A 72,089-nucleotide genomic window follows, 5' to 3' on the forward strand; every position below is an offset into this window, starting at 1 on the left:
GGAGACGATGAAGAGAGGTCTGGTCCAAATCAAAGTACAGAGAATTGCACTTGTCCAGTCTGCAAGTAATGAACAGATGAATAACACGTTCAAAGACACCAGCTGCAAGATATAGCTTTACCTTGGCTAGCTGTCGTAAATGAAAAGGTGACCCTGCATATCCCTTAATTATGTTCCTCTAGGCTCAGACTGCTGGGGTACTGACCATGTTACGCTCACATTTTTTCTTCTCTCTTTCAAGTCATTAAACTCATTTATTAAATGTATTCTCTTAGTTGGTGTTGTGTCCTCGTCTCTCTCTGCTCCTCTTTTCTATCTTCTCTTCCTCTTCATGACCAGCCAGTTGCAGTTGTCCGTCTCTGCTGCTTATATTGAAGAATGTTGCAGGGGTTGACCTTCCTATAAAAAGTGCATTGAAATTGTCTTTGTGAACTGTGAGTTGGCATTATGTAAATAAAATTGAAGTGATGAAATCAATCAAACATTACCAAAGTGTGAGACCACAGAAAGCAAAGTTTCTGCTGAGCTAAATTGTGACATTGTGACACATCTATCTGGGGACAGTACTATATCGGGTAGAAGGAGTTTCTATTTAAAAAGAAAAGAGGGTAGCAACTTATTTAGAAAAAAACGGACAAATAAACATAAAATAGTTTGTTTGTCTAAAAATGTTTACCCCAAAAAAGATATGCTGTTCTTGATTAGAGCTGTGGTTAGCAGGGAGATTGCAGAATGATACCAAACTTGCCTACATATCAAATGTGCCCACATAACAAGCTCTTAGCATATTGAGCTGCGTCTCCCAGGGTAGCATCAGTTACAGCGTCTTTGGGGAAATTACCCTACCCTACTTCCTTGAGGCCATATATGACACTATTCAGAGTGTGTAATATCAAAGTCTATTTTAATAAATAAATAAACAACCCCCCCCCCCCAAAAAAAAAAAAACATTTTAGAGAAACTCAAAGTTGAAATTTAACTGAGCAAATTCTTTTATATAAAGTAGGTCACAACATGAACACGTCTTTGTTATCAGCATTAATTTTATTTATTTTTTTCAATGCACTCCATGCCACCATTATGGAAGGATATGAATAAAAATTAATATATACAACATTTGAAACACGATGTTTGACTGACCAAGCCTACTTCATGATCCTCTTGATATCTGTAAAAATGTGTACATTAATCTTGTTTGTATATATAATAATCAAACCAATTAGGTATTGATTCAGGAGTGTAGATACATTCCTGCAGCATGGAAAATAGCTAGCTGAGATTGTTTGGGAATCAGATAAAAGCTTATCGGGACTCCTCTGGAGGAGCTGGAAAAAGTTACTGTCACAGTCTGGTGAGGGCAGACTGTATGAATTGAAAAAGGACCCAAAATGCAGACTCCAAGGAACAGGGAACAAAACTTGAATGTTAACAAAAAGCGAGCCGTTTAATATGGCTGGTAAAAAAGGTACAAACAAAGGGCAAGGCAAACTGAAGCAAAATTAACACAAACCTAAACTGGGAAATCTAAACAAACAATAAGAAAAACCTAGACAAGAAACTTGGAAGCATGGCATAGGAAACATGGCGTGGACAACAGACAACCTGACAATCACACACTGAAAACAGAGGACTTAAATACACAGGAGGTGATTAGGGGAAGTGGAGACACATGAGGAAACAGCTGGCACACATGAACATAATGACGTCACAGTGGGAGAGTAAAACTGAACATGATGAACACAGAACACCAGACCTCTTCACAATAAAACAGGAAACATAATGAGACATAGACATGACAACCCGAACTTGACAACGTAAGACACAGACATGAAACGCATGAAGAGCAGGGGAGATTTAACATGGTTGGAAACACGAGGGGAAAATAATAACTAGAAACACTTAGGCATAATAATACAAACTTGATAACATAAGACACGCAGCATGAAACACGAAGGGTGAGGGGAAGCTTAAATACAGGGGAAGAAAACACAAGGAGTCTAATAACCAAATGAACTTAGATAACCTAATGAACAAAATAAACTCAAACTTAAAACGCTGGGCAAAGATGTCTGGACTAACCCTTTTAGCATGTGAATGAGCTCTGGACACAGACAGATATGATGGCCAAGTAATCATTCCTGGTATACGTCTTTGAAATCTGCTTAGTCTGTAGTCCTTTCCACCTTTACTGACAGCTTGGTCAGCACTGTTCCCTGTGAGCTTTGGACTCAGACTTTGTCCCTGATTTTGTTTAGAAATTTCCTGGAGAGAATTTCAAGATGAAACTGAAAGGCAGTGGATTTGACTCTTAGTGGTCTCAGCAGTCTATTGGGGGAGACTGCATCATAGTGTACCTATGATGACTTTGGTCTCAGGGTTAACAACTATATGCAGATTAGTCAATGAGAAGTGATTTGAGTTCAATTTTATGAAATAGCTGATTGAACCACTGCAATTTTGAAAGCATCCTTACAAGGGCTTTAAAACTTTTGCACATTGCTGCATAGCATTACCTTTTCATTATTTAAATTCTTTTATATAGTCTTTGTTTTTACACCTTATTTATCTTTATTTGGGTTTCTCTCGTTTGTCATGAAGACAAAAATGTTTCCTAAGTCCAGCACATTTCTGAACCTGCTACATAGTGTTTATTTACAATTCATTATATTCCAGTATAAAGCCTATGTGTTTTAATTCGTTTACTCTAGTCATTTTAAAATAACTTTAATTGTGTAGGCAATGTAATGCAGGCTTCTTTCTTAGATTTTACTTAATAAAACATCATGGATTAAATGTCTAGAGGATGGACAACATTTTGGTTTGGGTTACTTAGCACTTGACTGTCTGCAACCCATGGCTAGTGGCACAAATCTTAGATGCTACTAGTGTCTGTCCTTCTACAGATTTGGGTTCCTGCAAGCCTGCACCAGTTCTCACTGTTTTCAGCAACCTATTAAAAAAAGCTCAAGGACAAAATCCTGCCTTGACGAACACCATGTAAAACAGCACGTGTATTTGAGGTCTAGTAGTATGACTTTACTGCACAGCTAATTAGAATTTCAATTAGACTTTTTTTTAATCGTAAGTCCCCACAGAGCTGTTCTTTTAGAAAAATGGTAGAGCAAAACTTCTAGCTGGAAATGTGCAGTGAGCTCTTTATTCAGATCTAACAGAGAAATAAAGGCCTTAGGAGAAAACAAGACTTGTCATTTAAATGTGTCAGTGTGGGAGGATGTCTCTGTGAGCCATTTCAGCCATTTAGTATGTATGTATTTATAAATCTTTACTCTGGTATGCTGTTACTTTGCAGGTTGCTAAACTTTTTTTTAAAATTATATAACACAACGAATCAACAAAAACATTCTCTGTGTTGACAGAGTGCTGACTCACTACTATTTAGGATATGTAACTTGTACTTTGCTCTTCTGTTTGCTCATTGCTTATTGTGGGTGTGGAAGTCTTGAGAACCAATAAAAAAAGATCAGGCAAATAAAGAGCATCTCTCAAGGCTCTCGGTATATATCAACAGTGCTGTATCTTTATGACAAGTTACATGTTTGGCTCCTTTTAAGAGTGGTTTAAGAAATCACTGACATACAATTAAAAACAGCACTTTAAATAAATATTTTATTTGAAAATAAATACATTTTCTTCAAATATAATCAATAACATTACAAAAGCTTTGTGGAAGTGGGAAAGGAGGAGGATGAGGAGAATGTGTGGGGGAGGGTAGGCGGGTGGGTTGTCACCCAAATTAATGGTGTGTAATTTGGAATAAGGATTACAATCTCACATGTTTATCTACCATTGTAAGACAAGCTCCCACAAAGTACTGTGCTGTACATTCTCAGCTGCTTTGTAAGAAAGCAGTGGCATTCCTCTTGCATCCTTCAACACATGCAGTCCACTTGGTCTTAAAGCTTCAGGCCCTGCACCCAAAAACATCTACACACTTTTTCGCTAAACAAAACAAATAAACAAAAAAAGTAGGATATAATCTCTTGTCAATACATCAAAATCAACCACTGACTTACATTTATTTCTGACAATGCTTTTTTAAACATTTTTTGAAAGTACCTTAAATGTATCTAGATCAGCTTCAGCTCTAGTCTACAGTACAAAGATACAATACACAAAAAGGCTGCGCTTGTTGATACAGCGGTAATCAGAGGCCACTGTCTTGCTAAGGCCAGAAGAATTTCCACCTTAACTATGAGGTTGTGAGTGTGTCTGCAATTCTGGCAGGGAGAAAGTGAAGCAGAGTGCTGGCACTTATTCTGTCTTTACAACAGCATTTCAATGCCCATTGTTGGACTCAAGAGCTTCAAGATGGCAGATCTCCAGTGAGACGCAGGAATCGCAGCACAGGTGTGTTGGAACAGATTAACACAGTGTCGCCCTGGCTCTTCTGACAGTTCCACAAAGAGCACAGAAAGTTATCACGCATCCAACCTGCTGTGGAAAGGCTTCACCCTTGACCAAAAACCTAATTACTTTTAGAAAAAGTCATCATATATGTCCATTTTATAATTACTGAGTCACTAGAGAATGCACAAGCTGATCTCAGTAAAGACAAGCATGTGAGAACATGTAATTCAAATCCTGTCAGTAGAAACACAGCAGAACAAGCTCATTTATGGCAAAAAACATCAGCTTTGCTACTTGTTTGCTCTTCCAGTCTAATGAAATCAATGCCACAGGTAGTGACAGATTTAAATAATGATTAAACTAAGTGCTGCACAGAGTGCTGTGTCCACGCATTTTGTCCACAGGCCAAAATCTCTCTCTCTATCATTCCCTCTCTCTGCGCAGTCTCCTGATCGGTTTACCAACCGATGACTTTTGGGATGAGGATGCCCTTCGGTGGGATTTAAATACCTTATTCCACAAACGTACACACTAAGCACACAAAGACTGCAATCAAATGCATTTTTTAAAAATCCTGTTTTGGAAAACAAATGTAAGCATTAGCTATGCCACCAGTAACTGATTTTGTTGTGGGCCTAACTTTCCTTAACATTTTAAATAGGCCATAATTATGCAGTTTTTGAGATGCTAAGAGGGCATTCACCGTGCATCTGTTCTTGCAGTTCCATACAGCAGTAACCTGTCTTGTAACACATATATGAATGTCAGACATGGAGTGGTGAGACTTTGATGCACAAATAAAAGCTTTGTTAAAGCCAAGACTCAAGGAAATGTGCTACTTTGCCAATGTTTCAATCATAGTTACTTAGCAGGAAACAGATGCAATGCAGATTTCACCTAGTCAGTCAGTTAAATGACTGAAATAATGAAATAATCAATGTAGCACATTTTACCCACAAAAGAAACTAAAATGTGCCACTCTGGAATGATGCACAACTTCATTTCCCTGCTCTTCAAGGAAATGTCATCTTTTGAAGAAAGTCAGTTTTGAAGAGCCAGCCTTCAATATGCACACAAAAATCCTTACTTCCTCATATAAGCAAATTCAGAGAACTACCTTTTTATAAATTTGTATGATCTATAGTCTGCTACTAGTTAAAATTGTCATCAGCGATAAAACACTTTAAAAGATTAAACCAAATCTGGTGGACCCAGAATGACAGTCTTTTAGGTCAGCTTTTCTCATTGTGTTTGTTAAATTTACAATTGTCCAAAAGCCTTGGCACTGTAGGCACATGTGCTGTGGGCCAGATGGGTACAGACGGAGCCCGCTGCATCAGGATGCCCCATTTTGGCCAAAGGCAGCGGATCTTGCTGGCACCGTCTCAAAGCAGAGAAACCTGGTGTTTTTTCTGCGTTTTTGCCCATTACAGTTCTTCAACAACTCACAGGCATGTCATGGTGAAGTTGTACCAGACACTGTCATATACACAGATACAGAAATACCCAAACAGAACAGGGGGATTGTCTCCTCTCGCTGTGCTACTGTGGCCATTCAGTCATTCTTTGGGCTGTTGAATCTAAACAAACCAAACACTTTTCAACTAAATTCCTCAACAGCTCACTGTGCTCGGCTGCTGTTTGCACACAAAGTCTGATATGAAGTCAAACTCATTCTGTCCCAGGAAGAGCTCAGGAAGCTCCTGAATGCGATCTAAACCAAATTCCAGTACCAGTGAAGTCAGAACCTCCTCATCGATCAGATCCATGTCCATACCATTCAGCCCCAAAGGCCCACTAATGTGTTGCATGCTGGAAAGCTGGGCCGGGCCCATCCGGTACTGTGGACCATTCGGCAGATGGTGACCATTAGTTGAGCTCAGCGGGTGTCCGTGATACTGAGTGTTGAGTTTTTGCAGGTGCATGCTGGCCATGAGCTGCTGCGAAGTGAGATTCCCAGGGAGGTACTGCTGTGGGTGTCCTCCCTGCTGCTGCTGCTGCTGCTGCTGCTGCTGCTGCTGAGAGTGCAAGTGGTGGTGCTGTTGCTGTTGCTGTGGACACTGGCCATTGTACATCATGTTACCAGACATCATTTGGTGGTGGTGGTGGTTGGCCATGGGAGCTCCATTCACAGGGACCATCCCTCCAGGTCCCACCATACCCGGTCTCTGTCTCATGGCAGCTTCCATATTGCTCTGAGGGTTCCTGCCATAGTGCATTACCTGGCCATTGGGCAGACTGCGCTGGCAGTTGTGCTGTGGTGGCCCATTCATGCCCATCCTGAAGCCATGGTTCATGGGCATCATCATGTGTTCAGCCATGTCGCCCTACAAAACCAATAACAACCAGCACAATATACCATTAGATTTGAAATAGAACCCATTGCATAAAGTAGACAAGTTTAATATATGTACAGTTTAAACTGGCAAGAACCCACTTTACATATTGCAAAAGTCCTATTTATTCATAACGACAAGTCAGAAACCAGCTTTTTAAGGGCTTTCTAGAATAACAAAATAAGAAATAACTCAAGGAGAACTCAAGCAGGTTTTTTTTGATTGCCAAGATAGCTAATGCTAAAGTTGTTAACTTTCATCAATGCCACTTTTCAATTAAATTTAACAGTTTGAACATCTTCCAATGATCTAATATTTGGCAAAGGAAAAAAAATCAATTGTATTTGGTACAATTCACCAAAAAGTGTTGCCAACAGGTTTATTTTGGGCTGGACATAAAAACTTTAAAAACCTGCATTACAAACAAAAGTTGTGTGGAAGATCTGGAATGCTGTATGTATTATACCAGCTTATCTAAGTAATTGTGCATCTTATCTAAACCTCCATTTTTGCATTTTCCATGTTATTTTATCTCATGTAGTATCACCATTGCATGTAATAATTTAGAGACATGAAATGTTCCTGGAGCTCCAGCTATTCACATATGATTCCCATGTTTATAAAAATATTTTTAGAGCAAAATAACAATTTAAGCCTGCAGCTATATCCAACATGATCCTAAAAAGTAGGTCCCTACAGTTTTTTTCAAATAACACCTATAAACACATCTATATGTTAGCATGTATAAATTAAGACAGCTGAAATCTCAGTTACCAGTTAGAGGCACAGAAACACACAAAAACTGACTGCAGATGATGGAAAAACTACGATTCAGTGACCAAGTTGGGATATCTTGATCTTAGCTGATCAGGTGAGACCATTTTACTGTCATGCCTCTTTTCATGGGCTTATGATTTAACAAAGGTGTGACACTGCATCACTTAATTCAAGTCCCTTGAAACAACAAAACAAAAAACCAAACATAATTGTTTCAAAACTTATTTTTCCTCAGCTTCTATGATTTCTGCTTCTCTATTTGAACACTTTAATTTCCTGTGTGGAAAAAAAAAAGAAAAGTCAAAGCCTCCAAAATTACACCATCAGTGAATTACCCCTCAGTCTCACACTAACAAGGGAGGGCAGCAATACCCTTGCAGCCCAAAGGACACAGAGAAATGCTTTTCAAGACCACCCCCCTCAACCTCAACACACAACACCTCTGTCCTTACTAAACATCGCACATTAAGATTTCCTACATGGCAAACAGATCCGACTCAGTGAACATAATTAGCTTGTTAAAATGATGACATTATTCCATGAGCTGCCTCTAAATGGGATGGTTGTGAAAACAGGTCTAGAGCAAACCATGAAAAGAATGCTTGAGTGTGGAAAAACAAAGAGGTTTCAGGTTTTTAAAATGCCACCATCCTAGAATGAACTCAGCCTTTGCCCCTGGCTGCTTGTATCAATTCAACCCTTTTAGTGCTGATAAAACAAGAGACTTTCCTCAATAGCCTAAACCATCCTTATAATATTCTGCTCTTGTGATATCTAATTATATCCCCTCTGTGGAGCTTATGTACTGATCGTTATTGTAATTCAAATGGCACTTTGATAGTCTGAGGGAGGGTAATAGTCATTATTACAGAAGCACGAAACCTCTTTTTTATCCACATCGTTACGGATTCTTTTTATCATTTGGTGCGATAAGACCGCAACAGAAAACCTATAATGCCGTTAAAGTAAGTGGCAAGGTGAAATATGATTGATTCCGTCCGAATCCAACCAGTCTCTCTATGTGTAATTATGTAGCGAAATACGAAAATACTCCACAGGACAAAGGCGAAGAGGTGCCTTTCAACCCGTTTTAAATAGCACCTATAGATGACACCTACCCGATATTTTATTGTGGAATCGGCTGAGAAGTTGGATCAGTGCCGGCGTAGTTCCTTCAGCTGATGCTCCGGCTACATGCAGCCCTGCGGCGAACTCTGCAATGTCTCGGCAGTCAGAGGAGTTTGTTTTCTGGGTCATCTCAGGGATTATGTACATCTATAAAGCTCAGAGAGAGCGAGAGAGAGATAGGGAGAGGAGGAGCCACCTTCCTCTCCGTCTCCTTTGTTGCTATTGGTCCGCCCCCTTAATCACTGTGCAAAGAAACGTTCGCTAACTACTTCCACGGATACACCAGAGCAGAAGAGACCCGCTCAGCCCCGCTGTGATCCCGGGGTGATTTCACTACCGCCTGCTTTCATTACACTTATACTTTTATTAGCAATGATCCATACTCTCTTAACTGGAAGAGTTCTGTGCAAAGCGCATCGGTAAAAACTGTAGGCAAAGCAAAGCCCCACAGCTGTAGAGGAAATCATTTGAGCAAGGTGTTTTACAGCATTACCCCGGAATAGTTCTGTACTGTAAAGTCCACTATAAAGTTTCATTATAGAGCACTTTTTAAAAAGTGTTTACAGGGGAAAGAAACAGTAAATAAATGCGCTGTTCATAGAATAGGAGAACAGAAAAAAAACTAACCTGCTGAAAATTACAATTACAAAACAGACAAAGAGCAAACTGCTAGAAGGAAATGTTAAAACGGGCTATTACAAAAGGGACGGGGATTTAGAGTAAATTCCAACAAATTACTATTAAATTTCATTGTGTAACTTGTAGCTTGTAGATAAGCTTACAGACCTTTAGTCATTTCATCTCTCTGGTGCTAGGGCTGCTTTCCCATTGTGTGGCTTTCTCTTGCAACCTTTGATGATGCTTCTGGTTTTTTCATTACCATGGCCACTTTACATTCTGTAGTATTTTCCATAAGCAACCAACCCTCTGCTTCCTGGTCACACTGCCAGTCTACAACAATGGCCAATATGATATACGTTAATGGACACAGTAGCATAAACCAAACCCAGGCTCTGAAACCGCTAACATCTTAATCTAGACAGTTTTTAAAAAACAAAACAAAAACAGATCCACCATACTAGCGAGGGTCCTCTATGCTTTCCAGTTTCTTGTGACTACACTAACTATGTATGCCATTTAGGCACACTTCAAAAAAAGGACTAACTACTTATCTGCGGTGTCTATGCAGTTATCTGTTTTCCTGTGCACAACCAAGTATAATACTCCTCTAAGTCAGTCTAAACTTCATGTAGGCTTTTCAGCTAGGACTGTGAAGGTTCTGCTTCCTTTGTTTTTAAGTGTAGGCATATGACAAGTTCACACTGCACTGCACAAGAAGGTCACCCTGGCACGTTCTTTCATGGACCTGGCCAAGCTTAAAGGAAGACTTGACTTTAGTCACCAACCAGTTGTAGCTTGCCTGCCAGTTGTCATTGGCAACCTATGTGATGTCATCTTTAATGACGTGTCATTAAAGACTACCTAAAACAGGAATGTAAACAAACAATGGCTGGGATGATACTGGCTGTCGTGTGTATGTAAATTAAAGAAAGCTAAAGCAACCACATAAGTCTATTTAGCTGGCTGTTGAGAAGCGTTCTAAAATAAGGATGTAGTTACTTTACACATTGCACTGATAATGCAATGATACAGTTGGTGATTTCTTTTTTGATTTTACATTTCATTTTCCTGTTTCCATGTTGTTATTGTGGAGTCTAAACATAGCATTAGGAATAGTCAGAAGAGCTACATTTATGAACTACATGGAACAGGCTACTACGCCTAGGGTTAAAAGTTTTAATGCCTTGGGCCAACCCCCTTGTGGACTTTATAAATAAAACATCAAAAGTGCAGAGATGTTTGAAAAGTTGCAATATGTTTTTGTTTTCAGCACCTTTTACATTCTTTTTAAAGTAAATGACTACTGACGCTATTTAAAGATATCTACAAAAAATGGAATGTATGGATGTATGCCCTGAAACGATCCTTTTTTCTATGAAGCTGTCGGGTAACAGCGAAGGTAAAAATGGCAACACTCATACAACCACAAGAACCTCCACATAGCACCTTTTAATAATAATACCTGCACTTGCCACAGCCAGCAGAAGAAATGTCTTTGTGGTAGCTGTGCAGAGGTTTGTACAGAGCGCTGAAATGGACTGGTAACCAGCATAAGCTGTTAAAAGACCCTAATGTGCCACCTTAACAGGCAATTTTAGAACTGTGTTGAGCTCTAAAACCACACTGAAATCTTTCACGCACACATTTATACTCATGTTCTATATAGAGAGATTTTTCACTACAAAATTAAAGGTTAGCAAGTAGAATTTAGGCATCATTAAAACAGTTGGGACATGGAGCACTTTTTATTATTGTTACTGTTATTGCAAATACAGCACCAGTTCCTGCAACTGCAAATTTTCCCAGTTTTGCTGTTCCTAGACTTATTAGCTTCAGGAAATAATATTACCTAAAGTCATAATCAGTGCATTTTTGTCCTGAGCATATAGGTATGAGAATAATGTAAGGGTACATGTACAATAATAACTATGAAATAAAATCACTGGACCGTATCCATGAGGAAATTGTACACCGTTCAAACTGTATACCCCTCACAGACATTATAATATAATTTGCCTTATACATAATATAAGATAAATACATTTTATTTTTAGGAGACAGTGTTGCACTAAACTACTAACAGACAAAGACAAAAAAATTACGCATTAACTTCACAGTGAAATATCTAGGTACTTATATCAAAACTTCAAAGTAAAATTCAGAAAATCCTTTGTGTTCTGAAATCAATCCACCTCCATCCTGTTCCAAAGCCAGCTCACACCACCTAGTTCTTTTGTTTTTGGGCTGTCTTCCTGTGTGGGGAAAGTTAGGCCCCCTCAGCAGGAGCTTGGTATGTATTCCTGTTGACATACACACACACCCTTTGCAGTAGAGGAATGTGTCCTATTTTTGGGCCCCTAAAGTCATCCAGACTCCCAGCCTCTTTGTAATCCTCTTTTCACTTGACCATTGTGTTTATTGTCTGGGAGAACACTGTATGATTTGGTCTGCAGCCACAGGCTCTTCACTTTATTTAGGAGATGTTGATTTCAGTGAGTACAACTGGTTATTTTGATGAATACAACTACAACTGTGGTTCTTTAGGGTGCAGACTTCCAGAGATTCAATTACTGAATACTTTTCTTTTGTCAGTACTTTGTGCCTCTCTCACTTGAATTATTGCCCTTTATTTAATTCTGTTATAACTTACTTTTAAATAAGTAAGTTAATTAAAATAGCATTATGCATAAATGCATAAATGTAACGAGTTAATAATTTACAATAATAGATAGATGTTTTGTCTGGAAATGTATTTGCACTCTATGTATCTGTACCCATATGTAATTCATTTTATTTCATATTTTACTATTGAGAAGCACTTTGGAGTACCTCTGGTCTTTTAAATGTGCTATACAAATAAAGTATTGATTGACTGATTGATATATGTAGTTCCCGTATAGCTAAAATTCCTTTTCTGTTATATTTTGAAGGAAACGTGTTTTACTGTAGTCACATAATCTAGAATTCAAAAGATGAGTGCATTCTGGAAACCTCTCAAGAGTTCAGCCAAGGAAAAGAGTCTTCAACACTTATATCAAACCATTATTTTAAATTAATTTCATATTATTTGGCCAGCAGTCCCAATCCATCCAGTATATAATTATTATCCGAATAATAACCTGAAAGAAAGAAACTAAATAATAGAGATATGTTCATTGCGAAGTGTTTTTGAAACAGCACAAACATAGTCTCAGACGAAATATATTTTCTTCAAAATTAAATTTTGTGTGCTGTATAAGAACAGACTTTTAGAGAGAGAAGAATATAAGCCAAGACTGTATAATTCACATATATGGACAGCTGATATAAAGTTATATTTTGTAACTTTTACACATCTATCTTGATAGAGAGATAGAATAGATAGCTATATAGATTAGATTATTTTATCTTTAGACATAGCCAAGCTGGCTTTTTCCTCTTTTATTCAGCCTTTAATAAAGAAAAATAAATCCACCCAAAGTCACTTCTAAATCACACTTATTACAACTTTCTCAGCTAGGAAGAGTGAATTCTTGCTCATTATGTGGCTACTAAACTGGGGAGAATCACTCTATTTAGTCAATAAATTATCCAATACCTGTGCAAAATAGCAAGTGTTAATTTTAAGATTTTTTAAAAATGGAAAATTAAGTGAATGAGTGGGATTTACAAATGCTGGCAGCTTTGTTACATTTGTATGGAGGCAGATTAGCCGTGTCCTCATGTTAGTGTTGCTAAGCCAAACTTCATGGTTCCTAAGGAATCTTAAAAAACAACCTCTGAGCACCTACTCTGCCTCCCAAGCCAATGCATAACTATACTGATGTGAAAAGGAAAGTTTTCACAGGACTCAATGTAGTCCAGTGAAAAAGTACGTTCTACAATAGCTTGGAGAGCCACCTTTAACTTGAAGTTATCTGACTTTATCAGTCTCACATATCATTGTTTTGGCACAGTTCATTGAGGTTTGCAATTATTTATTTTTGGACAGCTCTATTAAATAATTCCTCATAATTTTAGTCAGTCTGAAGATTTGGACTTTGACTGGGGCCATTGTAACAGCTTGATTCTTTTCTGTTTAGTTATTCTGTTGTAGATTTGCTGGTGTGCGTGGCTTCACTGTCCTTTTAAATAACGCAGGTTCGACCAAGTTTCAGCTGCTGTCATCTCAGTAGTATATTAAACTACAGATTTTGTGTTACCAGTAATAGAGTTAAACACAAACATTTGAACATGCCTGATTACTATGCTATCTGTCCATTCAGTGAACAGTTTTGCCAAAGCATTCTTCTCGGTTGTAGACACACAGTGTTGAGAAGGTTACTTCGTATTCCGTTACGTTACTCAATGAGAGTAACGTATTCTGAATACTGGATTACTTAATATATCATCATGCTTTTTACAACTACATGAATGTACTATTGCTGTGTGATTTATTACTATTACTGAAGGTTACTCGCCATAGCAATACAAACTGGATTTTTAAATCGTAATATAAAATGAGTAACAGTAGGGTGGACATTAGGTCATTAGATCTCGTATAGAAAACCATTCCGCGCATATATATAACAGGTCCGCGGCTCTGAACCGTAGTAAAGGGACCTCTGGCTAATACGCCGGGTTCTGTTTCGGGCTCGTAGCTGAAAACTAGCTTTATTTTGTTGTCTGGGTCAACTTTGCCAGCAAGAGACAGAGAGAGGTGTTGAAAGGCTGCGATAACGGAACTTATTGTTTCGGAGGAAAACACGAACACAGTATAGAGTTGAGTCTTAATAGCTTACTTACAACTGGGCTACACTGCCCATGAGACTACATTCTTTAGGGCTCTGCCTGTTGCCTTCATATTAAATAATTTTTTGAACAATAATTAAAAAAAATATTTCTTCACGTCATTATGCGGGCCGCAAGTGGGGGTGACATGGACCGCGAGATTGAGACATAGGCATTAGAGCCTTTAAAATGCGTGGAATTACCAAAAATAGAGAGGGGACAGCCTAACATATGAAAAAAGAAAAGACTGCCGTGTAATCCATTTATTTCAGCAAAGTAACTGTATTCTGAATACCACCTTTTTAAACGGTAACTGTAACGGAATACAGTTACTCATATTTTGTATTTTAAATACGTAATGCCTGTACATGTATTCCGTTACTCCCCAACACTGTATACACAGTATATTTGGGACTGAATTCAGGCTTCAGTATTTACAGACTTATATAAAAGGTTGACATTATGAGCTGCAGAGTGACACATAGGCTGAAAAAATCCATGCTTCCAGTATGAGGTTCCACACATGGGAGACAAATAACACATGTGCACATGACTTAAGCAAATCGACTGAATACATCTTCATCAGTTTTAAGTTCAGGTAGGTGTGATGATAAAAGACAACTTGCTTGTTTCATGATAAGAATATGAGCCTTTATACTCCAGGACAACGTGTAACTCATTTGTTTATGGAATTCTGTGGAAAACTGCAACATTTTACTGCATGTAATAATGGGAACACTCTTCAGACTATCCTGCTTATTTGACCTTGTCTGAGAATTACTTGCTGATCTTAGTGAGACAGGAAATGTGTTCTGACAGTTAGCCAATGACACAGCTGCACTTTGGTATTGATCTTTACTCGTGTAGACTGCATTCCATCTATACCATACTATGCTTTTGCAGCTTTGTATCTACATGTTATTACTGTTGTGCAACATTATGTAATGACCATAGCTTCTCTGCAACTTCTGGATTGGATGTAAATTGTTTATATGTATCTGAGCAGATAAAAGACAAAACCATCCCTTGACCAATTATTTCTGACTGTTTAGCACTCTTTCTTTCTATCTATTAGTCCCTCAAGCTGTATATGTACAGGTTTCATATTACCGAGTGCTTCTTGTTACCCCTTTCTTTCCAACCACCCACAGCGCTACTCAACCTGGTTCATTCACACTGAATATCACTCTGTTGCATGTTTATTCCAATAAGGTCTTCATGTATTGCCACAACATGATTAATGCATTTTTAAAATGCTTTAATTAATTAATTAATGCATTTTAAAAAATGCAACTTTTGTCAGCATTAGGACAGAGCCGCACACAGGGTAATCACATAGAGTATAAAAGACCACTGCTCCAGCTGCTGTCCCTCTGCCAATTGGCCTCATCCAGGGAGAGAGGGAGAGAAGGCACCATCAAACAGATTTGTAAAAAGGTCACTGAAATAAATTGCCTCTTAGGTACAGTAAAATGTGTTTCAGTCGACAGTACAGCAAGGAAAACTACAGTATAATAGGCTACTGCTTCTACTCATTGAATGTTTTTTTTAAACTGAACTTTTTGCAATTTTAAGGATCCTTAGAGAATTTGAATGTAATTATTTATACATTATACTGTTTGATTTACAACAAGGAAATATATATACTGTATGCACAGTATTTACTTCCTTGTTGTGAATAGCAGAGTGCTCTTTTTTGTCTTTCCTTTCTCTTATACTAGACCGACCTGCTACTACACCTGCTGCTCCATGTAGTAGAAACAAGGGCATATGTTGTTTTATAACCCTATGTTTGAGCGTGTGCTACCACATCCTTTCATGCATCTGTGCTCAAGTTGCTGTTTCTCTACTAATGTCTGTGTTAGCATGGGGGGAAGGGGGTCTTGCTCTCAAATTCCTAGGTCTCTTGATGTGAGCTGTGTTGTGCTTCAGCAGTTCCATTTGGCCAGCATCACCCTGTCTCACCACCCCATCCGGCCCCCATTAGGCAATCCTTGCAAGTCTTGATTGCCTGGATCAGATCTGGTCCTGTTAAGTCATTGCTTATTGCCTACTGACACTCTCACCTGCAGATTAACATGACGAGGTTGTTACTAATATGCTCTGTATATGAAAAGCAATAACAAAAGCTGCTACAGGAACTAGTGTAATACTGTTTGTTTATTTATAGTGTTTTGTAAGACCTTCCTTTTCAGAGTGAAACACACTGACAAATCTCAAGCTATGTTTATCAGAAAGAGTTACGTAATTCTAATTTTTATGGGGAATGGACTGTGTATCTCTAGTGCTCTCCCATGTAAAAAAAAACAAAACATTTTGCTACTAAAAATGTGCTTTTCGTTTTGTAGAGGTGTCTAGCTACCACTGCAGCCTTTTCTTGTACTCTCACTTTAACCATATCCTGGTTACCCCTGGATTTCCATTCATCCATCCATCCATTTTCTTACACTTATCCAACGTAGGATCATGGGGTGATGGGCTCTATCCCACATTTCAAAGGTAGGATACACCCTGGACAGGTCACTAGTCTAGACTGGTCCAATCCAGAGACATACAACCAATCACACTCACATTTACACCCACAGCCAATTGAGAAGCAGCAGTAAACTTAACCCATGAATTTCTTGGGTTTGTGGGTGGAAGCCAGAGTATTTAGAGAGAACTTGTGTGAGCATGGGAAGGACACGTGAACTCCGTACAGACTGTTTTTTGTTTGCTTTTTTGTGTCTTTTTCTGATTAGCCTACTTTTGCTATCATGTATGACAGCCATCAAATGGAAATGTGAAATTCCACCAACAAAATCCAGGAATGAATTTTATTAGATGTGACTGCAACACCAGAGAAAGACATCTGGATCTAAGAGAAATTAATCCAACAATACTCAGACGAAGCAAAAGCAGATAAGGTATTTCCCAAAATGTATAATTATTACTTAAAGGTTTCCCCAAACAGAAAGTGTCACATGTAGCCTAAGCTTAATCACATAAACACAGCTTTATAACAGAGTTATTTTTCAAATGGTCTAGCAGGACTTTTTGGAAAATGACCTATTTTGTCATTTTGGTGTTGAAGGACTTATTGAGAATGATCACATTTCTCTTGACAGTATTTTTTACTTGCATTTAGAAAAATAAATTTTTGACAAGACAGACCTTTACTGCTTAGTGATTCTTTTGGATGACTATTCATATCTATTCTAGGACACAGCCCGTATCTGATACCAATGTGAGCTGACAGCAAGGTTGAGCAGACCTTGCTGGTAGCATCAGAGTAAGAATAAAAGATGTCACATCTTTTTTTTCGTACCTATACTAAGCTTCTCCTGTACACATTCAAAACAAAAAACATTTGTTTAAAAGAAACTACAAGTTTTGAATGATTTGAGATCATCCCACATACCAGCCTTAGTTGTTTGACTTTCTTTGGATCTTTGGATTCTTGGCTCGGTGGGTTTGGTTGTGCTCCACGCTGATGCTGCATCAGCCAAGCTGTCAAATGAATAAGGATTTCTTTCTTGTCATGGCAGTGTTGACAAATTCCAAATTCAAATTATACAACCATTTGTATGAGATAGGAATTTAAACTGATTGTAACTAAGCATTGTATTTTCTATCTATGCATTGGTAATAGCAATCATGGGGATTTATTTTCTATTTATGGGCATTTTATTTAGCAGTATTTACCACTTTTGTTTTACTTTGTTAAATAAATATCTTCACAGTTTACAGTATATCTTGGAGATCTTTTGAAAAAAATATTTGTACACCAGTCTTAGAGCTGTCAGCACACAAATGCTCTTACTCTGACAGAGGATGAAAGTTTCTCTATTTCAAATGTATACATTTTTCTATTGTCTGATGTGGCAATCGTAGATTCATCTTTTATGCTGCACCCTTCTCCTCCATTAAAGTGAAAACAGGTGTGTGACAAGAGCCTTGCTTCCTGGCATCTTAAAAAGAAAAAGAAGCTAAATAACAATGAGCATATTTATTTGTTTATTTATTCAATTATTAATTTATGTTTTTTAGATGTATTTTTCACTACAATTTGAATGGAAGTACAGTGGGGCAAAAAAGTATTTAGTCAGCCACCGATTGTGCAAGTTCCCCCACTTAAAATGATGACAGAGGTCAGTAATTTGCACCAGAGGTACACTTCAACTGTGAGAGACAGAATGTGAAAAAATAATCCATGAATTCACATGGTAGGATTTGTAAAGAATTTATTTGTAAATTAGGGTGGAAAATAAGTATTTGGTCACCTCAAACAAGGAAAATCTCTGGCTCTCACAGACCTGTAACGTCTTCTGTAAGAAGCTTTTCTGTCCCCCACTCGTTACCTGTATGAATGGCACCTGTTTGAACTCATCATCTGTATAAAAGACACCTGTCCACAGCCTCAAACAGTCAGACTCCAAACTCCGCCATGGCCAAGACCAAAGAGCTTTCGAAGGACACCAGGAAAAGTATTGTAGACCTGCACCAGACTGGGAAGAGTGAATCTACAATAGGCAAGCAACTTGGTGTGAAAAAATCAACTGTGGGAGCAATCATCAGAAAATGGAAGACATACAAGACCACTGATAATCTCCCTCGATCTGGGGCTCCACGCAAGATCTCATCCCGTGGGGTCAAAATGATCATGAGAACGGTGAGCAAAGATCCCAGAACCACACGGGGGGACCTGGTGAATGACCTGCAGAGAGCTGGGACCAAAGTAACAAAGGTCACCATCAGTAACACACTACAACGGCAGGGAATCAAATCCCGCAGTGCCAGACGTGTTCCGCTGCTGAAGCCAGTGCATGTCCAGGCCCGTCTGAAGTTTGCCAGAGAGCACATGGATGATACAGCAGAGGATTGGGAGAATGTCATGTGGTCAGATGAAACCAAAGTAGAACTTTTTGGTATAAACTCAACTCGTCGTGTTTGGAGGAAGAAGAATACTGAGTTGCATCCCAAGAACACCATACCTACTGTGAAGCATGGGGGTGGAAACATCATGCTATGGGGCTGTTTTTCTGCCAAGGGGACAGGACGACTGATCCGTGTTAAGGACAGAATGAATGGGGCCATGTATCGTGAGATTTTGAGCCAAAACCTCCTTCCATCAGTGAGAACTTTGAAGATGAAACGAGGCTGGGTCTTCCAACATGACAATGATCCAAAACACACCGCCCAGGCAACAAAGGCGTGGCTCCGTAAGAAGCATTTGAAAGTCCTGGAGTGGCCTAGCCAGTCTCCAGACCTCAACCCCATAGAAAATCTGTGGCGGGAGTTGAAAGTCCGTGTTGCTCGGCGACAGCCCCAAAACATCACTGCTCTCGAGAAGATCTGCATGGAGGAATGGGCCAAAATACCAGCTACTGTGTGTGCAAACCTGGTAAAGACCTATAGTAAACCTTTGACCTCTGTTATTGCCAACAAAGGTTATGTTACAAAGTATTGAGTTGTATTTTTGTTATTGACCAAATACTTATTTTCCACCCTGATTTACGAATAAATTCTTTACAAATCATGGATTCATGGATTTTTTTTTCACATTCTGTCTCTCACAGTTGAAGTGTACCTCTGGTGCAAATTACTGACCTCTGTCATCATTTTAAGTGGGGGAACTTGCACAATCGGTGGCTGACTAAATACTTTTTTGCCCCACTGTATATAATTTGTAAACTGTATAATTTTGCATATAAATACAGCTTGAATAGTTTGTTTAGATGGACATTTTTTACAGTGTAATGACTAATAGTGGCATAATGTGGCTGTTCGTACATAGTCATCAAAACTGTCTTTTCATATTGACTTGTGATATTGCCATATGAGTCACTGCTGCATGATCTCTGTTGAAATATTCATTTCCAAAAGACATGTACCAATGTATATACAATGCATGATGATGTCCACCTTATTACCTCAGTATTACCACATTATGTAATAAAAAGTACATCCATCAAGTCTGGTGACCTTAAGTAGAAATGTAGAAATGGGGCTGTGGCAAATCATGGTGGACTGAGCTTTTTGCTAAATGTATATCTGTGACTGTCCAGCACATGATGGAAAAAGTGTGAATGACTCTCCAACAGTGTCTGTAACTTGTGTAACCTGGACGTGTGTCCCTCTATCTATAAAGAGATGATCTATACTGCTCGCCCAAGTGCAATGTCTACAATATCCGAATCTAGGTTTGGGAAGGAGATTGGCGGTAGCAACTCTGTAAGAGCAATGAGACTTCCAACCCACATAACACGCACGACCACAGGCTTGTGAAACAAAGTTTGCTTTATATATTTCCTTTCGGATCAGTTCCCTTTGCTCATCCTCAATGTAGGGATACCTTCAAATGCAGTAACCATCTCAAATGCATCACAAAAATAATTGAAACAATCAAAATAGATGTAAGACAAGAAACACAATATTTCAACACCCCAAAGAAAAGGAAAAAGAAAAGAAAATAGCATGTGAGTGTCCAGTTCCTTATGGTGTCAGTTTATTCAGTTACCCACTGTCCTGGGTTAAGAACTGAAAACGACCTGAATCTCAGGCGGAGAAAAAGTAGCAAAGAAAATGATAAGGTATCTCTCAGGTGGGCTTCCTTTTGTTTTTTTCCCTACCGCCCTCCTGGTACGGCAGGCATCAACGTGTCGGCGTCCTGACACAGAGAAGGCCTCCACAGCAGCAACAGTGTCTTAGACCCACGATACCAGCTCCTCACTTGGCACCCATGGAACTGTACCTCAAAAAAAAAACCAGTCTGCACACAAATATGCAGAATGTTAGATGTCCACATTCCTTAAATGTCCTTGTTCCTCATGTCCTTGGTTCTTTTGAAATATTAAAATAAATTTGCATCTTGTGACACATTAAAAGTAAATACACCGGTATTACTGTGCATCACCCGCAGTTACAGTAACAGCACAGCTATTGCACGTGAACTGCGCATAACCACTTAGCTGGCCGCGGCTGAACTAGCAGACCCAAGAAAGTAAAAACATTAGACACTCATAATAAACAAAACTGTCACAACATTGCAATACTATGAAAACACATCTTAAACATCATTAAACACATTTACTACTATTCTGACTGGTTAGTTATTTTTTCCAGTGCATTGAACTGCAATAGCGGTGCTAAGTGAGCTAGGCTAACTCACCAGAATAGTTCAAAAAGTTCGAAGAAATACTCCGACTCCTTTCAGGTAGGTACCCGTCTGTGGTTCACCGCTAACGACAGCTCTCTCACAAATGTTAATTAAACCTCTTTCCTCTCTTTCAACTGGAAAAAACCGTGCTCCGCGGCAGCATGGAGTTTTTCCTTGCCGTCCTTTTTCCTCTACACCACACCTTCACGCGCACGGAGCCGCAGACGGTGCCTTCAGGGCAAGCCCGGAAATTAAACTATCAGACAAGGACTACGATGCATTCAAAGAACCCTGTACTTCTGATTGCTGTAAATCTTACCAGGGTTACATTCTCCCCCTCTAGACTGCATGAGTCCCAGCATGCATACCTGCCCCTACCGGTACAGACACATGTGAAATAGCAGCCCCTAAAGCCTGAAAGAATGAACTAATGGCCAAGGTTAAAGGCTCCCCCAGCTCATCGTAGGTGAGTTTCCGAGGCGGACGTCTCTCCCTAGTAGAACGCCGGACACTTGCGTTCTCGGACTCTTGACTCTCAGATACTACATTGTCAGTGTCTGCAACTACAGGGTCTGTGGTGATGAGATCTGTGTTCTCTTCATCAGGTGAGATTTGTGTCACATCAGGTTCAGGAATATCAATGACAATATGGTCCGGAGTCCTACAGTGTGAAGTAGGATGTGTAACTGAACCACTATTCTCAGAGCTAACATAAGGAGTTCCTGGTTGAAGCTCGTGAGTAGGTCTTTCAGGTAAGTGTGCGGAACTTTGGGGCACAAAAGAAGGGGTGTCTGGGTTTAATACCCTGGAAACTGGCTGAGGCTCATTGAAGCCTCCTTCCCTCTGCAGGAAAGGACCCTTCGTGATGATTTCTGGCATCCATGTATTAGGATACAGTTCATCTTCATCACTGTACGACTCATCCTCCTGACAATCAGTGTCCCCTTGCACGCCTTTTGTTGTTTTGCCCCTCAAGTCTCATTTTTCTCGATGCGTCAGTGGAAGAACTTTGCTCTCTGATCTCAGTTACAGGTAGGAACCCGCACGGCAAAAGAAGGTCTCTATGCAACGTACGGTGTGGCCCCTCCCCTGTCTCAGGTTTGACTACATAAACAGGACTGTCGCTAATCCGTCTGACAACAACATGGATTTTCTGTTCCCACCAATCTGCCAGTTTGTGTTTCCCCCTGATATTCACGTTTCTCACTAAGACCCTATCCCCTTCTAAAAGTTCAGCTGCCCTGACCTCCCTGTCAAACCTAGCCTTGTTCTTCTCTCCCATCTTCTTGGCATTTTTAGCAGCTAATGAGTAGCTCTCCTGTAGGCGTTGGCGAAGGCCCTTGACATACTCTGAGTGGGTCTTGTGACTTGCCATATCAGGTTGGATTCCCAGGACAAGATCAATTGGCAGTCTGGGCTGCCTACCAAACATTAGTTCGTAAGGCGAATAGCCTGTTGTACTGTTTCTCGTGCAATTGTATGCGTGGACCAGAGGTTTGACAAAATCTCTCCAATGATATTTGTCTCTCTCTTCCAGGGTCCCTAGCATACCAAGGAGGGTCCGGTTAAATCGTTCCACTGGGTTTCCCCGGGGATGGTACGGGGTGGTACGAACTTTGTCTGCTCCAATCAGTGTGCAGAGTTCTCTGATCGTCTTAGACTCAAAGTCCCTGCCCTGGTCGCTGAGCAAACGACTGGGGAACCCGTAGTGAACAATAAAGTTCTCCCATAAAGCCTTCGCAACAGTTCTGGCTTTCTGATCCCTAGTCGGCACCGCCACAGCAAATTTTGTAAAGTGGTCGGTGATGACTAAAATGTTTCTCGTGTCTCTATCATCCGGCTCAAGGGATAGATAATCCATACAAAGAAGTTCAAGTGGATAAGTAGCAGAAATGTTTTCCAAAGGCGCGGCCCTCTGAGGCACAGCCTTCCGCCTGAAACAGCGTTCGCACTTTTTGCACTTCTCCTCGATGTCTCTGGCCATTCTCGGCCAGTAGAACCTGGCACGAGCAAGCTGAAGTGCACGCTCAGAACCGAGATGGCCAACATCATCATGCACTCCTTGCAGTGCCCTCTCTCTGAACTGTTCGGGTAAGACCAACTGATACACCAGTTCGCCTCGCTCAGACCACTTCCTGTACAGGACACCATCCCTGAGTTCAAGTTTTTTCCACTCCCTGAGAAGAAGTTTGACAAGGTTTGTCTCTCTGAAACTGGGTTTTACAGCTCTCCTCACAAAGGTGATGACACGTGAGAGAAACGGATCATTATTTTGAGCATTACACCAGTCAGAGTTAGCCATGGATGGTAAAGTGTCCTCACCGAAAACATCAGGCACTACAGAAGGGTCGACAACAAGAGACTCCGCAATGACAGGCTGCTCTGAATGAGGTTGACGTTCATCTTTAACCATCACAAGATGACGTTGACATAATGCAGAGAACACCTCATGATCCATGTCATCTCCTGCTTCCATGAACCGTTTTTTCATGTCCTCTGTTCTCTCTCTTTCTTTAGTGAAAGCTTCATCCTCAAGAGGCGGACCTTGAGGCCGCCGGGATAACCCATCTGCATCGCGGTTGGCCTGCCCTGCTCTGTACTTGATGGTAAACTGGTAAGTGGAACGAGCGGCTAACCAGCGATGACCAGCAGCATCTAACTTCGCAGATGTCAAGACGTATGTGAGGGGGTTGTTGTCGGTAAGCACAGTGAAACTTGACCCATAAAGGAAATCACTGAACTTTTCACAAACGGCCCATTTTAAGGCCAAGAATTCGAGTTTGTGCGTAGGGTAGTTTCTCTTGCTCTTGGAAAGACCTCGACTGGCATACGCGACAACTCTGAGCTTCCCCTCCTGCTCTTGATAGAGCGCTGCCCCCAATCCATCGCGACAAGCGTCAGTATGTACAACATATGGTAGTTGTGGATTCGCAAAAGCAAGGATGGGCGCAGACGTCAATTTCTTAATCAGAGTTCTGAATGCACTCTCACACTCCGAAGTCCACTCCTCACCGAGTGGTGCATTAGGGCTCACAAGAGTCGTGAAGCGTTCCCTCTTGTACACTTTGCCCCTTTTCTTTGGTGGATAGTAGCCTGCTGTCAGGCTATTAAGAGGTTTGGCTATCTGGGAATATCCTTCGACAAACCGCCGATAACACCCAGCGAAGCCTAAGAAACATTTAAGCTCTTTCCTATTTGAAGGACGAGGCCAGTCTCTCAAGGCGGATATCTTGTCAGGGTCAGTATGGACTCCTCGTGCATCCACAACATGACCAAGATACTTCACTGACGCCTTAAAGAAGTGACATTTCTCCGGAGAAAGCTTTAGACCAAAATCTTTAAGACGGTTCAGCACCTTCATGAGTCGTGCTTCATGTTCTTCCAATGTGTCTGAAAAGACAATCAAGTCGTCCAGAAACACCAATACCTCATTGAGATGCAAGTCACCGACACACCTTTCCATAAGGCGCTGAAAAGTGCTTGGTGCGTTCGTGACACCCTGAGGCATGCGATTGAATTCAAAGAAGCCGAGGGGACACGTGAAAGCGGTTTTAGGCTTGTCTTCTTCGGCCATCTCAACCTGGTAATAACCAGATTTAAGGTCCATGACGGAGAACCATTTAGCACCGCTAAGGGCAGCAAAGGTCTCCTCAATGTTTGGAAGAGCGTATGCATCTCTGATGGTTCGAGCATTTAGCTTCCTGTAGTCGATGCATAACCTGATAGAACCATTCTTCTTCCGGACCAAGACCACTGGGGATGCAAAAGGGCTCTGTGACTCTTTAATGATTCCTGCATCAAGCAGTTCTTTAAGATGCTCCTTGACTGCCTCCCTGTCACTGGGATGAATAGGCCTTGGCCTCTCCTTAAAAGGAGTCTCGTCATGTAGCCTAATGTGATGTTTCACTGCAGTGGTGTGACCATATGACAGGTCATCCACAGCAAAGACTTCTGGAATAGATCTAAGCTTGGTGGTGATACGATCTTTCCATTGTTCAGATATTGGTGAATCATCAAGATTGAACTCGAGGTTGTCACTGTCAGGCTTATTGTGATGAGAGTCACCTTTCACTGGTCCAAGTGACGTGACCTGCTGAGCTGCACATATTTGAGCAATGATGCATTTTGGCTGCAGCGTAACATCATGGTCACTAAGATTGCGCAGGACGACCGGGACCTTGCAGCTAGACTTAAATGGAATGTCCATCAGAGCAGCTTCAAGGAGAACACCACCTGGCAACCTGTGATGTTCATTGGGTTCAAGCACAAATGTGGTCTGACTGTTCCTTTTCAACCTGACATCACCTGTGATGCAGCACTTTTGTTTTGCAGGGATGGTGATGGGGTTTCCACCATGTAACCTGACAGGATGAGCATGGTTGTTGAGGTCATGGATCTGGGCAATATGCTGGAAGATCACTGCAAAATCTCTAGAGAAGAGTTTGCAAACAACCTCTGGACCATCCTGTTCAAGTACTTGTTCATAAAGCCGTAATAACACATTGGTACCAATCAACAGGGGGGTCCTGCTGTTGAACTGACACTCTGGCACCACAAGTGCTAACACGACTAGCTCCTCTTTCCTGCCAGGAACGGACAGCGGGAAAGTGACACGCGCTTCTATGTAACCAAGATAGGGGACCTGCTGTCCACCTGCTCCTTCGATTTCAAGAAGGGCATGAATTGGATGTATAGGTAAGTGAGACAGATGGTTCTTATGGAAACACTCGGACACTGTTGTAACTTGTGAGCCGGTGTCCATTATGGACTCACACTGTACACCCTCAAGAAAGACAGAAGCCGCACAACGAGGACCTACAAGCCCTGCAGGTATAGATCGCTCTGTGCAACGGTAGGTTTCAGTCATTGTGTGGGTTATGACTTTCTTTTGTGTTCCAGCACCATCAACTGATCTGTTGGGACAGGGGTTATCATCAACTGCAGCTCCTGGACGTCCCACAACAGGAGCTGCTACTAGTTTAAAGTGAATGGGGAAGCAGCCTGCTGAGCTAAAAACTTATCCTGCCTCTCCCGGAGTTCTGCATTTTTCTTGCGAACCAGTGCGGGGTTGGGTTCATTGGAGCAATGAGCAGCAATGTGGTTGTCTTCCCCACACTTAAAACAAAACCACGGCCTCGGCATTCCAGGCACCTTAAGGCCCCTCTTCATGTTACTACTACTGATTGCAAAGCAGTCGGTCTTTTTAGTACTCTCTCTCTGATTTTGTGCTAGTTTTTCAACTTGCTTTGTCAGTTCAGCTATCTTGTTCTCAATATCAGAGGTTTCATCTCGCTTTGCTTTTACCACTAGGGGAGGATTACTATCATGAGTGAGGCTCGGTGGCTTTTTGTTTAGCTTTTCCAACTGTTTAGTTAGCTCATTTACTTTCTTTTCAAGCTTTGATGTCTCATTCGGCTTTGAGTTAGGCAGTGGGACAGGCTCACAGTCATAAGAGGGCATATCAAAAACATGGTGGGCATACATGTTAGCTTTCGAAGCACCTAAATGCTTTTTCATCCTATCTAGCTTTGTGGAACGGCGGTCTTCCTCAGTTCTCAGCATGAGGAGGAATTCAGGAAATGTTGGTGGATTTCCCTTTTTGCACTCTAACTGTAAGCCGATGATGATGCTCTGATCCCAACAGCCCCTACAAAACTGTCTGAGCAAATGATCATTGGAATTTCCAGCTGAGGCTCCCCCTCTAGAAATTGCTCTTGTGAGGAGGCTATGGAGCCTGTTCAAGTATGCTGATGGCTTCTCTCCACTATCTTGGTTAGAGCCGAGAAATGCCGCAAACAACTCCTCTCCATCCTCCACAACACCAAAAGCAGAGTCAAGTTGAGTGATGTAGACATTTGGTGGTGACGAGATGCCAAGAGGCTTCACAACATCAGCTGCTGGACTCAGCAAGCTCTCAAGAATCCTTCTCACCTTGTGAGCATCATTCAAGGAAGGATCGTTAAGGAGAAGATCAACTTGGGTGTGCCATGTTTCGTAGTCCACCTCACCGTTTGGCCTTGGCATCCGCCCAGAGAAGGTGCGCAACCTTATTTGTGGGGATGGTGAAGTGGTGGACTCACTTCGGATGACATGCTCCACAATCACTCTCTGGATCTGGGGGGGGTTAAAAACATCCTCACTGATGTGGACTGGGCTCGTTGGTAAACTAGCAGATGCACTATAAACATGTGTGGGCTCTGCAGGCTCATTTTGATCATTATTAGGTGTGTTAGCATTTTGAGCTGCATAGGGCTGTGTAGCATTACTGTGTACGTCATGTGATGTGCCCTGGTTCCCATGCAGTTCCTCCTGAAGCACATTCAAGAAACCTTTCCTGCCACTGCCTGCGACAGACTTTGGTTCGTCCAGGTATCTGCAAGCTATCTCCCTCCCCACCACTTCCTGACAAACATTTCTAATGGTCCTCGCAAACCACATCACAGCGGGGTCCTTTGGACTTGGTACGGTACCCAAGGTAATGGGGTCGATTCTAGAGATAGACCTGTCAGATGCATACTGGATCAGGGCTCTACCCTCTGGTTGTCCTGATTCGTCAGGGATCCTCACTAATTTAGAAATATCTCCATTAACTTTGAACACAGCAGTTATTTCCTCATCTGTGTATTCTGGTCCTATACCTGTTACATACAGGGAGTTCTGACCATTAACCTCAAAACGGTTGCAAATATCCATACCTGACTCGGTGGAACAAATGTCAAAAATCTCAAACGTGCGTAGTGTGGGGTGGAAGATCAGAAAGCTACTATTAACCAATCTCCTGGCTGGCTCGCCACTTTTTATGTAACCTGGACGTGTGTCCCTCTATCTATAAAGAGATGATCTATACTGCTCGCCCAAGTGCAATGTCTACAATATCCGAATCTAGGTTTGGGAAGGAGATTGGCGGTAGCAACTCTGTAAGAGCAATGAGACTTCCAACCCACATAACACGCACGACCACAGGCTTGTGAAACAAAGTTTGCTTTATATATTTCCTTTCGGATCAGTTCCCTTTGCTCATCCTCAATGTAGGGATACCTTCAAATGCAGTAACCATCTCAAATGCATCACAAAAATAATTGAAACAATCAAAATAGATGTAAGACAAGAAACACAATATTTCAACACCCCAAAGAAAAGGAAAAAGAAAAGAAAATAGCATGTGAGTGTCCAGTTCCTTATGGTGTCAGTTTATTCAGTTACCCACTGTCCTGGGTTAAGAACTGAAAACGACCTGAATCTCAGGCGGAGAAAAAGTAGCAAAGAAAATGATAAGGTATCTCTCAGGTGGGCTTCCTTTTGTTTTTTTCCCTACCGCCCTCCTGGTACGGCAGGCATCAACGTGTCGGCGTCCTGACACAGAGAAGGCCTCCACAGCAGCAACAGTGTCTTAGACCCACGATACCAGCTCCTCACTTGGCACCCATGGAACTGTACCTCAAAAAAAAACCAGTCTGCACACAAATATGCAGAATGTTAGATGTCCACATTCCTTAAATGTCCTTGTTCCTCATGTCCTTGGTTCTTTTGAAATATTAAAATAAATTTGCATCTTGTGACACATTAAAAGTAAATACACCGGTATTACTGTGCATCACCCGCAGTTACAGTAACAGCACAGCTATTGCACGTGAACTGCGCATAACCACTTAGCTGGCCGCGGCTGAACTAGCAGACCCAAGAAAGTAAAAACATTAGACACTCATAATAAACAAAACTGTCACAACATTGCAATACTATGAAAACACATCTTAAACATCATTAAACACATTTACTACTATTCTGACTGGTTAGTTATTTTTTCCAGTGCATTGAACTGCAATAGCGGTGCTAAGTGAGCTAGGCTAACTCACCAGAATAGTTCAAAAAGTTCGAAGAAATACTCCGACTCCTTTCAGGTAGGTACCCGTCTGTGGTTCACCGCTAACGACAGCTCTCTCACAAATGTTAATTAAACCTCTTTCCTCTCTTTCAACTGGAAAAAACCGTGCTCCGCGGCAGCATGGAGTTTTTCCTTGCCGTCCTTTTTCCTCTACACCACACCTTCACGCGCACGGAGCCGCAGACCCGGAAATTAAACTATCAGACAAGGACTACGATGCATTCAAAGAACCCTGTACTTCTGATTGCTGTAAATCTTACCAGGGTTACACTTGGAAATGGAAATAGAAAAGGTCTGGGGAAATAGTTGGTGGAGAATTAATTTTATTTTACCAATTTATAGCCAACACAAATATCTCAGAAGAAATCTGCTTAAAACGACACCACAAACAGGACTTAATAAATTAAACACTTAGCTAACTGAAGTGTATCAATGTGGAAATACAACTGCAAAGACTCAAAAAAGATAATATGCATTAATGTAAGGCTGTCTAAGTCTAAGCAGAAGTCCTGTTTCAAAATGGGAGAATACTTGTCACGCAGGGTCAAACAATATCGATTAATACATGACTAGATAGTCCTTTAGTTCAGTTAAACCATAGTTATTTTTATACAGAAAAAGTTGCTTAGTCTGTAATAAGTTCATCTTAACTGTGTAACTAGCTAATGCAACGGAGATTGGAAAGAAAATCGTCTGGACTTCTTCAAGTTTCCTTGAAGATTTTTCACCTCTCATCTTCAGCTTCTTCAGTTCTAAGAGCAATTGGTGGAGAGTCCCAGGTTTTAAGCCCTATGGGAGGGCTTCAGTGTTGGGAAGTTACTTTTTAATTGTATTCCACTACAGATTACGGAATACATGCCCCAAAATGTAGTGTGTAACGTATTCCGTTAAGTTACTTAAAGTGGAATAAAATATTAATATATACATTTTTTATAGCACTTTTTGGGCGTGGTCGATTTGTGGCTCTAGGTCCGATAGTGTATGCATTTTTCTAAGACCCTCCAGGGGTTAATGTGACTGATGTATTCTGAATACTTTGGATTACTTAATATATTGCCATGCTTTTTACAACTATATTGGATGCACTATTGCTGTGTGATTTATTACTATTACTGACGGCTACTCGCTGCCAAGTTAACATTGTTAGCTGGCGTGTAACTGAGGTTAGTCCATAGACTGCTTTCAGAACTGCACATGATTATTTGGAGCTAGCAGGTTGTTAATGCTATCCATCAAGTCTAACGATTTATTCATGTAAATGGAGAGTCCTCTTCACACACTAAGGTCAATTATGGAGTTCCACAGGGTTCAGTGCTAGGACCAATTCTGTTTACATTATACATGCTTCCCTTAGGCAGTTTAATTAGAAGACATAGCATACATTTTCACTGCTATGCAGATAACACCTAGCTCTATCTGTCCATGAAGCCAGATAACACACACCAATTAGTTAAACTGCAGGAATGTCTTAAGGACATAAAGACCTGGATGGCCGCTAACTTACTGCTTCTTAATTCAGATAAAACTGAGGCTATTGTATTCGGCCCTGAAAATCTTAGAAATATGGTATCTAACCAGATTCTTACTCTGGATGGCATTACCTTGGCCTCCAGTAACGCTGTGAGGAACCTTGGAGTCATTTTTGACCAAGACATGTCCTTCGATGCACATATTAAACAAATATGTAAGACCACTTTCTTCCATTTGCGCAACATCTCTAAAATTAGAAATATCCTGTCTCAGAGTGACGCTGAAAAACTAGTTCATGCATTTATTACTTCCAGGCTGGACTACTGTAATTCATTATTATCAGGATGTCCAAAAAACTCACTGAAAAGCCTTCAGCTAATCCAAAATGCTGCAGCAAGAGTGCTGACAGGGACTAGAAAGAGAGAGCATATTTCTCCTGTTTTGGCTTCCCTTCATTGGCTTCCTGTTAAATCCAGAATTGAATTAAAAATCCTGCTCCTCACATACAAGGTCTTAAATAATCAGTTGCCATCTTATCTTAATGACCTTGTAGTACCATATCACCCTATTAGAGCACTTCGCTCTCGCACTGCAGGCCTACTTGTTGTTCCTAGAGTATTTAAAAGTAGAATGGGAGGGAGAGCCTTCAGTTTTCAGGCCCCTCTTCTGTGGAACCAGCTTCCAGTTTGGATTCGGGAGACAGACACTATCTCTACTTTCAAGATTAGGCTAAAACTTTCCTTTTTGCTAAAGCATATAGTTAGGGCTGGACCAGGTGACCCTGAATCCTCCCTTAGTTATGCTGCAATAGACGTAGGCTGCCGGGGATTCCCATGATGCATTGAGTTTTTCCTTTCCAGTCACCTTTCTTACTCACTATGTGTGAATCGTACTTGTTATTAACCTCTGTCTCTCTTCCACAGCATGTCTTTTATTCTGTCTCCCTGTATCTCACCCCAACCGGTCGCAGCAGATGGCCCCGCCCCTCCCTGAGCCTGGTTCTGCCGGAGGTTTCTTCCTGTTAAAAGGGAGTTTTTCCTTTCCACTGTTGCCAGAGTGCTTGCTCATAGGGGGCTATATGATTGTTGGGGTTTTCTCTGTATGTATTATTGTAGGATCTACTGTACAATATAAAGCGCCTTGAAGCAACTGTTGTTGTGATTTGGCGCTATAAAAAATAAAATTGAATTGAATTGAATTGAATTAACAGTCTGCAGTCTATGAACTAACCTCAGCTAATGCCAGCTAACAATCTTAGCTCGGTAGCAAGTAGCCTTCAGTAATAGTAATAAATTACACAGCAACAGTATATCAAAGATACTGAAGTGGCACATAACCCAGGTAGCTACCACAACTAAAACAAGGTAGTTGCAGTAGGCTAATGTCAGTATTTTAAAAAAAGAACTTATTTGAAGAGAGAGTCTCCCTTCTCTATTTACTGTGGAGAGCAGAGCAGCGGCGTTAAGGATGTCCTCGCTGTACCTGGGTCCATCAGGTCCTTCAGACGCATGAGCAGTTTGGTGAGTTTCACCACTTGCTCCAGGAGCTGCGCCTGGATGACGTTCGATTTCAGTGATATCGCCGTCTTTCCCTCGCCCAGTTTGAGGACCTGCTGTTCCGCGTTGGTCCAAGCATCGCCCGCCTAGACACCAACTACAGGCGCTCAATCCCACCTGCAGAGCGCCTGTCCGTCTGCCTGAGGTTAGTAAAAGTGTTTAATATGGTAGTCCTTTATTGATATCTGTGCTAATGTATGCTAAACTATCGTTTATACACTGCTAACACGGATGTGCTATGCTATCAATGAATGCCGTCTGTGTTTACTGAACGCAAACTGTGGTATGGAGACGACTGTTTATAATATTTCTAGTGATACTCGAAAGGTCTCATCAAGTCCCGATTTAATTCGATTTATGCTGTTATCAGTGTTTGCATTGATAGCATGGCTGTGGTGTCATATGTATGCTCTCGGTGTTTGCTGATATCAAACTGGTATTAGGACCACTGTGGGTTAATCTTTGTTGTGATTCTAACTCCTTTTTATTTAGACCTGGTTTAATTCTGGTATAGATTAATATTTGTATATAATCCCTGCAGCTGTCAGACTCTATAACAGGGGTCACCAGCCTTTCTTTAAACTGAGAGTTAGATAAAACTGAACAGTTTGATTCATCTTAGTTATATGGTTCTATCTAGCATATTCTATCTTGATATGCTGTCTTATCACAGGTTAATTTGTCAAAAATATTAACAATGATTTAAGCAAGGAAAGGGCTACATGTCAACATACAACTCTTTATTTCTATTACAGTTTTTTACAGTCGCTAACAAGCGTTTGTCCAAACAGTTGTCACATTTGCAAAACTCTAAACACAATTAGCACAGGATCGGTCTGTTGTGGCCATACCATTCACACATTTCATGTCGTGTTCACCCAATATGCAGTCAGTGAACACATTTCCACAATGCTTACATTTTCTTAACAGACAAGTTATACCTCCCAACAAAACTATGGACTGTTCTTGTAGTATCTACGAATGTTAACACACAACATCCCACAATAGCAAAAACAATATTCCAAACCGTAGATACAGTATAAAAACCTCTGCCCCTGCAATGATATCAGTACAAAAACAATATCAATATCAAAAATATATCTCAGCTGTAAACAAACAAACAATTGAATAATTGACACACAGCTGATTTATGTTGGGTAAATTGGGCCAACCACACCTTCTTCCATTCTGGCTTAGACTCAGTGGGGTTCATAAGGCAAGACCTTGAGGAGTGATGTTTTTGGAAACAAAAAAAAGACAAACACTGTAATGTCTGGTCGAGGAGGAGTAAGAGCAAGGGGCCCAGAGAGAAGAGCAGGCCCAAGGAGAGGGCAAGGTATAGGTGTAAGAATGCGTGGTGGTGGCATTCCAAGGGCTGCAAGAACAGTAGTCAGTGATGAAATCCGTGCCACTATCATTGACCATGTAATCAACCATGGTCTTTCACTAAGAGAGGCTGGTGAAAGAGTGCAGCCCAATTTGAGGCGGTCAACGGTTGCCTCCATTATACGCACCTTTCAACAAACCAACAGGTAAGTATTGCATTTTACATGGATTGTTCCTATTCTCACTTGACATGTCAATATGGTCATACAGTAATGCATATGTTGAATTGTCTGTCTTTCTAAAGAATGCAACGTCTTCCACCCTCTGGGGGAAGAGGAAAGCTCCTCAGTAATGATCAGGAGCTTGCCATTGTGGAAATGGTTACTGCAAATAATGCAATAAAACTGCGTGAAATACAAACCAGAATTGTGGCGGACCATGAGATATTCGACAATATCGATAGAATCAGCCTCACAACCATTTCGCGGACATTGTCCAAACATAGAGTGCGGATGAAGCAACTCTACACTGTTCCCTTTGAGAGGAACAGTGAGAGGGTCAAGGAGCTACGACGACAATATGTCCAGGTACAGTGTATATTCAATCCAATGTCCAGTTCTATAAGCTTTGCACTTTGCAAGTAGGTAACCTACACAATACTAGGTTACAGTACAGTATGGTATACAGTACTAACATGACTTACATAAACTTTGTTTCAGAGAGTTATGGAATTGGAGGCCAACCAGGCCCCTCATGAATTCATATACATCGATGAGGCAGGATTCAATCTGGCCAAAAGGCGTCGACGTGGACGGAATGTAATTGGAAAAAGGGCCACAGTTGATGTGCCAGGACAGAGAGGGGCAAACATTACCATGTGTGCAGCAATTGCAAATGCAGGATTACTCCTTCACAGATGTCAGGTTGGACCCTATAATACAGAGCGCTTGCTTGCCTTTCTCAATGATCTCCACCAGCGCCTGGTTCCAGAGCAGGGTCAGGAGGGTGAAAACATGAGGACCTTTGTAATTACCTGGGACAATGTGGCTTTCCATCACTCGCAAGCAATAACAACATGGTTTGAAGTCCACCCAAGACTGGTGAGTCTCTTCCTTCCACCCTATTCACCTTTCCTCAACCCCATAGAGGAGTTCTTTTCTGCATGGCGGTGGAAGGTTTATGACCATCAGCCACATGACCAGATGTCCCTCCTTGAAGCCATGGATGCTGGCTCCAGGGACATCACAGTTGACGATTGCCAAGGGTGGATCCGACATACCAGGCGGTTTTATCCCAGGTGCATCGACTTGGCTGACATCAGATGTGATGTTGATGAAAACATGTGGCCTAACCCTGAAGATCGCAGAGATTAGATGCAACTTTTTTGCCTTTTTTTAGCCCCCCTCCCCCCCTTTTTATCTTGGCTTTTTGCTGTTGTTTTTTTGTTCAGAATGCTCTTGTGTGTTTCATGGATATTTTGTTCACTGTAAGCAATACTGTAAAACTTTCTCTGTCCTATCATACCGTGTTTCTACTGTACCTCCTGTGGTAAACAGTAAAGAAACAAAAACTTGTTTGCTTTTTACTGGAATGCTTTTGAATGTGAACATTACTGTACATGTGGACATACAGTTACCAACCAAGACATTTCTGGTGTCAATATGGTGGATTGCATGTTTCGCATGCAAATACCTGTGACACTGAAACATAAAAGTCTATGCAGTTTTTGTAATGTCAATAATAGCCAGTATTTTGAAACCTGGTGTACTTTGATTGACTGCATGTACCTTGTGAAGTGAAAACAAGTGTTATTCTTTGACAGACTAATTTCATTTTGAGTCAGATTTATAGTGTTTTTGTACAGTTAGTGTGTGCAGAGAAAGATGTGTTCTAATTTTGAAATGAGGAGTTAGTATATATTTAACAAAGTGTATTTTTGGGAAGGATATTATCCATTTGGCCAATTGTGTTTTGTAGGTGTGGGTCTGTGTTAAGAGTTTAGAAAAAGTATCTGAAGTACGGGTAGGCGCTTGTTAGCGACTGTAAAAAACTGTAAAGCCATAAAGCCTTTGAATGAAAACAAATGCTGTTGTGACAGTGATGTACAGTCTTGTTGGTATATGTATGATTTCTATACATTTTACGTCAGATAAAAACTTTGGTTGTAAGATTCAGATAATTATTTAATAAAAGCTACATATTTGAAATGAGAATAAGAAAGAAAAGTATTTCTTTGTGCCCCACCTTTCCCTGTTAATGTCCTACCTGCCCCCCCTGGCAAAACTTTCCTAGATCCACCCCTGCACAGTTACCAGCTGTCAGCTACTTAGAAAAGGATCCTGGTGTTATTTTTCTCTCAGAAACAGTTCATAACTTCCCTTCAACTCACTCATGTCACCTAAAAGGTAAACCTGTTTCTCCATCACCTGTTCAGCTCTGATGATTCAGTAAGGACATCTCCTGGTTTCATCTTCATGTTTCCCTCTCATCCAAACCGACATCATGACCAGCAGGTTTACAGCTGTGGCTCCAGCAAACATCAGCTGATACTAGAAATTAATATTAAATAAATTCTAACAACAGCTGATCAAACGTGCTGCTGTTGTTTAGCGCGACATCCGCTGGTTTCCTCTTTCTGGCGCAAAGTGGGCGATAAATAAACAAGAGAGAAAAGCCAATCAGCTGATCATTGATCAGTTTCATGATTGAAGTAGCAACAGGAGAGGGAGGGGGAGAGAATGAAAGAAGAAGAGGCAGCTGTGCAGCGTAAACACAGAATAACTCCAGCTTTGTGTCTTTTTCATTATAGCGAAAGTCCGGGACAAACTGCGTCTCTTCTCAGCTCAATACGAAACGCGTAATATTTTCTCTGAATGAAGGACCATTCCATTTTTTAAGGAGCCGTTGGCAACTCTACTAACCTTATGAATAAAATAAAGTTCACTATCAGTAACATCATAGCACCCACCCAGCTGTATAAAAACTCTGTCAAGCTGGCTAGAACGCAGTACGAGTTATTGCAGCTGAGGGTAAAAAGTCAGCACAACGAAAATAAACTCCACCTAAACTTGGTTTATATCTGACCCAGATAGACTGCAGGTCATAACTTCTTACCTGAAGTTCAGTTCACCTGACACTCGGACTGGTGGCTGCCTCGGGGCTCTCCTCCTGCCTCCCCTTCCCTCATCCATCTGCTGGCCTCTGTGGAAGCCCCGCCATAGCCACCACCAAACCACTGAGTTATTTTTACACATCGACCTGCATCTGGCCAATCCACCACCTCTCATTGTTCATGCCATTACAAAAAAAAAGAAAAAATAAGTCACTGGGCATATGCCCGGTATGCCCGATGGCCAGTCCAGCTATGTTAACCTGCAACCAAATCTGCAGCTCCATACAGCAATGTTACGACTTAGATTATATCTTATAACGCATAACTCTTATGTTAGCTGCCCTCAGTAGCATACTGTCTGAAATATTCGACGGCTGCAATAATTCTTTAAGTGTTATTTTTTCCTTGGTATTCTAATTTCACCGAAGTTTACTAAACTCAACAAACTTAATATTACTTACCGGGACATTTATTCTGTCCTCATTTTCTTTCACCGAAAAATTGTTTCCTGCAGTGCCGTCTTTCGTGCTTGGCTCTCCTACCTTTGCTAACGTGATGCACATAGCGCAGAAGCCGATGCTGCATTCACTTACACTCTGATATCTGAGCTTCACCGTGAAAACATAATCGGACATTTGATATTTGATTGAATTTTATTGTTTTGCCTTTGGGGTGGCACCTGGGGTGGCCAGTCTGGTTGGGGGGGTGGCCTGTGCCCCCCCAGGCCACCCCGCTGGACACGCCACTGTGTGCCAGATCACCCCCCAGGCAGCGACAGCCATCTGGGACTGTCTAGTGGACGACTTCATGGCTGTTCCTTCACCTGGAGACTGGCGGTCCATCACAGAGGGATTCCAGGAGCGCTGGAACTTTCCTCTGTGCTGTGCAGCTCTGGATGGGAAGCACGTCCAGACAAAGGCACCCCATATATCATATAGGAGACACACACATTGATATACACTAAATATTTATTCCATTTCTTTTTTTGTGGTGCCCAAATTTATGCACCTACTTGATTTTGTTTAAATAATTATTGCACACTTTTTGTAAATCCAGTAAACTTCTTTTCACTTCTCAAGTATCACTGTGTGAGTCTCCTATATGATATATTTAACTGACATTTTTTATTGTAACAACCAACGATTTATACAGGAAAATGATGGCTATACACAGGGTTGTAGCTGGGCTAGCTTAGTGTTTTACACATGAACTGAACCAGCTGATTGTAGTGGAAGTGGAACTGATAAGCAGAATGGATGGTAGTTAACAGTTCCAAGGAACTGATCTACTGGGAACAGGTTCTCTACAAGAACCAATCCTAAATCCCATCACTACAAAAGACAAATGATTTTGTTAAAATTTAATTAAGGTTTGTGCTGCATTTTGATGGAAACACTGCTATACAAAAGGAGTACATAAACCTCTGCAGATTGAACATCGTTCCATCATCATTGAACATCTATCTGGAAGATAAATCCTTGCGGGTAGCTAACAAAAGATACCAATTTTATCTCTGAAGCAAATGTCAGAATGGTGACACAATTACTAGTATAAGAACTGAAAACTGTGTGAATTATTATAACTACTTGTTACATTTACCAAAAGGGTTAATAAATGCCATTTTCTGTCATAAATGACACATTAATGGGAAATTATGGCATCAAATCACTTAGACGTAAATAACAGAAGTTATATGTCACCCTAAATGAACTTAAGGCAAACATTCAGCTGAGCACGCACACATCGACCTGCTACAGTTTTGGCAATGTGCTCAGACTCACTCTGCCTGTTGCCCAAGACTAGTTGTGAACTTAGCACTGTGAGCACAGGGTCCACTTCGCTATTCTTAGCACTCTTGGAATGCTGTATCTCTGCTCTGTTTTTTTTCTCTCAGTTCAGTCATGTTAGGAAACTTTTGGCCTGGCTGCTCTTCAACAACAACCAGCCCTTGAGGCCTGTGACGATAAGATGAATAACAAGCTGTTCACTATCATGAAAAAGACAAGAACTAATAAATTCTGTTCAGCTTGAAATATTTGTTCCCAAAAGAAGCTGTTCCTTTAAGAATGAACAAATTCCTTTGAGTTTAGCACAATGCCATCTCTAGAATAAGGAAATACTATATATAATCTTTAAAACGTATTAATCCCATAACTTTTACATTTGATGTTTCCCATCAAATGTAAAAGTTTGTCTGTGATTTACGTGTGTAAACAACTATAAATATGAAGTCAATAACAGCATGCTCTGCAGTTCACAAGGCAATAAGGTGAAATATACAAATGGGTAATTGTGTATTTTAATATTCAGTCTTTTAGAAAAGGTTTGTGTGGTGGAGAGTTACATTCTTTACATGGACTCCCAACTGCGTTCAGAACATTAACAAGTTCCTTAGCTGTGGTTTTGGGTTCAGCACTTAACCTTGCAGTGCATCATCATTTAAGACAGTTCCTACTACTTAGTCTTTCCGAGTATCTAAATGTTATTACAGTGCTGTTTCTCGTAAAACATTAACGACAGAAGAAATAGAAAAAAATGTCTTTCAGATTAGCAAAAAAAGAGTGCATACAAACTTTATGAAAGGGATTTTAATGGTTGAATAAAGCCTCATATCACCATGCGCAATGCAAAGCATTGGTTGCAGTGGTGTCTGTGTTTGCATTGGGCTAAGTGGCTGTTTCTGAGGAGTTGCCCTCAGCCACTTATTTTCAGCAAAAGGAACTCGGACAGTGGTCAGTGGTTAAGGAAAGGATGTTTTTTGTCCAAGATTTTAGAATACATGTCCCCGTCCATTGGCCCCTCAATAAGGTGAAGTCGTCCTGTACCCTCAGCATTTTTCGTCTTCCAAACATGGCAGGTTGAATTGATATCAAAGAACTTGATTTTGGTTTTATTTGACCACAATTTCTCCTAAGCCTTCTCTAAATTATTTGAGATGTTTGTTGGCAAACTTAAGACCTGTACCTGTGCCTTCTTGAACAGGGGACTCCTACAAGATTTCAGTCCATTATGGTATGGTGTGTTACCAGTGGTGTTTTTGGTGACTGTGTTCCCAACAGCTTTGAGAACATTAACAAGTTCCTCAGATGTAGTTTGGGATTAACCACCATGAGCATTCTTACCCCATGAGGCAGGATCTTGAATGGAATTTCAGAGCAATGGTAACTGATGGTAAATTAATATATCTTCCATTTCCTACAGTTGTCACCACCAGCTGAGCCTCATCATTTCCATGGTGTCTCCATTTTTCAGTAGCATGGTGGGGCCTGGAGAGGGAGGAAGGAGAGAGGATGGAGTGCACAGACAGCAGGGGAACGCTGAAAAGCAACCCAGTAATGTTTTTTTCCAAAGCACTTTCTAAAAACCCTGTATTTACAGCGTCCTAATATGAAGGTAAAATGGGTAAATTGGTAAACCAATAAATAAAGTGCCATTTGTTGTCTATCAATGTTAATGGCTATGATAGTTGCAGTTACATACTCAGAAATTCTGATTATAAGCCAAGTCAGTTACAGATCCAGTCGGATGGTCAGGCTTCCCTTTTAGTCTTACTTTTGATGCGTCTCTTGTTCCATGGTATTAAAAACCTAAAACAAATCCAAAACCTAAAATTGTGTTAAAATCATATATGTTGTGTGTTCATCATAAAAGTCAACCCAATTTGTTGGTTGAGTAGGCGTTTAGATATTCAGATATTAAAAAAAATGTTTTGGATTGGTGCAGTGAATTATGTTCAAAAGTGTCACATATAGTACTCAAACATTTCATTTGACATTCATTCCTGTTAGGCATAATGAGTGTCCTCTAGCAGATTCAACATGTTCTCAGATCATACAGAATGTCCTAGTAGTCGGCTGCTTGTGTCAGATTGTTTTCCTTGTTCGTTCTCTTCCTTCTCCTCTGAAAACACTGGCTGCCTGGAGTTCTTGGTATCCAGCAGAGTGATCACATGTCTTCCAGGCTTTAGTAAATCACACAGCACAGCGCAGGATGGGCTGAACAAAGGAAAATAGGCTGATAGCGAGAGAGGAGAGAGGTGGTGGGGGTGGTTGTGGGAGGGGGCAGGGTGGCATAGAGCACGTGTTTGAAGTAGCCCTGCACATACCCATCCAGATGAGAGAGAGAACACGTGGATGGGGGAGGGGGATGGGGGAAGTAGAGTGATGACTTGAATGTGGGAAGAGAGGGAGGCTGTCCGAGATAAAAAGAGGCACCTCTGTAACAGCAACAGTGCTGGATCCATGTGACAGCACACACAGTTGTTTGTAAATAATTTCACTGTCACGGTGAATGATAAGATATGCCATATGTTATGATTGGAGAGCCTGGGGCTGGACTTTATAATGCGGTGTTCAACACAGTAACTTTGGACTTTAGACATATTACTTGTATACAGTAACTATCTCTTGTAATAAAAAGGTGTTTTATCATTCCAATTTTTGGGAACGGTTGATGTGAAATGCATAAGCAGCTAAGACTTTATTGATGTTGTAATTAACATAAATGCAAAAAACACCCAAATGCCCAGTTCTATTAAATAAATAAATAAAAAAAATGTTCAAGTGCTTTATCAGTAGTCTATACTTTTCCACACATATACTGGAATTATTTATTAATATGTATTTCACTTATTTAACCAGGCAAAGCAAAGAGAACAACTCCTCTTTTACAGTGCTAAAGTTATAGCCAACAAGTTTGTTGGCTTCATAACCATCGTATTCATCTGAGTTACAAGTTGTAGGCTGTTGGTATAAGTCTGTTGTTGCGCATGTATTTTATGGAGCAGGTTGGTCCAAAGATTACACAAAGAGTGCAATCCTTTGGGGAATTCTGACATCCATACCAACTAATGTTACAAATAGCATCTGTGTTAACAGATAATCAACAAGGTGCAGTTGAAAATTACATTAGAGAAATATTTTAGATCAATTTTCCTTCTAAACTAATAGCCATGTGATCGTAGTTTAATAATTTATCACACCTAAGAAAGGAGATCGTTTATATGAATGGGTGCAGACATTTTGGAATCAAATGATATTAGATGCAGGAACTCTGCCAAAGCTCAGAGATGAGCAAATTAACAGCACTGTTCAGCAAGGTGAAAGATAAATCAACATCACTGCAACTTTGTTGAAAATTCAGTGTATACTTCTGTGCTGCAGAGGCTACAGTGGGTTTGGCACTGAGCCACGCTGACACATTACATGCTGCTAGAGCACACCTGCTGGGTTTTGGTCCTTCATCCCTTCATATACTACTCCGAGTCCCGTCTTTACTCCTTCTTTGCGCCCCTCCCTCTCCCCTTCCCCCTCTGCCCCCCTCCCCCATGCTATATAAACCCAACCCAGTTTCCTGGCAGTGTGGTGAGAGAGCCGTTGGGCTGTGTCTTTGTTTGTGTTCCCTTGGCTTCCTCTTTTTTTTTTTTTTTTCACTGAGTGCTTCAGCCGAGCAGAAATAGTTTGAGTGGTGCCTGCCCTCCCCCACCCTAGTGATCATGCTTCAGCATGGTGCTACGTGCCAAGCGACCTGAGACGCTCCCTGACTCACAGTTCAATCCACTGACTTTTATTGCTGTGACTGTTTATCACAAACACAACAGCTAAGGCACGTAGCATGGCAGTCTATGCGTTCAAATCATAATGAGGTGGTAAGTTGTTTGGTTTTGAAGACAAATAACTCATTAACCTTAGATATTCAGAGCAGATTAATATCATTGCTAATTATTATTGTTGGTAATGAAGATCAGAGACCATGGGTTATACAGTTGTACATTATAATCAATATTTATAATATTGAGAAACACTTCCAAGTTTGAGATCACACGTTGTTTACATAAGATCATAGTGGCAAATACAAGCCTTGCTATTGTGTCCCCCTACTTGGATTATCAAAGCTTTTAAATTCTTTTTACTAGATCAGATAGTTATTCAAATCTAAATGTGAATAAATGCATCCTCTCCTACTTAAGTTAATGGAAAGAGGATTAGGTTTCAAGGAGGTAATCCCAGCATACCTTGGGTGACAGGTAGGAAAGTACCTTGCCTATTCACCTATACCTCTCGCTATACCTGTGGGAAATTTGCAGTATTCAGTTGACTTGACTTTGCTGCAACTGGCACAGAAAAATGGTACAAAAGAAATATACAAATGCATCTAAAAGACAGTTGTTCAATTTGACAAATATATTGTTGCTTTAAATAAAAAGAAACAATTACAATAAACTATATTACTATAGTATTATAGTACTATAATACTACTATTGAATTAAAATTTAATCATTATCTTTTACATTATTTCATTTTGTCTTTTTTGAAAATTATAAACATCCATCCATCCATTCGCTTCCGCTTATCCTTTTCAGGGTTGCGGGGGGCGCTGGAGCCTATCCCAGCTGTCATAGGGCGAGAGGCGGGGTACACCCTGGACAGGTCGCCAGTCTGTCGCAGGGCCAACACACAGGGACAGACAACCATTCACACTCACATTCACTCGCACATTCACACCTAGTGGCAATTTGGATTATCCAATTAACCTATCCCCACAAGTTCCCTTGTGGGGAAAATTATAAACAAAAGTGAAAAAAAATCTGAATCAAAAACAGAAGATTGGAGCTGATCAGCAGATGCAACACATGAATGAGTGGCCTTTGTCCAGAATTTGTTTATTACACATCATGAGGTTTGATAATGTCACGAATTCAGCACAAACTAATGTGAAATGTATCAAGTGTGCATTTGACAAAATTGGTTAAATCAAGCTGTTTTATTAGGAGCAGCAGATTCCAACAAATCACAAGTGGAATGAAAAGATTATTTGTGTTGGGTAACGTGGGATGTATTATTGTGTCTCAGAGTGTGGTAGTTAAAAATTTTGATATAGCAAAATATCAGCATAGCAAAGTATTAAGTTTTGCTGTTGTGACATGTGGCAGTCTGCCCTTGTGTCTTTCTATCATAATAAGAAAACATCCAGCAATTCTCTTTAAAAGCAGTTAATCTACATTAAAAAAAATACAGGGACAACAATTTCAGCTGCACTATCGCCTTCAAGACGCAATTATATGAAAGCTTTTCTCCGCTTGTCTCCCCTACTGTAAGTGACAATTTCAATATTGTATCTCAAAATTTCAAGTTACTTTTAGAAGTAACTCAAAATTTCGTAAAACTTTCAATATCAAATTTCAATATCTTTTAATTCAAAATTTTGAGATCATAGCATGATATATGTGATAGTATCTTGAAACCAGTGTCAGAATCAAGCTTCCAGACAATAATCTTTAAGCTATTCAATTTGTTCTTGTAGATCTATATACTGAACTACAATAGTATACTTAAAAGTCATTATTATGACCACATTCTCAAATTCTCTTGATCTGTAGTTATTTTACCTGCTGTTCCATTATCGGCCCATTTATCAGTTTTGGTTTGGAGCTGAAATGCTTCCATATTAACTCTTTTGGAGACTCATATGTTGCCTCTCATATTCTCCTCATGTGAAGTGTAAAAATAACTGTCAAAGAAAATGAAAAAAAATTGAGACTTACCTTCTTCCATTTTTATCTGGGTAAAAATATTTTCACATTTACTTTGGGAGAATTTTCATCATGTCTTGATGAAATTTGCTTAATGTTTTACCTTTGTATTGACTCCTAATTTTCTTAGTCGGGCAAAGGAAAGATGTGCTTAATCCCTGATGTTCATGGTGTGATTGACATCAAATGGAGCCTCTGGGGAGGCAGCCTCTCTTACATTTTCTTGCAGTCACTGGCTAAGAGCCAGCCTCTGGAAAGCTGTTTGTCATTCAAAACTGATTTTTAAGAACTGTAGAACCGATCAAAATGCAGGACATAGTCTCAAAATCTAGGACACAGAAAAACACTGAAAAAATGCAGTGAAGTCTCAGTTAAAGTGGGACATGTGGTCACCCTAGGTATATTCTTTAATACTAAACACAATAATGAGGTAAGAAAAGAGCAGTGTGATGCTTACAAGCTGTGAAGAAAAAGAGATACTGATGTCATTTCTAATCAAATGATTTAAGTCCTATTTAATTTCACCAGGCCAACATAACATAAATAGGCAGCTTGTTAAATATTCATTGTGGAGCACAATCAACCCTGAGGAGTAATAACACAGCATATACATAATGAACTCTGGGAATATACATCATTTGAGGTCAGGAAAGCGATTCCGCTCCCTGAAGACCAACACAGAGAGACTGAGGAGGAGCTTCTTCCCTCAGGCGATACGGTCTCTCAATCACACCACCACACAGTACTGACCCACACATATGGTTCTTACACACACTGGACTTTCTGGACATTGTTTTCACTTCATCACTTAATCACTTTAAGCATATTTGCACTGCACAAGACACTTACAAATGTGGATTGCACAACACTGGACATTATATTTCTTTATTTCCAGTTAATACTTGTACAGCTGCTGTTATTGTGTATATATTTATTTATATTTATTCATACATTCTTATATAGTTCTATATTGTGTATTTTGTTGTACAGTTATTTTATTTTCAACTTTAATTTATATATTTTATCTTATTCTTTCCCAGTTAAATTTACCCTTCATTCTAATTTGTGTTGTACAGTTATTTCATTTTTAACCTTAATTTATATTTTATTCCTTCCTAGTTAAATTTACCCTTTTTAATTTTTCATATTTATTTCCCATCTTATTCATAGCCTTTTCCTTTTTTTGTTTTCTTTAGGTCACGAGCAGTTGTCCAAGCATTTCACTACATATCGTACTGTGTATGACTGTGTACGTGACAAATAAAATTTGAATTTGAATTTGAATTTACAGAGTGGACTATCCATAGTTTAAGGAAATATCACTACAATGTATAGTATGTATAGTATATATAGTATATAGCCATGCACCCCAGAGGGAATCCTTATGATGATATCTATTAAATGCATTGCTGTAAAATCTTTATACAGACTTTGATAGTCCCAGGGAACTTAAGCACCTTAATCACAATCAGATTTCTGTAATTATAAGCACACTTCTGTCATATTTCTGTATAGCTTTTAATTACCACATTTCAGTACACTAACTAATGTAGTAAACAGTCATGGGTACAACTAGGTAAACTGTACTCTGACAATAAAAGTAATAAGAAAACTCAAAGTTGTTAAAATTTGTTTTTTCCCCCTTAAAATCAACATTATCAACAATTTGCTGATTTTCAGAAACCATTTTCGCATATGATTTAGCACAGTCATTACCACTGGCTAACGCCTTTAAGTTATCCCTGTCACGATCCTGGGTCTTAGGACCCAGTGTTTTGAGTTTTAGTTCATTTTGATGTTTATAGTATGTTTAGCTCATTAGGCCTCCTATGTTGATTTGCTTATTAGTTCCCCCTTGTGTTTCAACCCATGTTAAGTCTCCCCTGCCCTTCATGTCTCTCTGTGCCCCCTCTGTTCTGTTTATGGTGTGTCTTTGCATGTTTGAGTTTCTTGTTTTCTGTCACCCTGCATTGTGCATTATGTTCTCATGGTTGGTCTTTTGTTACTCCCTCTAGTCTAGTCTCTTGTGTTCAAAGCTGAGTATTTCCCTCTGTGTATTTTGGTTCTTAGACCTCTGCCTTATGGTTTGTCTCTGTTTCTTAGTTGCTGTCTCCACTGTGTCTAGTTCGCATCTCTGTGTGATACTTCCTGTTTTACTTTGAAGGTCCATGCCTCATGTGAGTGTTTCTAGTTTTGCGTCTCTGTCTCGTCCAGTCCTGATTTCTCCCAGCTGTGCCCTCCTTCTGTGTCTCATTCCCTCGTTATCCCTCTGTGTATTTAAGCCCTGTGTTTCTCTTTGTCAGTGTCGTAGTCTCCATCATAGCTGTGTGATTTTTCCCTGTGGCTCCTTGTGCTTTAGTTTTCCCAGTTTAGTCTATTTTGTATTGTTTTTCGTGTCCCACTCCACGCCAGCAATAAAGCTGTGTTTTTTGAGTTTACCTTTTGTCTCTGTGAGTTTGCGTTTGGGTCCTACTTTTGCCTGCACACAGCCGTACTGTGACAATCCCGGTGCTTAACCACTTGCTATTAGTACAGTTCGTTAGCTTCATAGCATAAGTGCCTAAGTCATTGACTTAGTCAAATGACTTGGGCAATTATGCTATGAAGCTAACGAGTTGTTTTTTGTAATTTTTAAGCTGTTTTTGTTATGAGAGTGTACAACAATAAAATTGGAAGTAAAAATAAGTCAATTTAATGGACCTGTAGAATTTTTTTACTCAGAATTTCACATTTGACCCCTTGCATTTTACACTTTATAGTCAATTTATTGACTGTTGATTTAAAAAATATTGCCAAATATTACATCCTGCAGTTTCATTACAATAATGGCCATTATAATAAATGACTGTTGTATAGTGCTGATATACAGTCCTCCTGAATCTTTTCATTTTCATGGTATGACTTGAACAAATCAACAGCCATGAGAAAGCATTTCTTTGTCTCCATGTTTGTTGGACTCATTTTAAATTTAGTGTGTGAATAAATCCTCCTGAAGGGTATATTTTCAGGATGCCATTGCTGCTCTTGTTTTTATCAGGTTGGGGAACAGAAATTATATATGCATTTCCTTTGGGGGCTCAGCCTCACACAGTCAAAACAGAAGTCAGCAATGATCTGGGAGGTTTTCACAAGCTGCCTGCATGTACCTTGGTTGCTGGTTGGTTGCTTGGTTGTTCAGTGACAGCTGGGGGTACATGTGTGGCATCACTGGGAAATCTAAGTCTATTTATTTTAGAAGACTGATCAGCTAAAATCATTTTAGCTAAATAAAAAGATTTATTGTCAGCTGGCTATAGACTCGTGTCCAAAAGTAATGTTGTAAATCCTATAAATGAGAGCAAAGGCAATAATGAACAGTATGTTGCCAGTCAACATTCACTGCTGCACACATTCACCAGAATGAAAGACAATATTTGGGAAATCTGCTGGGTTATGGTGTCAGATTCTCTGCTGTACAGAGACCTCTGAAGAAAACTGTTTTTTTTTGTCATTCTCATTACAGTGACTGATGAGTGATGAGGAAATATCCCAAAGTAAATACATGTCCATTTGGCTGAAAGATCCCTGCTGTTGTTCTTTTAAACAACTCAACCGCCCCTCCCTTCCCTTGTTTCCCAGTGCATTGTGGGATGACAAATAAACAAGTCCAGGCGGAGGAGGAGTCCAATATTCTGCCTCCACACCAGGGATCGGTGGCAGTGTTTCTCAAAGCCAGCTGATGCACAAGTGCTGAGTCACTTGGACTGTGAATGAATCCACACTCCAAAGAACTGCATGTTGTTCAAACATTCACTAGGACAGCATGGCAATGTTTTTGTTCCCTTTGATGAACCCTTGTACCTTGTGTTAAAGGACATAAGGGACATGAATGAGCTTAACTGTACAAATCCATGTATTTATCAATATGAGGAGGAAAATCTTCACAGATATGATATAGTTGAATCAAGGAAGACATGTAGTCTTCCTGGATTGTAGGCTTAATTCCTTATGATTATCAAGACTAGTAGTGTGTTAACCCTCTCAGGCTCAAATTAAACTTTTTGTTGCTAATGCACAACCAAGTCCTGCAGTCGTACTTCTGAGTTAAAAAAAAACTCATAAAGTATGTATGTGGGGTAATCAGGCTGTTAGTTTTTAACTGTTGCAAATCGGCAACGCCTGCCTCGAGAGGGTTAAAATACATTTAGAAAGATATAAGCAAATCTATTCTGGTGCATTTGTACTGTTGATGTGTTTTCTTGCCAAAAATTATACTAAAATTATTTTTAACACCAAGATATGCCGGAAATTGTTCTGGAATGCATATCTGGTTCCATTGAGGGTTTGCTATGCAAATATCGATAAATAATGCACCGTGGTTTTACTTTTCTGCTCATAACTCCTGACTCTGAACAGTGATTTAATCAGTTTCTGAATGTTCAGCTAGCTGTGAAGAGAATAGCTGTACAGATGCCAGTAAAGAAAATACCAACAGAGCTGAAATGGCTTACAAGATTTTAAAAACACACCCCCAAACCAAAGAAATAGAAATAAACTAAAATGTCTTTAGGTAATAAGAAAATATAAATTACAATACCAGTTTAAGCATGGCAGCGTAATAAGAGTAAAAAGGTCACCTGCACTTGTTTGTGTCATATTGACCTTCAGTATTTGTTTGTACATTTCTGATCATGCATATCCTTGGGGGGCAAAAAATCAAAAGTTGTGCAACAACTTGATATTTTTTTCTTATTCTTAAACAGGTATGTTGTATGTTGTACATTCAGACCAAAAAAAAGTCATGAGTATTGTCTTTGCAGGGTTTTGGTTTGACTTGTCACAATAGCTGGTTGTGCTTTTAGTTTCCCCTGCCTCGTGTCTCCCCTTCTTTATCAAACTGCTGTTGGCACACTGTCACCATTGCAATGACTGGACATAAGCAATCAAGCTGGGTTTTTGAAGGCCTGGAGATTGATTGGTGATACTGATGGCACAAAACTTGCTGGTATGTATTGGTCATCCCTCAGGTAATATGTTTGTCAGTGTCTATGTTTTTGTTGGCCATTGGTTGATAGATGGAGTGAAAATAATGGATTGACCCACTGTGAACCATCCAAAGGAAGGAAGGAAAATTCCACAGAACACTTCTATTTTTTTTTTAAAGTTTCAACATACTTCATCATAATAAAATATTTTTAAAAAAATCTATCAAAATGAACCATATCACTCCGGACATCTCAAAAAAACCCCTGTATAACTGTCATCCAGCATATGCTTTGAGTCATGTCATGAGTAATTGCTGACACCGACGCAGACAAATATTGAAGTTGGGGAACTTCAGGCAGTTGGGTGTTAAAAAAAAAGACTAAATTATATGTCATGCATATGATGCCCTCTGCCATGACAGCAGAACACAAAAATGTCACATTCACAGATGCTGACAGGAATAAAGCAGTGTAAGAATCAGAATCAGAATCAGAATCAGAATGGGGTTTATTGCCAAATGTTGAGCAGGTTTACAACATTAGGAAATTGCTGGGTAGGGTAGGGTAAGCAGGGTAGAGTTGTATTTTCTCTTTCCATGTCTGAGGGCTAAACCTTAAAAGCTAGCTCCATTTTTTATATACATTCTAAGTCTGAAAGGTGAAGCCCAAGGAGACGTGCCTTACACTTGCAAAGTCCAATGACCCCAATCCTAATTTAGTACCTTAGAGAGCATTTTTCAATGAGTTTATGGTCTCAGTTACTAAACCAAGATAGGTAGCATTTGCATCTGAATATATTTATATCTGGTATCAAAAGAACAACATTTCACCATCCAATGTGAGGCTTTAAAGTGGTAGTCTAACAACCAGTGACTGATAGCAGGTATGTACATCTTTATTATACAGCCTGTGATCTCAACCTCTAGATCCATAATATTAAATAATGGGTATACCATAACTGGTGCAAGAATCCATGGCAGTCTGCGCCCTACACACACTTCTGTACCGTATAAGACAAACAGCATTTGTATAGAATTTATAACCAGTAAAAGGCATAAACTGCTCCATATGAATTTGTAACAATATTCTAATTCTATACGGGCTGCAGCTGGTCACTGAAATAAAAGCATTTTGAGTTGCTCTGACCCAGATTTGTTGGTTTTTTTTGTTTGTTTTTTTAATTAAAAAAAAATTTAAAAAAATATATTCATTTCTGGGGAAAAGATTTATGGGGGGTCTGTTTCCCAAATTCAAACTGGGAGCTGTTTCCACAGAAGAGGCGCCATAAAACTGAAGACTCTGCCTCCCATTATACAGGGTGGGCCATTTATATAGCTACACCATAATAAAATGGGAACGGTTGGTATATTAAAGTCCTGTTTGTGGCACATTCGTATATGTGAGGGAGCAAACTCCTCAAGATGGGTGGTGACCATGGTGGCCATTTAGAAGTCGGCCATCTTGGATACAACTTTTGTTTTTTCAATAATAAGAAGAGGGCCATGTGACACATCAAACTTATTGGTAATGTCACAAGAAAAACAATGGTGTGCTTGGTTTCAACGTAACTTTATTCTTTCATGAGTTATTTACAAGTTTCTCTTCGTTCACAGCCATTGACATGTCGAAGAGGTTAACACGTGAGGAGCGGATCGAAATTGTGTTGACATCTGGTGAACGCAGTAACCGGGTCATTGCAGCAGATTTCAATGCAAGACACCCTACGAGACCACCCATCTCTCATGCTACAGTTAGCAAACTGCTTGCTAAGTTTCATGAAACTGGTTCAGTGTTGGATTTGCCAAAATGTAGACACAAGAAAACTGTCACTAATGAAGAAACATCAGTGGCTGTCCTAGCTTCCTTCAGAAAGAGCCCACAGTGTAGCACTTGCTGCATGTCACTGGAGAGTGGCATTAGTCGAACATCCCTTCAGCGGATATTAGCCACTCACAAATGGCACCCTTACAAACTCCAGCTACTGCAGCATCTCAACGAGGATGACCCAGATTGGCGCACAGAATTTGCAGAATGGGCAAAACAAAAATTGGAACAGGACCCTCAGTTCACTCAGAAGATTTTGTTCAGTGATGAGGCAAACTTTTATGTGAATGGTGAAGTTAACAAACAAAACCACCACTATTGGTCTGACACTAACCCACATTGGATGGATCCCTCCAAGGCTGTTGGAACAACAAAAGTGATGGTTTGGTGTGGTATATGGGGTACAAGGATAGTGGGTCCATTCTTCATCAATGGAAACCTCAAGGCCACTGGATATTTGAAATTGCTACATGATGATGCGTTTCCCTCTTTATGTACTGAAGCTGGTACGTTCCCAGAGTTTTTCCAGCAAGATGGTGCACCACCACATTATGGGTGCCAGGTCCGAACATTCCTAGATGAACAGTTTCCTGGAAAGTGGATTGGTCATTGTGGGCCAGTTGAATGGCCCCCAAGGTCTTCCGATCTGACCCCCTTAGACTTTTATCTTTGGGGTCATCTGAAGGCAATTGTCTATGGTGTGAAGATACAAGATGTGCAGCACCTGAAACTACACATACTGGATGCCTGTGCTGGCATTTCTCCTGCGGTGTTGCTATCAGTGTGTGAAGAGTGGGAGAAGAGGGTTGCATTGACAATCCAACACAATGGGCAGCACATTGAACACATTTTATAAGTGGCCAGAAACTTGTAAATAACTCATGAAAGAATAAAGTTACACTGAAACCAAGCACACTATTGTTTTTCTTGTGACATTACCAATAAGTTTGATGTGTCACATGGCCCTCTTCCTATTGAAAAAACAAAAGTTGTATCCAAGATGGCCGACTTCTAAATGGCCACCATGGTCACCACCCATCTTGAGGAGTTTGCCCCCTCACATATAATAATGTGCCACAAACAGGACTTTAATATCACCAACCATTCCCATTTTATTACAGTGTATCCATATAAATGGCCCACCCTGTACTTTTGATTACCCTAGGAACCACAAATTAACCACTAACCAGTGCGCAAAGTGGGCTATTGGGGTGATATGATACTATGAGGTCTTTAAGATAAGATGGAGCATGATTATTCAAGATCTTGTACATATGATGAGAAGAATTTTAAATTTGATTGCGGCTTTACCAATGAGCCAATGAAGAGAAGCCAGTTTTTGAAATATGCTCTCTTTCTAGTACCTGTCAGCACTCTTGTTGCATTATTTTGGATCAAATGAAGGCCTTTCAGGGAGTTTTTAAGATATCTTGACAGCAATGAATTATAGTAGTCCAACCCAGAAGTATGCAAATGCATGAGCTAGTTTTTCAGCATCACTCTGAAAGAATATGTTTCTAATTTTAGAAATATGCACATTTGAAAGACATATCCTGGTCAAAATTCTTTACAGTGTTATTGGAGTCCAAGGTAATGCAGTTGCACTCTTACACGCCTCTCTGCAGCTTCCCTCCCAGTGTTATCCCCCAAAACACCATCCCCTTAGACCACCAAAAACCAAACCTAAAATCAACAAAAAATAATTTAAATATATAAAAAAAATCTCAAAGAAAGAACATTAAGGTATCCACAACTGCACCGAAGAGTAAAATAGTGACATGTGCATTATTAAACATTAAGTCTCTCACCTCTCAAACCCTGTTAGTACATGAATTCATTATTGATCAACACATTGATTTACTCTGCCTTACAGAAATCCGGTTACAGCATGATAATTATATTAGTTTAAGAAGCTTTTTCTGAATTCTCAGACTTTTTATCTGACTTAGTGCTCAACAACAATTATTGTTGGTGATTTTAACATCCATGTAGATACCAGAAAATACAGACGCAATATGGTATTTAATTAATTATTAGAACCGATTGGTTTCTCTTAAAATGTAAAAGAACCCACTCACAACTTTAATCGCACTCATTTCCATTTACAGTCGATGTCTCTCGAAAGGACTGTAACTTCAATTCCATGTGTCAAGGCAGTTCAGAGGAGCTACCTGAAATAACTCACCCTGGCTTTGGATACTGGGACTCCTCTGAAAAAGAAAGCCTATATTTAGAAGCACTTGACTCCCTGGCTTAACTGTCAAACGTACATCTTCACGCAGAACACTTGTAAGAGAGGAAATGGCATCCCACTAATAGAGAAGACCTTCATTAAGCCTTGAAGAATAGCTTGTTGCTCTATAAAAAAAAGCTTTTGTAAAGCTTAAACATGTATTGCATTTCATCACTGATTGAAGAAAATGCTTCTCCTCAGTTCTGTAACCAGGCTGACAAAAATCCTTTAATCTTAACTAGTTATGGCTTCATTAATTTCTTACAAATAGAAATTTAACAAATAGGGAAAAAATACTCAGAATCATTTCACATGCATCTTAGTCACTGATTTCAGACACAGACTTTGAAAATGAAACCAGTCCTGAAGTGCCTTCTTGCATTCTTTCTAATCTCCAGCAGCAGGGGATTTATATGGCTGCAAAAAACAGTCACTGTACAGAAGTCATATGCATTCTCCTCAGTAAATATTACATGTTAAATATTACAATATTAAGCATCTTGAGGGGCCTTGAGTTGTGATTTGAGCTATATAAATAGAACTGAAAAACTAAATCCGTATTAAAGCCAAGAATCATAATAAACAACAGCCGGTTTTAGGGTGGTTCTATCATGTGATCAACAATTTTGTTACTAGAACATCCAACATCCTTTGGCTTTTAAGTCAGATCCGACCCTGTTTAGGCCTAGTTAGACTGTGAGAGACAAAAATGTTCAGCTTAATATAAGGACTCCACTAACCACTGGTTGACATGATGGCGGTTGTCATTAGGAGAGCATTAGCTCAAGCATCACTCAAGTGATGCTTGGAGCTTAGTGTTCACATTGTGATTGTTCAGTTTAAGAAAAATAATGCATTACAGCACTGCCTTACAAACAAATGTAATGTGACAACTGTAGTAATGTGTTTCATTACTAAACCATTAACAGACCAACACTGTTCTAGACACATAACAGTGTGCGTTTCACATTTAATTAAACATAAGTTAATGCAAAAAACCCTTCTTCATTCCCTCTTTAAGTTAAAAATACATTGTAAATATCAAACTTGAACATTACTGATGAGAACATTATTATTATGTGTCACTGTGGTGTTAGCAATTGCTATCCACAGCTGTAAACTGTTTTGATTATCCACAGGCAACGTCACTGCTTACTGTTTGTGTTGTGACCCACTTCTCTACCTTCAATTTCAAAACACTTAGGCAACGTGGGGCAGCAGTTACACAGCTCCAAACCACTCAACCAGCGGAACAATGACACACAGTAACACTATGTATTTGGGAAGCATTTTATCAAAGCAGAATGATTTGTTCCAGCAGGTACTGAGCCTGCAGGGACTAAAACAAAGATTCAGAGAGAAGCGACAGTAGCTGCAGAGTTAGCAGAGTAGCAAATGGCAGAGCAAAGTTGAAAATAATGAAATAAAAATAAAGACATAAAGACCTTTAGCTTGTATAATTCAAAAATTAAATATGCTTTCCAGTTTGGTCCAACTAATATTAAATTACACTTTTTAATCATGATCATGCAGACATACATTTTTGTGGTTTCATTACATCACCGGACTGCATGTAACCAGAAGAACATACTTATAGATAAGTAGATGTAGACATTTCTAGCCAGTTAAAATTAATTAACACTAATGGCTAACATCATAGTTACTTTAATTACCAGTTTCCTATTTGTAACAAAGTGAAAGACAAACTGGTGACATATTGAAGCTGCTGCTAAAAATTACAGGTGTGCAAATAAGGTTTGCTTAAGCAATGTTTTGAGGCCATCTTGAAGTGGGCAGAACTTTAAATAATGGGCATGAATGCCACAGCAATTCGAGGCCTTTAATCATTTTTTGAATGGTTTTTTTTCCCCCAGAATGGAACAATTCTAAAGAACAAGAGTACAGAAGAGGCTGGCTGGTTATTTGGCCATTCTTCCTTGGTAGAGCTCATTTAAACTGGTTAGATTTCTGGCGTGGACTCAGATGTCCATGCTACATAGTTCACATGGTCCACTCCAAAACCAGTTTTAATGTGTGTTTTGGATCATTGTCCTCTTGCAACACATATTTGTCTCAGACTTTCAACCATCTTGTTGTTGATTTGAGGTGAAGTTGAAGAGTATGGTGGTAGTACTTCTTCATTATTCCATCCTCTTTGTGCAGTGTGCCAGTGATATTGGCCGCAAAAAGCATGATAGTAGTGTTATTAGGTTTGAAAGCTTCATCTTTACTACTCCAAACATACCTTTTGTCATTGTGGCTAAATAGCTCAATCTTTGACTTATCTGATCATAAAGCTTTCCTCCAGAAGACATTTGGCTTGTCTATATGGGCAGCTGCAAATGTTTGTCAAGTTTTAAGGTTTCAATTTTTGAGCAGGAGTTTCTTTATTTTTCTCTGAGTCCATGGTGAAGTAGAACTCATGTCAGCTATTTGTAATGGTCGCTTGAACGTCTTGAGAAAGAGAGAAACAGACACACAATTTCATGCTGTTGAAGTCAGCAGAGTATAAATTTAAGAGCATTTCAGTCTGAAAACCTCAATAGATTAGAATGCTTACCGGTAATATTAAAGCATTCATTAGTGGGCAAACGTCCTGTTAATCAGCTCTCAAGTACAGGAAAAGAGCCATTCATGCATCTGACAGTGTTTGTTTATTTACTTATTTTCTATGTTTTGATTTTGCCTGTTCCCCTAATGTCTGCTTCAAAGTCACTGAAGCCTTTATGCTGAGCATTGACGAGAACTGAAAAAAGTCTCATGCAGAGTCACACAAGGATTGACATATGCCAGCCAGAGTGAGCAAACCAGCTTGGCTAGGCTTGTTCACAGCCTTAATCAATGGGAGGCTTATCTGGTGACACAAATGATCATGGCAGCAGCAGAAGCCACAGACTGTAGCAAATCCCAACTCATCTCATTATCACAGATGCATGAGAGGAGCCGTATCACCACTTCTGCCAGATCTGTCACTCGGAGCTTTTAGAGTGGTGAGTTAAAAAATATGAAACAGCGAGCTGTATATGTAAACAACTTGCACTGTATGAATATCCAGAAGCTAATCAACTGTGCTGATTCGTTTTGGCATATGTTGTCATTCTTGATGCTGTTCATATTGCTGCAAGCAGAACTGGAAAAATAACAGTGGTTGTCTATAAAATGAGGATATGGACAGGTTTTATTTAATAGGGCCACTGAGATCCTTCAGTGGAAGTAATAAAATATTGAAGATTTTCTATCAGTCAGTTGTGGTGAGTGCTGTGTACTTTCTACACCAAATCTTTCCAACACATTGAAAAAGACCTCACTTGACCAGAAAAATCCTTATCAGTCTATTGTCCAATTGTCCAGTTAGTTTAGCCTCTGAAAATGGTGGACTGTGTAAAAAAATGTGTGTAATTGCAAATCAGTTAATGCAATACAAAAGTCAACTGTGGTGGTGTAGAGAGGACAAATTACAAATACAAATAAATACACCCCCCCCCCCCCCCCCCGCCCCCCAAACAAACCAAAAAAAGGGCAGCACTGTTGCATCACAGCAAGAAGGTCCTGAGTTCAACTCCACCATCTGGCCAGGGCCTTTCTGTGTGAAAATTGCATGTTCTCCCCATGTCTGTGTGGCTTCTCTCCGGGTACTCCAGGTCCCTCCCACAGTCCAAAGACATGCAGTTAGTGGGGTTAGGTTCATTGGTGATTCTAAATTGCCCATAGGTGCGATTGTGAGTGTGAATGGTTGTGTGTGTTTCTGTGTTAGCCCTGTAACAGATAGGAGACCTGTCCAGGGTGTACCCTGCCGCTCGCCCTATGGTAGCTGGGATAGCCCCCCCCCCTCCCCCCCCGCGACCCTGATGAGGATAAGCAGAAGAGAATTGATGGATAACAACAACACTTATGGACCTAATTGTGTAGTCATCTTTTATGTACACAGATGTGTGAACATTTAAACGATGCAAAACGTAATGAGTCTTTGTCTATTCAGTAGATTTGAAGTTCTAGATACATAAGGATATTGAAAGGAAACAAAATTTAGCTGACTATAATTTGGAGCCATAGCAAAGGGTGTGACCTTTTGAAAATAAGAGATTTCAGTTTATGATCTTTGCTCTCATTATCAAAAATTATTCATTGCGGAAAAATGCAGTCTTCGGATATCAAAAATGTAATCTTCAAGACAAAATGTACAAAAAGCGTTTTCTCCTGTTTTTGCTCTGTTGTCCATCATTTTCCTGCCATGGAAACATCATGCACAAAGCTTGAGAGTTTAGGTGTTTAGGGACTATCTGTTCTACACTTATCAGCTCTAATCGCAGCTGCACATCAAGAACATATAAAAGAATCACCAACTTCTTCAATTTTCAAGCTGGCACATAGTGTTAACATCATATGCCTAGCTAATGGAGCTGTCCCACTGTAGTTGTAATATATTTACATATTTCAAAGTTAGCCCTTCTGTAGTGTGGTATTTATACTCTTCCTGTTCTCCCACTGCATGTGTGCTGGAATACACTCAGTAGTCAGTCATGATAAAGGCACAAGGCCTACCACGCTGAAGCCAGAGTTCCTTTGTAGCCTGGAATCAAACAGATATATTTAGACATGCTGCTCTGTGCTGTACAAACCAAGTGGTATTCCCCTCTCAATCTGTATGGCTCTGTTCCCCCACTGCAGCACAGCCAGGGGTCTTCCACACTGTCAAAGGCTTTGTTGAAAGAACATCCACAGTGAATAAATCCCTTATGCTGTGGACACAGGAGCTGATTCACAGTGATAGGTTCCTCATAACCGATCCATGTTTTTTTGTACAAAGCCTGCTGTGTGTAGAAAGAAGACAAGCTGTCTTCCCATGACCAGCCCAACTGACCATGTCTAAAGCAGTGTCAGGATGCCGTGACAGACTTGTGTCACAGATAACAGGACATGAGTGACCACTGGTTCTCACTCAGCAGTGGAAAATAGTGACCAGCTTTTGTCCAGTGAAAAAAACTGCAAGGACTAAGAGCAGGATGGGGGAGAGCACATGAATCAGTAGATGTTTAGATAATTTAAAAGTAGAATAGGAGGAGAGCCTTCAGTTTTCAGGCCCCTCTTCTGTGGAACCAGCTTCCAGTTTGGATTCAGGAAACAGACACTATCTCTACTTTCAAGATTAGGCTTAAAACTTTCCTTTTTGCTAAAGCATATAGTTAGGGCTGGACCAGGTGACCCTGAATCCTCCCTTAGTTATGCTGCAAAAGGTGTAGGCTGCTGGGGGATTCCCATGATGCATTGAGGACTTCTTCCTCAGTCACCTTTCTCACTATATTATAATAGACCTCTCTCCATTGAATCATACTTGTTATTAATCTCTGTCTCTCTTTCACAGCATGTGTTTTATCCTGTCTTCCTGTATCTCTCCCCAACCAGTTGCTGTAGATGGCCGCCCCTCCCTGAGCCTGGTTCTGCTGGAGATTTCTTCCTGTTAAAGTGATAATCTATGGCAAACGCCCATTTGTGTGCCCAGAAAAAGACAAGTACAATTTTGCCCTTTGGGGACACTATATATGTTTTCAATGGGCAAACCCACTACCATCTTTGGGTAATATTATATGCTACCAATTAAAACCTATGTGGGTCCCATGTAGGCTAGTCTATGTGGGGCATATAGCAATTTTGCCTATCCAAAATCAAGCACCCAGTCATGCAGAACTATTCTACATGCATCTGTGAAAACCTGGTTCACTGATTCACAGGAGCCCAGTGAATTCCAGCTTAGTACCATTATAAAATGCCACCTGTGCAACAAGTGCAGTCGAGAAATTTACCTCAATACTACCTATTCCACACAATTATTAATAGTATTGTAACAAAGTGTAAAGATCACGTAAATCACAGCAGAAACTGAAGTATATAGAATGCAGAGGTCACCTTCAGATTAGCTCAAGCACAGTGGATAGAGAGCTTCATGAAATGTGTTTCCATGGCTGAGCAGCTGCATCCATATCGTACATCACCAAGCACAATGCTAAGTGTTGGATGCACAAATATTAAGCATGGCACTACTGGAGTCTAGAGCAGTGGAAATGTGTTCTCTGGAGTGACAAATCACAGTTTTCACAGTTCTCAATCCGATGGATTGGTTTGGTGGTGGCCAGAAAAACAGTATTTGTCTGACTGCAAGTTTGGTGGAAGGGGGAAACATTTCTGGAAATGTTTTTCAGGATTTTGGGCTTTGCCCCTTGGCTCCAGTGAAAATAACTCTTAATGTTTCTGCATAACAAGACAGGGAGCAGTTGGGGATGGCCCCTTCCTGTTCAACTTGAATGGGCACCAGTGCACAAAGCAACGTCCAGAAAAACATGGATGAGTGAGTTTAGAGTAGAAGAACCTGACTGGCTTGGACAGATCCCTGACCTTAACTTGACAGAACACTTTTGAGGTGAATTAGAGCAGAGCCATGCCTTCTCATCCATCCTCAACCTCACAAATGCGCTTCTGAAAAAATGCCCAAACTTCCCATAAGCAGACCCTTGAAGCTTGTGGAAAACCATGCCAGAAGAGTTGAAGACGTTATTATGTTTGCTTGCTATTATGTTTGGGGAACCGACAATCACTTTATTTTTAAGATTATAATTTAAAACTTTCTGTTTTAATAAAGCTCCATATGGGAGTGCAGAATTATTAGGCAAGTTGTATTTTTGAGGAATAATTTTATTATTGAACAACAACCATGTTCTCAATGAACCCAAAAAACTCATTAATATCAAAGCTGAATGTTTTTGGAAGTAGTTTTTAGTTTGTTTTTAGTTTGAGCTATTTTAGGGGGATATCTGTGTGTGCAGGTGACTATTACTGTGCACAATTATTAGGCAACTTAACAAAAAACAAATATATACCCATTTCAATTGTTTATTTTTACCAGTGAAACCAATATAACATCTCCACATTCACAAATATACATTTCTGACATTCAAAAACAAAACAAAAACAAATCAGCGACCAATATAGCCACCTTTCTTTGCAAGGACACTCAAAAGCCTGCCATCCATGGATTCTGTCAGTGTTTTGATCTGTTCACCATCAACATTGCGTGCAGCAGCAACCACAGCCTCCCAGACACTGTTCAGAGAGGTGTACTGTTTTCCCTCCTTGTAAATCTCACATTTGATGATGGACCACAGGTTCTCAATGGGGTTCAGATCAGGTGAACAAGGTGGCCATGTCATTAGTTTTTCTTCTTTTATACCCTTTCTTGCCAGCCACGCTGTGGAGTACTTGGACGCGTGTGATGGAGCATTGTCCTGCATGAAAATCATGTTTTTCTTGAAGGATGCAGACTTCTTCCTGTACCACTGCTTGAAGAAGGAGTCTTCCAGAAACTGGCAGTAGGACTGGGAGTTGAGCTTGACTCCATCCTCAACCCGAAAAGGCCCCACAAGCTCATCTTTGATGATACCAGCCCAAACCAGTACTCCACCTCCACCTTGCTGGCGTCTGAGTCGGACTGGAGCTCTCTGCCCTTCACCAATCCAGCCACGGGCCCATCCATCTGGCCCATCAAGACTCACTCTCATTTCATCAGTCCATAAAACCTTAGAAAAACCAGTCTTGAGATATTCCTTGGCCCAGTCTTGACGTTTCAGCTTGTGTGTCTTGTTCAGTGGTGGTCGTCTTTCAGCCTTTCTTACCTTGGCCATGTCTCTGAGTATTGCACACCTTGTGCTTTTGGGCAAAGGAGCTTGCAAAGAAAAGCGTCTGGACTTCTTTAAGTTGCTTGAAGACGTTTCACCTCTCATCCGAGAAGCTTCTTCAGTTCTAAGGTCAAATGGTGGAGAGTCTCAGGAATTCGCATGATAAGGTGGGGCCAGGTTTCACAATGAACATACCCGAAACTCTGGCTGATTGTGACCCACACCCAGTTTCACACCTTGGCTCAGGCGATTAGAGGATCATCAGGGGGTCCTTTTGTCCCTCTGTGGGGGGTTACTCCCACTAGGTTTATATCTTTATATCTCATTACAGAGATGCACATCACCTAATATGCTTAATTGGTAGTAGCCTATACAGCTTGGAGTAAGACAACATGCATGAAGAGGATGATGTGGACAAAATACTCATTTGCCTAATAATTCTGCACTCCCTGTTAGGCCTGGATCAACCCTTCCTTAGAAACACTGCAATACTTGGAGGCTGCTATTGCAGTGGGATTGAGTTTTCTTTTCTTTTTCATTCACCTCTTCACTCTCTATGTACTTTGCATTTAACCTTTAGTTATTATTAAACTCTGGTTCTCTTCCACTGTGTCTTTGTCTTCTTTCCTTCCCCTCGCTTAGCAGCAGATGACTGCCTCTCCCTCAGCCTGGTTCAGCCAGAGGTTCCAAATGGCATCAAGTGCTTACTCAAAGTGGGCTGTCTTATTGTTAGGGTATTCTCTCTATTTTGGCAGGGTTTTTACATTACAATATAAAAGCAGCTGTTGTGATTTGGCACAATATAAATAAAACTGAACTGAATTGAACTGTGTGGCTCAGGCGGTAGAGCAGGTCAAAAGGTTGGCTGATCGTGTGTGAATGTTAAGATAGAGAGCACAAACATAGACAAAAATGTCTGTAATTATTGGACTTAGGAACTAATGAGTTTCTCCATAACAAACACTGTGGCCATGTATTTGGGTGATCATAAACATACTTGGAACCAGAAAACAATGAGTTGAAGGCTGTATGCAGCCGGCACTCAGGTGAAATAACAGCCAATCAACACCTGATGGTGAGGGTCAGATGGTGGGAAATCAGGACAGGTGTGGCATGTGAAAATGAGGGTTGAGCGTATCCTGGGAACATTTGGCAGAGGGTCTGAACTGGCTGATCTTCGGCCAGTTTCCAGAGCATTCCAAAGAAGGTTTGGGTGAGAGGTAGCCTGTTGGCCTGCCAGCAGGCAGCCTGTCTGTCTGCAGATAGTTCTGTTGCCAAATGGAGGAAGTATACAAACTATATGGTACTATATGGTGTCTGGGTCCATCTTGCTTGTGTTGTCGTTGGAGCTGCAAAGTTTTAACTTTCAAAGAGCTCAAGTGAAACCAAGTGTTTTAAACAATGAAGTGTCCACTGTAGCCACCAGCTGTGCTTTTCCTGCTGCATTTTTTGATCTTTTAATTTTTTTTCATGGTTCAATTCCGCTGTTGCTCATTTTTCTATTCTGGCCCACTGGTCAACCAATTAGCGTCATCTGCTTGTTTTCTCTTTGCATCAAAAGAACCCAGTTGCAATGATTAAAAAAAATAATTAGTCTTGTGGATAACTCCTGTGTAAAGTGTTTAGGGCATGTTGTACCAGAAGAAAATCCTGGAGCACACACAGGGTATGCTGTAGAGAATGCTTCTGTTGGCTGTCTCAGAAACAGCCTGGTGAACTTTGGCATTTCCCCTTAGACATTGTCCTATGTGATTTTTTTTTTTTTTTAAGTGGCTCTGGTCCAAATCTACCTTAGACAATGCATGGCAAAACATAAATGAAAAATAAATAAACAAACAAAGAAGTAACATATTATCATATTTTACAAGACTCACAAAAAAATGCTACAAATATTACAAATTAGTGTCAAGGCCAAACATTTACCTGAATATCTACATCAGAATTCCATATATTTCATTCTGTGACATCAGAAAACGTAGCACTGATTTTCTGGCATTTGCAACTGAGAATGCAGCTGTTATGATGAGCCAATTTAAAGGAGCCACTAAACTTCTATGTTAAAAGATGAAATCCAAATACAAGTTGGAATTACCGACACTGTGTCAGAACTTTTCCAAAAGCCTTCTGTTCATCTCAGTAAATGTAAGGATGGTTGCCATTTTCCTGCTTGAGGATCTGCAGCTCTTCAAGCAGGATCTCAGATGACTCCTGTGCAGTAAAAGAAATCTGTCCTCAGAGCAGATTGTTTTCTTTATGAGAGCAGTAGGAAAACACTGGAGCTGCCAATTTATTTATTCATTTATTTATTAATGTGGTTGACAGAACATAACATATGACTTGCCCACAAACATATAGTGATAAAACTTATTTTTTTCTAAAGGATTCTGTTGTCTCTCAACCAATACTTCATCCATTGTCTTCTTCTTACACGGGGTCACGGAGGGGAGTTGGAGCCTATTCTAGCTGCTACAGGGCAAGAAGCATGCACAGCATAGACAGGTTGCAGGTCTGTCACAGGGCTAACACAGACAACCATTTACACTTATGCTGCCACCAGTTAACCATATCCCACTAACTGCATGTGTTTGGGAGAAGCCGGAGCACCTGAAGAGAACACACACAGACAAGGGGAGAATATTTAAACTCCACACAGAAAGCTAGATGGTTGATTCAAAACCAGGACCTTGGTGTGAGGCAACAGTGTGCTGCTCATCAACAACCCACTACAGCTGTGATGTGATATAATATGTTTTTTCTATTTATTTTTTAATAGAGTCTCATAAAATTAGATTTTGGTAGTTTTCTTTTATCACTACAAGTATTTCAGATTCGTGTAATATTTTGCCTGGGTATCAGGGTGGACATTACATGCTATTCTTTGCTTACATTACAATTTAACTCCAACCATTGTTTTGCTCAAATATAGTTTCACAGAGCTGCTAGTTTTGCTGAAGATTGTTGCAGGGTGTTAGTGGCCCATTTCTGATCATGATTGCCCATCATCTTTTAAGTCAGTCATTATCATGTTGATAGGGTCACACTACATACCTTCTTTCAGACAGCAGATCTTGTTTTAGTAAAGCTCCAACAAGATATAATAAGTCACAAGAGTAAAACCAGCTTGCAGTTATTACATTTTGGAAGGACTTTGCACACTTAGCCACATTAATGTTAAGAACCAGGTAGTCTGGTGAATCTTCTCGAAATACTCACTCTCTAACCATCTCACTTGGATGACACAGACTGTCTTTGCCTTGTGCCCTCTACTCTACTCTTCCCAGACAGCCTGATTATGTAAGTTGTTATCCAATCGAAAACTGTCTGGATCGCACAGTCCTCTGTGTGCCTGTTTGTTTGCATACTATATAGCTGAGAGCAGCACAAAGAAACCTGGATTTGAAAGACCTTTATGTAACAGATTTGCCATCACAATACCTGCGTACACTATAAATATACTTTACATTGATGCAAGGGGGAGAGGCAGTTCTGTCTGTATCACAGATGTGACAGTTTGGGTGTACAAATGATCAATGTGGGTGTTATTGACCAAGCTTTATTCAGAAAACCTCCCATTACTCTGTTTGCCAAGAGAGCCTGTGTCTTGGACATGCAGAGATGATCAAAGCAGAATGAAAGCTAGTCAGTGGGCAGAGAGTGAAGGACAGGTTCCCACTTAGAGGGCAGAGCGAGTGGGAATGTTCAGTCACACTTCAGTGTTGGATGTTTCTTGCAGGCAGGTAAAATAATGGTTACCGCAAATGCAAAAGATGAAACCTCCACAATGCCCAATGAACTAAAAACCCTCAATAAATATAATTATAAAGTTAAAGGCTGAACACTTTTCTGGTTTTACCATAACTCACCCAAAGTACAGAGTAGATCTTTGAGACTGATCTTTATGACTGATCTTTATGTTATAATTACTAAAATGACAAAGTGTTAGTTGAACGTACCCTAAAAAATATTATAATTTATAAGTGACACACCCCGATACTCGAGCAAGGTAAAATAGTAACAGTCCAGAATGACTGTTACTATTAACGTGTTTATTTATGTTCAATATCTCCAGGAATTTTCCTGACTAAATGATACACCATTTCTCTGTGTATGCTTGGTATACCCATTATACCCCCTACACCCAAAACTCTTACGTTCCTTGGTTTGTAATCTACAAAGCAATGGCATTGTACCTAAAATTAATTGGAAAAAATCTATTTATGTAAAATTCATATAAAAATAATAAGAGAGAAATTCCAAATAAGAAATGTTGGTACACTTCCCTCAACAGATTATTGAAAAAATAACACTGGGTTCAATTACGTGCTAATTTCAGACGCATCCTGACCTCTCATTAAGACTTTTGGCTCTCTAGTCAGAAAGAAGTATAGTTAGCACTAGGTTTCTTGAAAAAAAAAACAGCAGTAGGAAATAAATATAATATGTGACACTACCGGTCAAAAGTTTTAGAACACCCCAGTTTTTCCCAGTTATTTATTGCAATTCAAGTCATTCAAGTCCATTGAATAGCTTGAAATGGTACGAAGGTAAGTGGTGAATTGCCAGAGATTAAAAAAGGTAAGGCTACCCCAAACCGAAAAATAATGTTCATTTCAGAATTACACTAAATGGCATTTTTCAGGGAACACAAAATGGGTTAACAATTTAAAGCTGTTCTGCAGCAATGGAGGTTGATCAAGCCTTGAAAGCTTGTGCTACTAATTCCTACAGGTGTTCCAGCTTTTCGGGATTACTTACAGGGATAAAAGCAGTGTTGGAACACACTGTGGTACTAACTCTTGTGAACATCAGTTGAACAGTATTGTACCTCAGAGAGTAGTATGTTGCTACAAAAATGGTGAGAGGAGGAAGTGTGATGGTCTGGAGCTGTTTTGTTGGATACAGGGTTGATGACCTGTACAGAGTGAGCGCCATGCAGTACCCTCTGGTATGGTAGTTGGTCAGGGGTTCATCCTACAGCAAGATAATGACCCAAAACATAAATCCAAGCTATGCCAGAACTACCTCTGGAAAAAGAACAAGATGGTAAGCTTGAAAACATGGAGTGGTCAGCACAGTCTCCTGACTTAAACCCCAGCGAGCTGGTTTGGGATGAACTGGACAGAAGAGTGAAAGCAAAGCAACCTACAAGTGCCACACTTTTGGGAACTTCTGCAACAGATATGGGAACTTTCTGAAGAATATTTGATTTCTATTGACAAAAGAATGCCACAGGTGTGTTCAGCTGTTATATCTGCCAAAGGGGGCTACTTTGATGAGCCAAAAGTTTAGAAAACATTTTGGTCTATAAATTGATTCCATGATTTCTTTTTTTAATTTTATTTTCCAATTGCTTATTTTTCAATAAAAAAAAACTAGAAAAATTGTGGTGTCCTAGAACTTTTAACCGGTTGTCTATGTTGAGGAAGTGTTGTGGGAAATCAAGCTTTTATACTCCTTTTTATGTACACAGAATTAAAATGGAACTCATTTCACTCACTCTCTCGCTATTGTACTTCTAATCAGGTAATAATCCACTAGCAACACAGGAGTGAGAACACATTGCTATCCCTTCCAGGTACAATTAGCAAAAACAAAATCAGTCTTTCACACTGCAGAATTGATTTAGTTAGTAATCTTCATGAGTGTAGGTTCTGAGTGCATGATGAGTGTTGCATGTCAGTATTCATTTAGCCATGAGGTGTGAAAAGGAAGCACTGATTCTGTAATCAGAGTCATGCAGCAGTGGATCAATGCAATTCAAGACACAAGGCTACAGAATATGACTCTGCGGCCGTGCATTATAATCAAGTGCTCAAATCACAGGAGATGTTTTTGTTCTTCTGTAAAATGGGCTTCAATAACCAGATGATGATCTTTTAGTTTTATTGCATATGTGAAATGTCCATAAAATAAGGATCAAAAGCTGCTGCAATAAAAACGTATCAGTCAAATGGAGCAGAGATGTTAAAAGAAAGGGACTGCTGAATTAGGACAGTAGATTTTTGCTGCCTTTCTCTCTGCTCACTGTCAGTTCAGTCAGCTGTGATTTCCATATCAATATTTGAGTGACACTGAATTATTTAGAAGCATGCAGTGACACAACGGGATGCAAGCCTGAGTGGCGCCCTGCCACTGCTCTTATTGTTTGTGTGTGTACATGAGGACCAGTTGCTGGTTGGACTGAAAACATATATTGAAAAAGCAATCGTGTGTGAGAAATTCAGCAAAGGTAGAATAAGATCTCAAACAACCTGACAAAAAGCCACCTGCTTTCACATAAGTACTTTAGACTAAAACAAGGTAATCTATAACAAACATTCATAGTTTGAATGATGCCATCTGAACACAATAAGGAATAGAAAAACAAAACAACACAGAAGTACCTTTAAAAAAATAGAGTACAATGAAAAAAGGGATTTTTGATTTTTGAAAACGAAAGTACTAACAGGTGTCCTGCTGTGTTCTGTATTTGCTGGTACTAAAGAACATTTCCATCGTCTTGCCTTTTTTGGAAGAGTGGATTTAAAATTTTTGGTTTTTCCAGTTGATGTTGAAGTCTATTGATTTAAACCATTTGGCTGTAGATCTGAATGGAATCATGGAGAAAAAAATACTTTGGGTTAAAACTTCAGTCTTAGTTATTCACTCTAATAAGAAGATCAGAAGATTATTCCAGCATTTGATGTTCCTATTGATCTTATCTAAAAGTGGATTGACGTTTAAGTGAAGTCTGACAATTTGAAGGAAATATTTACATTGTGGGATCATCCCATAATGCCCTTTGATGAGGTTATACAGAGTTGTTATCCAATAAATAAAGGATTTTCCAAAGGCACATTTGTGAAGAAACATGAATAGGAAGGACCAGTTAACTTTAGTCAACTTTAGTTCATCTTAGCAACAGCAGAGGTGAGTGGAGCAAGCTATTAAATGGTTTAATACAGTATTCAAATCTCCTCAAATAATGATTTTTGAATTGGCAGTAACGTCATATATTTGAGCAAAAACTCTATGAAAGAAGCTGGGTCATTACTATTAAGAGAATATTGACCGACAATTGAATGTTTTTGCAAAAGCATAGATAGAAACTCCTTTTTTCTTTGAGACCAGGGTAACATTAGAAACTATAAGATGATTTACTTTAGATTTTTGAAGATGAGTTTCTTTTAGCAGGAGAATATCTGCCTTTAATTTTGTTATGTACTCTGGAATTTTTATTCTTTTTGCCTGTGAATGAATGCCATATGCATTCTATGAAACCAACCTTAAAGACAACATAAGAAATTTTTTTGTGTGAATATACAGCATGAGATCTGGATGTGTGTCTGTTTAACCTATAGTTTATGAATTTGAAAGTGTTTCTTGCATGTGGGGAGCTGCTATGCATCTATAGTGGCTGTCATGCGGGTGTACTGTGGTGAGACGTTGGGTTATAAATATAGGGTGCTGATGAGGCATATGAGCAACAAAACAATTAACCATAACAAAGAGATACAAGAAGAGAAAGCAGATGGAGACGGTATAGTGTTTGTTTTCTGAGGAAGTGATGTGTGAGTGTGAAGGAGTGAAAAGGAGAGATAAGAAATAAAGAAAAGAATAAGTTTGAGTTTCATGAACCTATTTTCTTTTACCCAGTGAGATCTTTTATTTATTTATTTTGTCTATTTATCCTTTCAGAGGAGCCATGCGGTAGTGGTGGGATCCCCTATGTAGAGTCATGTAAGCTCGACATAGCTGTCCATCAGTGCAGAGCTTATCCACGACGAGGAAGGAATGTTTATCCTTATGTCTGAGGGGATTGCATGAGGTTTTTAATCAGTGTTTCCAGATGATCTGTCATATTTTTGTGGATTTCTGAGAAAATTGAGTTATCTTGCATACTTCTTGTTTGTATGTCTAGGACAGTTTGTTTTTATTCTCAGTTTTTGAATTTCTATCTGCATCAATTTTGTTGACACTGAAGATCTATTTTCTGGTGTATGAATTCTAAACTTGATTTTAAGTGTTTTTATCTTCTGATAGATCATGCGCAGAAGATCCAGCTTGTTGAGGATGTAAGTCCTTGGTGTCAATTGGCGAATATTCTTCCTCTTTTTGTTGTTCTGCTTGGTTGTCTGGTTGTTCCTTCCATGATGCACTGATGAAAATATTGGTTTTCAAGTTCTCCAGAATACACTGTCACCCTTAAACACCTGTTTATTTTTTTATTTTTTTTGCTATCAGCTGTATGTTTAAATTTAAATAAACACTGAACCAAAAAAAGTAACTTGTTTAGTTTAGAATCTAATCTACCAACAATGGCTGCAATTTTCAATCTCAAATATACACAGGATGAATGGGGATGACAGATTTCCTTTTTTCAAATAGTTTAATTTAGTTTTTTCATATAGTTTGTCATCTAACATCACAGCTTATCTAGTACAAGCTGGAGAGATTAAGTCTCTCACCTGGACTGATCTTTAGGTGTTCTCACAGATCAGCTAGTGGAGGTTGCTGTACTTAGTAAGAATCCACACAGGCAAGGTGGGTTCTAACTAAAAACCCTCTTTGCTGTAAGGTGACAGTAACCACTGCATCACCATGCAGCCCAGCTTACTGTATACAATGAAATATTATTCTACGTTATACAGTAACCGAGTACAGCAGCGGTCCCCAACCTTTTTTGCGCCACGGACCGGTTTAAGCCCGACAATATTTTCACGGACCGGCCTTTAAGGTGTCGCGGATAAATACAACAAAATAAAACTAGTACCGGTACCGAAAAAAAGAAGATTTATTCATAACACACGTGAAAAGACCCAGGAAAACCAAGTTAACGATAAAAACGATAACAAAATAACGCTGAAAACCGATAAAAACCCTGAAAACCATACATTTCACACCTGAGCCTCAACTCTCGCGGCCCGGTACCAAACGACTCACGGACCGGTACCGGTCCGAGGCCCGGGGGTTGGGAACCGCTGGAGTACAGCATAAAAACCTAATGTTGTGTAGTGTACAAAAGTGAAAAATACAGTACATTTGTTCTTTTTTGTTAATTTTTGTGTTCTTCTTTTTGCCACCCAACATCATTGCCATAGTGTAGCATCTAGTTATTATGGCACATTATATATTTACACAATGATTAAGCATAGTTATACATTACAGTATTTGAAACTATCAATGTATACAAATAATTATACACATTATATTAAGATACATATTATACAGCAAATAGGGATGTTCGCAACTAGTTGATTAGACAAGTGATTGCCACTATTGTCACTAATTGTTATCAGATGTACTAGTTGCTTAATTGCTTTACATTTCAATTGATGCTCACTGCCATTAGATTGTTCTGTCCTAAATGTTATGCAGCCATCTGCCACTAGATGAAACTTCATTGTTGAGAAATGCCTTAAATCTGTTAATCAAGGCCTGATCTTTTTGTTAAGTCTATTATTGTTAGTTCTTTTAAAGAATGAGTTTACTGATACAAGCTGAAGGGTTGATGGGCTCTCCCTTAGTGATATGGTGAGGCCTGGGCTTCCCTGCCCCTGCGACCCAACACTCAGATAAGCAGAAGATGGATAGATGCTTTGTTTTGTTTTTTTTAGATTTAAAATGTATGATGTTGTTTGTCATGAATTTTCAAACATTGTGCATGCGCCACACTTTTCAGTTACACACCATTCATTTTTCCGATGGTAATTTGTCTGATTTTAGTAATAGATTTTAATAACATCTTTTGAAACATTATGTTTTTATATCACATTTAACATTGGTTTTCTTCTTTGTTGTGTGTTTGAAGTGATATTACACAAGTGGCATGATTCATGTGTTCATGCGGTTTTGTGTTCATGTGGATTCAATGTGTTTATATGGTTTTAAATGCCTTTGTTTGTTCATTAAGTGGTTTTTAAATTAAACTTAATTATTCTGAGTGTTTCTTAGTGTTAGACTAGTTGGTTAGTCTAATTTGTTTTCCTCGTTTAGTTCACTAAAAATTTGTCACCAGGAACATCCCAAATAGTAGAGAAATACAAGAGATAACTACATTTTATTATGTGCACTGTATGTATACTATACATATATATTTATATATATACTATATAGTACAGCTTAGTAATATGTTACAGTTTTTCAATACAGTGCTAGAATGCCCGCAGAATTGGTCAGTGTGTGGTTTAAAGTGAGTAAGTGGTTGCTCTTTGCATTCCACTCAGCCACTGTTGACCTGCACTCTTTGCCCCGTCTCTGTGACTGAGCAGCCATTTATCAGCTCTAGATCTTGTGACTGGAGGCTGCTGTCACTGCCTTCTTCACTCTGAGTTGCTTGGAGACTGTTGCTCCCCAATCCACTTCAGGTACAAGGACAAAGGGGATGATGCACTAATCCACTGTGGAATACTGGCACAGAACATTGTTGTTGTTTTTTTACCTTTTCCTTTTTTGTGGAATGCCTGGATAATGTAACAGAGGAAAGGGGTAGTGTGGCGAGCAACAAAAAGGACTGTTTATATCAATATAGCAACATATGATATGGAAATAATTAAGAGTCACAGTTGTGTAGACTGTTAGTCAGTCTGTATGGTGTCAGTGTTTTGTTTTGTTTTTCTAATGCAAGGGGATTAAGGAAAGCTTGATAGTCTTTATTTAATACATTTTTATGAGTTTTAGTCAATCATGATCATGATCATTACATTAAATGTTGTAGAATTTTCAGGCCAACTTATTAAAAGATTAGTGTATGTAAGTGTATATTTTTTAACCGTTGTATGTCATGTTCTGTGGGCTTTGTTGTTATTTCGGAGAGTTATTATTTTAGTATATTTATAATTTACAGTCCTGTATCAAACTATTCTTGTATTTTAGTTTTTTTAATTACTTGGGTAATTTAAGAGTCTAAGCGTAAACACTAAGAGTTTAATTCTCTTAGTGTTTACTGACTTCTGTTATAGATATTTGATTCCTTGTGCTTTAGTTATTGTAGCCTCCCCTTCCTGTTTAGCCTTTGTTTTTGTAATGTGATTTCCCTTATAGTTACCTTCTGTTGTATTTTGTTATTCCTTGTTAATCCTTGTTAGTTCTCTGTCTGTTGTGCCTTGTCATTAATTTTATATCCTTTGGTATTATCCTAATTAAGTTTAGCTGTGCCCCGGTAAACTTGTGTTTCCACTCTCTCTGATTATCCCCCGTATTTTGGACTTAGTTATTATTGTCTAATTGGACTTTGCTTTATAGAGTTTGTTTTTTGTTTCTCAAGTTAAACTCAGTAGTCTGTCTTTGAGTCGCTTTCATGCAAAAATTTTAATGGCATGTATACTTTTGATCATGTATGGATTAGAGAAAATCCAAAATAAAACAAAACTTGTGCACCCAGTTGTTGAATTTGCAGTGCAATCATTCCACCCTGGAAAAGGAACAG

At 39.7% G+C, this 72,089-nt stretch overlaps 1 protein-coding gene and 2 long non-coding RNA genes across 4 annotated transcripts; all 3 read right to left on the reverse strand.

The window, feature by feature from the left end:
* Positions 1-3,605: 3,605 nt before the first annotated feature.
* Positions 3,606-8,771, reverse strand: LOC146644208 (cbp/p300-interacting transactivator 3-like). 2 transcript variants are annotated; one of them, XM_085396228.1, is made up of 3 exons: positions 8,596-8,771; positions 7,638-7,644; positions 3,606-6,695 (listed from the first exon to the last, which is right to left on the reverse strand). In XM_085396228.1, the coding sequence occupies exons 1-3, from the start codon at positions 8,754-8,756 to the stop codon at positions 5,982-5,984; spliced, it is 882 nt and encodes a 293-aa protein (XP_085252354.1). In that variant the 5' UTR covers positions 8,757-8,771; the 3' UTR covers positions 3,606-5,981. The 2 variants fall into 2 exon arrangements, with proteins under 2 accessions (XP_085252354.1, XP_085252353.1); XM_085396227.1 differs by lacking the exon at positions 7,638-7,644 and having other exon boundaries at positions 8,600-8,740.
* Positions 8,772-20,474: 11,703 nt separating this feature from the next.
* On the reverse strand, positions 20,475-21,330 carry LOC146644209 (uncharacterized). Its single transcript, XR_014909281.1, has 2 exons — positions 21,130-21,330; positions 20,475-20,730 (listed from the first exon to the last, which is right to left on the reverse strand). It is a non-coding gene; the product is annotated as an uncharacterized LOC146644209 (long non-coding RNA).
* Positions 21,331-28,316: 6,986 nt separating this feature from the next.
* On the reverse strand, positions 28,317-29,171 carry LOC146644210 (uncharacterized). Its single transcript, XR_014909337.1, has 2 exons — positions 28,971-29,171; positions 28,317-28,571 (listed from the first exon to the last, which is right to left on the reverse strand). It is a non-coding gene; the product is annotated as an uncharacterized LOC146644210 (long non-coding RNA).
* Positions 29,172-72,089: the final 42,918 nt, after the last annotated feature.

The sequence above is a fragment of the Rhamphochromis longiceps genome, linkage group LG22 (genome assembly GCF_057381845.1).
Source record: "Rhamphochromis longiceps isolate RC_006_pf linkage group LG22, R_longiceps_female_GT1.1, whole genome shotgun sequence".
NCBI classification, from domain to species: Eukaryota; Metazoa; Chordata; class Actinopteri; order Cichliformes; family Cichlidae; genus Rhamphochromis; species Rhamphochromis longiceps.

Coding starts and splice junctions, on each gene's coding strand:
- LOC146644208 (XM_085396228.1), bottom strand. CDS start 8,756: ATGTACATAATCCCTGAGATGACCCAGAAAACAAACTCCTCTGACTGC.